Here is a 72,089-nt window from a genome sequence, read left to right on the forward strand (position 1 = left end):
TCGCGAACGATCTTATATACGACTATGTGTCGAGCGTTTTCGACTCCGCAAACACACCTTACGTACAATCATCAATGATCATGTGTTGATACATGTGGTCTCATTTGATGACAAATTAGTATAAGTCATTACTTCTTAAGATGTCCAATCAACATCAATGTCACGATAATCCCAATCAACATGTGTCCATAATACTGTAAATAGCCATGCAACAACAAATAGTACAAGACTTACACAAATCCCTAGCCCAAAAATTAGACCAATACCACCAAAACCTTCATCCAACAACCATCTACAGTTGTTTTTCGTTTTTCCAATCAAAATATAATCAGTGATGTCTCAGACATTTTCGGGACCTTGAGCGAAAATTAAAAAAAAGTGTCTTTATAAAATGAGAGTATATTTCATTACTTTGAACAATTAATTCAATATTACATAAATAAATCATAGAAATATTATTAAATTTTGTAAAAACGTATTATTTTTATTATTTTATTAAAAAACACTTTAAATACAACTAAAAAAATTGAATGCATGTATGATACATAACTTGATTTTGAATAATAAATAAATAAAAAGAATTGTATTTTATTTTATTGTTAGATTGAGATTGAAGAAGACTGAAATTTAAAGAATATTTGATAAATTGAAGAGTAAGATTTGAAAAAAGAGAAAAATATAATTAAATTTAATTCAAAATTGAATGAATAAATAAGAGAAATGAAAAAAGAGGGTAAAAACTAAATATTTTATGAAATTATAAAAATTAGGGGCCCAAATTATAATATAAAAAATTAGTTAAATTTAATTCAAAATTAAATGAATAAATAAAAAATGAAAAGAAATATAAAAATTTAAAAAAGTAGGGATTATAAATATAAAAAATTAAAGTTTTAATTATAGGAATACAAATTTAAAGACCATAAGCGATTACTCAGGGTGTCTCCTTAGAGCCGGCCCTGAATATAACCAAACATTTCCCGTAATATCTGTCGATGTTATTGACAATCGGCGTGGATCTACGGAGGAATACAAACCTTTTCAATTTATTGAACACTTGTTTGAAGAAAATTAAAGTTTAAACGAAAGATTCGTTGTCATTTTCATTTAAATCGTGTTTTAGGGTTTCATTCTGATCATGTATGTCATTAATAAATAACAAGATTCATTTTTGGACATATAAATAACATGATTGATGAATATACATCAACTATATGATTACTAACCATTTTCAATATAATTTTAAGGGCAATAATCAGTTTTTATTTTATTAGTTATTTGATTGATGAGAATTTGAGCTATTACCATTGATATTAATTAGCAGTTGGCTGGCAGGCAGCTTAGCCAACAGTTGTTTTGAATGTGTTGGCATCAATTGCACATCAAAATAAATAGATTAAATTACACGAATGGTCATTAAAGTTTGAATAAGTTTTCATTTTCTTCACTGAACTTTCAAAAGTTATAAATTAGTCACTTATATTTTTTATTTATAACAAAATGGTCACTCGACGGTAACTGTGGGTGATGAAAAGCTGATGTGCCACTTTAAATGACTGATCTGGCAACTAATATGCCACACGAGACCGCATGTTTGACTTCTTGGTGACTAGCGTTTGAATTGAACTTAAAGAGGGGGCTAGCTCTTGGGATTGTTGGTTCTTCTACCTTGGCATTGCCTGGTAATAATACCGGTATATAATATGGAGGTGGCTCCGACTTTGGCTCATCTTTCTTCTTTTCTTTTCTGTCACCTCCGGAATCAGTGATGCTCGCCAGCTCTGCATGCCCCATTCTCTTCCTTAGACTTGTTAGTTGGTCTGCATTACCATACGGACAGTGGGGTGTTTGGGGATGGCACTGTCTAGTAATAATACGGTATATAGTACGATGGTGGAACTTGCAATGATTTCTAGCGAACTGAAAGTTTGAAGTTGGCAAGGTAAGGGCCCCTTTCAGATGAAAATCAATGGTTCCTGGAACTTGCAAGGGAAGGACAACTGCAGCAGCAGCAAAGGCATCGACGGCCATGATTTCCTTAGCTTTTTGGTGGTCAGAGATTAGGGCGGAAAAAGGGCGTTCAACCAATCTCATGTTGCGTTCCAGGTAATTCATTCTTTACCAACTTCTACTTCAAATACAGGAGCCTTGCAAACCCAATGGTTCAGCGGTGGCTCTGACCTAATAATTTATACATTTTTCTTAGGTCAAAATGCTTAAACTCCAAAGAATGTGGGAAGATTATTATCTTGGCCATGTCTTCAAAGTTTTAAACAAATTTTAGCGATACATACATCATTGTACAGAATCTGTTCTATCGTTTCAGTCGGGAAAAAACAAAGATTTTACCCAATTTTTATTTTATTTTCACGTTGAAATTTCAAAATTTATGATTGGTTAAGGCTTAAAATGATATTTATTCTCTTCATCAAGGTATGCTTCTACTTTATCTTTTCCATATAAAAAGTTCATCAAACATGGGGTCTGGTTTTGCTTTAATAGTGTGCTACTTAGGGATGGCAAACCAGGGAAGGGAACGGGCGCGGATACCCCTTCTCTCATCCTATACCCACTTAATATTCTCGTATCAATCATCTCCACTCAAGACAGATAAAATTTTCAAATTCACACTCGTCCACGTAGGTATATTCTCAAATCCATTCTCATACCCACAATCATCCCGTATCCGTCTGTACACATCCATACCCACCAATTTAAGATAGGAGAAATGGACAATCTTAAATTCTAAAAATGTTTATACATTAACATTTGGTTAAATTACAAGTCATATCTTATAAAATCTTAAGATTTACATAATAAACTTTAAAATTATACTTGAAAAAGTTAGTAGATGGGCAGATGTGAGGTGGGTAAGGTCTCAAATCCATTACCTACCCACTACCCACGACGGGTATGACGTTTTACATCCACACATGTCTACTACCACTAAACATATGTCAATCCCAACCCCAATTAAAGCGGGTACGACGTGAAATCCATAGAATTGTAGTCTGTCATCCCTAGTGCTATGATTAAGCATCGTTGTTCTCTAAAAAAGATGTCTTGTTTTTTGTCAACCGTTACACTAATTGTTGATTATACTGAAAAAGTACATATCTCTTGATTATAATGAAGAAAGTGATTATTTTTAAAAAAAAATAATGTATTAGTTGTTCTTGTTTGTGGGTTCTGATTTTATTGCTATGTGGTATGGAGATGAAAAAGGCTAGCTAGCCATGAACACACATATGGTCAAATTAGGGAAAACATATATCTTGATATCCATAAAGACAACTTCTAAGGCATGCCCTGACAGGAGGCACGTTGCCTAGTACATGCTAGACGAACCATGGCCTCACTAATCCCACACTCAGATGAGACCAGAAGCTCATTCTATGTTTTTCTTAGCTTATATTATGTTTGGTTGTCGAGAAAATCAAGTTAAAGATGAGTAAAATGACTGGTTTCCATTAGAGAGAATTTCTTCACTCATTTCACAACCATTTTTTCTCTTTTTATTTTTATTTTTATAAAAGAATGTATTATTATGCATCAAATATTTAAAATTAATACTAAGCGATAAAAGCTTTCCTCATCGTCTTCGTTTCTTTTTCATCTCCTTTAATTTATCAAAGATCAAATATGCATATTCCAAATATCACAATCTGGACTTGAACTCAATGACTCCTTCAACTTGTTCCCAATTCTTCTCTACTACTTTGCAACAACAGTAACACCATGTCCAAGTTACTACAATTATTAGTATCAAAGGCTTGAGATCGAGACAACTCCTTGATTACCATTGTTATATCTATCTTCATGACTCAGTTGTGAAGCAACAAACTTATCAAGGATTCGCTAATCAGTCACTTTCTTGGTGGTGGTGTTATTGCACATTCTTTTCTAATCTTCTTCTTCTTCTTCTTCTTCTTCATAATAATAATAATAATAATAATAATTATTATTATTATTCTCTGATACAATAGATATCGAGCTTGGCTTATTCATTAATGACAGAGAAGGGCTCTCTAGTTGAGGAAGCTCTATAAACTGATCAAAGTAAATAAAATTGTTCAAATTATATGCCTCTTTCATCTTTCGCTTGAATAAAGGTATTTGTAAACGTTTACAAATACAGGAGCCCGCGCCAAGGTGTTGAAAATCGTTGTTGGCCTCTTAGGTATTGATAAACCAGTTAAAACCATCTAACAAGTTTGCTAAGAAAGAGCGTGGGGCATGGGGAGCTGGTAAGCGTCACTAATATTGACGTGCCAAAAAAAGAAGAGAAGAAAGTCGGGCCAAAGTCAGAGCCACCCCCTACTATATACCGGTATTATTACCAGGTAGTGCCATGGCAGAAGAACTTACAATCCCAAGAGCTAGCCCCATCTCTAAATTTAATTCAAATGTTGGTCAACAATAAGTTAAACGAGCAATCTCTTGTGACATATTAATTGCAAGACAACAACAACAACAACAACAAAACCCAATTCTCATATGTATAGGGTAAGGGGGAGGTAGGGTAGTAGGCTACCCCCAACGCCAGGTTGAGAGTAGCTTCCGTGGAAGACCTCCGGCAGTCAGAAAATTAAAAATTTAGATAAAATGCAATGCATGTATAAATAAATACATAAATACATAGCTAAACAATATTCATATGCAGTCATTAAAATCATATGTGCGTCTGTAACGGGAAATTAATCCCTGCATAATAATCCCTGCGAAAGAATCTCTGCATATAGACAGAAACATAAGATCCGGCTAAATTTAAAAGAGGAAACATGAAGAGAATGATACACAGAAGTCAACATTAGCAAGCCCAGTTCTAATCCTTCATAAATACCAATAACAGAAACGTATAAAAAGTATAAGTCATGGAAAATACTACAAAGACATTAAAAGAAGACAGAGATGATACACCCTATAGATGTGACCCACACTACTCGACTACCCTAGTCTTTAGCCTCCATATTTTCCTATCAGAGGTCATGTCTTCGGTAAGGGCTAAATCCCTCAAATCAGATCTCAAGCAGTCTTCCCACTTTCGCCTTGGTCGTCCTTTCCTTCTGGCACCGTCGACTGTAATCGACTCTACCCTCCTTACCGCATCCGACGGTAGTCGCCTAAGGACATGCCCAAACCACCGTAGTCTTCCCTCCCTCAATTTTTCGGAAACAGACACCACCCCCAAGGACATCCTAATAGCAGAGTTTGTCGTCATATCCCTCAGAGTCCTACCACATGTCCATCGAAGCATTCTCATTTCCGCGGCCTCAATCCTCCTTACGTGATCCTTCTTGGTTGCCCAACATTCTGATCCATACAACAGCGCTGGTCTTATTGCCATTCTATAAAATTTTCCCTTAAGTTTTAGAGGGACCTTCTTGTCACACAGAACTCCAGTAGCGGCCCTCCACTTTAGTCATCCCGCCTTTATACGGTGTGTAACGTCATCATCTACACCCCCATCTTTATGTATCATAGACCCTAGGTACTTGAAACAATCCTTTGAGGGGAAAATGTGTCCTTCTATGCATACTTCTACATCTTCATCGTTTTGGTTCCCATTGAAGTTTGAACATAAATACTCTGTCTTTTCAATATTGATCCTTAAACCTTTTTCTTCCAAAGCAGTCTTCCAGGTAGCCAGTCTACTATTCAACTCAGATTTTGTTTCAGCAACTAAGACAATGTCGTCAGCGAAAAGCATACACCATGGTACACCGTCTGGTGTCGCACAATAGATGTCGTCCATAATCAAGGCGAAGATGTAAGGGCTAAGAGCCGACCCCTGGTAGAGTCCGATTTCCACCGGGAATGCCTCGGTGTCGCCAACTGTAGTCCTGACGTAAGTAGTAGATCTACAGTACATATCACGAATCGCCCGGATATAAGCAGTTGGGATCCGTCTCATTTCCAAAGTCTTCCAGATCGTATCGCGGGGAACACTATCATAAGCCTTCTCAAGGTCAATGAACGCCATGTGAAGATCTCTAGACTTTTCCCTATATTTCTCCATAAGCCGTCGAAGTAGATGAATCGCCTCCGTGGTAGACCTGCCTGGCATAAAGCCAAATTGGTTTTCCGAAACCCTAGTAACTTGTCTCAACCTAGCCTCTATCACCCTTTCCCATAGCTTCATGGTATGGCTGAGGAGTTTAATACCTCTGTAGTTACCACAACGTTAGGGATCTCCTTTATTTTATAGATTGGTATCACCGTAGACTCTCTCCACTCCTCTGGCATCTTGGCAGTCTCTAAAATAATATTAAAGATGTTGGTCAACCACTTAACTCCCTCTTCTCCTAGGGCCAACCACACAGTGATAGGAATTTGATCAGGACCGACAGCTTTGTCCCTTCCCATCTTTCTAAGAGCCATTTTGACTTCCTCAAACCCAATCCTACTTGTAGGGCAGTCATTGGCCGTAGTATGATAGTCGGCTAACCCATCAACGATACTATCTCTACATGGAGAGGCACCGTCATTAAATAAGCCAAAGAAGTAACTACCCCAAACCCTCTTAATATCGTGATCTTTCGCTAAAAGAACACCATTGTTGTCCTTAATAAACCTAATGTTACCTAGATCCTTTTCCTAATCTCCCTAGATTTTGCAAGTCTGAAGATGCCATTTTGTCCTTCCTTGGTGTCTAATCTCTTGTACATTTCCTCGTATGCGTTATCCTTTGCTTTAGCTACCGTTTTCTTGGCTTCCCGCTTTGCCTCCTGGTATCTTTGTTTAGCTCTCGACCTTTCTTCGTCGTCATTGCATTGTAGAAACTCCTTGAAGCAAGTTTGTTTTGTCTTCACCTTAGTTTGGACTTCGTCGTTCCACCACCACGATTCTTTATGTTCCTTGGCCTTCCCCGTCGACAACCCAAGGGTATTTTTGCCAACATCTCTGATGGAATTTGCCATATTTTTCCATAACATATCTGCATTTTTTGAGTTTGTAGTTTCAAAACTTGTATTAGACAAAACCTTACTCCTAAAGTCATCAGTTGTCGCTCCATGTAAGTTCTTCCAGAGGATCCTAGGTTTACCAAGTTTAGCCCTCCTATAAGTGCTCCGCCCGTGGGGAACGCGGTACACCAAAACCAACAATTTGTGTTGTGATGCACATGCCTCTTCAGGGAACACCTTACAGTCAATGCAAGCCCATCGTTCCTGATTTCTAATCAAGATGTAGTCGACTACATATATTTATGTGGAAGGAAAGAAAGTATTTAATAATTCATTTTTCCCAAAAACAAAATTGTACCTTCAACGTGAGGGTATATGTATAGTAATTTGATGTAATATTTCATTTTTCAAATTTCTAAATATATTTTAAAATCATATTAATCTCAAACTCAAAAAAAAATTATTTTGTTTATTGAATAATGACTTTTTTTTTTCATTTTGATGTCATAATATCTTATGAATGTATTACATCTTTATCTTAAAAATGTCTTTTTTAACATTTTGAAAATCGTAAAATTATGATATTATGAGATATGAAATAAGAACCGAGGAAATGATTAATTGATCATCATGTAAAATATATATCAATAATTAAAATTTTAATTGAACAATTCATATATCGTCATTCAAATTGAGTATGTAAATTAGTTAATAACTCGGTACATTTTTTTTGGAAAATAAGTTTTATATGATTAAATTAGAAAATTCAAACCAAACATCGATAGAGTTTCGTTAAAAACCCTTCTTAATCCTAGATGGAGGGAAAAGAGTGCCCTAATCAATAGAAAAAATGAATCGAGAATAACATCAACAAATACACAACACAAGAATGCCCCCACAATACAAACACACAACACTCCCAATTATCTATGACTAAGCATAGCAGGACCATAACTTTACAACACCACAACCAAACATAAAAACAAATTCCCTCGAACACTAAGAAGAGTCAACGGAAACAACACAACGATCTAATCTGCACACCTTGATCAAACAACAACACCACATAGAGACAACCAATCGCCTTGGAGACAGGATTGCAATTCCAATTAAGAGGCCACCAAGACTTAAAAATTCACGTAAAACCCCTTCTTGAGATTCCCCAACTTACAACCGAGCAGACCTTATTGATTCAGTCACAAACCAGACAATCCACTAAAAATAACAGAAGATTCCAAATAAACAACTATTAGAAGTCCTGCCCCAAGAAACCAGCTCAACATGCAAGCCTTCAATAATCAAAGTCTGACACTTCAAAACCACTCCACCATCATGCTGGAGACGAAATAAGCCACACTATCTCAAAATAATCAAATCAGACGTATATCTGAAGAAATCCAAAGAAGAGAAGCAAAAACCAAAACTTGAACACTTACACCAAAAAGGTGTCATTCCTAAAGCAGAATCCAAAATGGAATCCACCCCCACAACTATTCTTTTTAAAAGAGGCCTCGTTTCTATACAGCCAAATTGACCACAGAAACCCGAAAAAAAAGCTATATTTCACGTATCACGACAAACATTACGAATCGGGATATCAAACCAGAATAATAGGAAAGACTTAACGTTATCTGGGCATGCAAATTGAAGGTTCCACCTTGAGAACCACTTATACCAGACAACCCAAATAAAATCACATTGGCAAAAGAGATGGTCAGCAATTTCCACTTCTTTATGGCAGAAAATACAAAAGCAAGCATCAGACCTTACTGTCCATCTTTTAGCTAATTCTGCCAGAACCGGAATTCTATTCAAAATAACCTTCCAAGTGAAAGCAGCTAGAGGAACATTAACCTCCCAAACAAACTTCCATACTACTGCTTTAGGCAGGGTCAAGTTTAGCTCAGATTAGCAAAACAACATCGGGGAATAAATGCCGTTTGAAGATCTCTCCCAAACCAAACCGTCCGATGCAATACTACCTTGGCCAGCACGGTATAGGATTCCCATAAAATCCGTCCAGCACGAAACTTCCCCATCCTGGAAAAGGTCTACAAATTTCTATAGACCAGGACCAACGACCGTGAAGTTTGGACCCAAATTCATTAACAAAACCAGATTTTTTTATAGCCAAATCAAAAATCAAGGGAAACGAAGACCTCAGCGAAGGAACTTCGGTCCAAAAATCATTCCAGAAGTCTATACTTGAACCATCTCCCACCACTAGCCGAAATTTTCTTGCTAACAGACTATTATTATCACTCACCGATGAGTTATATTCCTCCACACCCAAGACATCTTTCTGGTCGGAATGAACCTTGGGGATCACCGTGTTCTGCTGATACTCATACTTCGTATTTACAATTTTGACTGATAGTTGGTAACCAATAATATAGTTATTAACTCGTACATAATCACGTTAAAATTTCACTGATAGTTGGTAACCAATCATATAGTTATTAACTCAAACATCATTGTCTAATTATTCAACCTAGTTAGTAATTTATATGATATGCGATCAATTTTCAATTGGTCTGAGATGAAGCATAAGTTTTTGAATAATATTAAAAGTTTGAATTTTGATGTTGTTAATAGAATAAATTAGATTAGAAAGATTTTTTATATAATAAATTTCTATATAATGAATCTCTAAAATAATAAATCTAAATTAAATGTAGAGGTGGCAAACGGGTCATTCGGATCGGGTTTGGGTATGGTCATTTTGAGTAGGGTCATTTCGGGTCTAGATTGTATTCGATTTAATTTTGTTCGGGTCAGATCGGATCTAGTTTAGTTGTACGGTAACTCGGGTTAGGTCAATTTTCGAGTCAGATGATTATCGGATCGATTCTTTTTCAGTTTGGATCAATATCAAATTAGTTGATTTTTGGATCAGGTCAATATCGGATCGGTTAATTTTTTGTTTGGGTCAACCTTTTGGTCAGGCCAATTCATGTTGAATTGGTTTTGAGTCTAATCAAGTTTATAAGAATTATTGATATATTCTTGTAAAAAAATATGTATTCTTATTTATTAACCTTGTCATTTATGTATAATTTCAATTCTCAATCGTTCAATATTTTGATTTAAGCCATCATTTAGAGATGATAAATTGATAATTTGACACAAATATCATCCTATAATGCATGTTAGAACTTGTTATCAAAATTTTATGTTGATCTTATATGGAAAGTTTATCTTTTGATAAAGAATTTTTTTATTAAAAATTTTATTTCTAATTATAGATTTATTAGAAATATTAAATTTTAAAAAATAATACATATTAAGTTTTAGTGTAACATAAGTAACATTTATATTATTTTTATTATAAATCTAATATTATTATCTTTGTTTTATTTTTTTCTTATTATTTTTATTATAAATCTAATATTTTTATTACAAGTAAGATAAATAAACTTTATTTGTTACTGTTTTCAATCTTACAATAAGATTCTTTCTTTTATATTCCTCTTATGTAATATAAATAAACTTTATTTGTTATTGTTTCCAATCTTACAATAAGATTCTTTCTTTTATATTCCTCTTATGTAACATAAGTAAACTTTCTATTATTTTTATCATAAATCTAATATTTTTATTACGAGTAAGATAAGTAAACTTTATTTGTTATTGTTTTCAATCCTACAATAAGATTCTTACTAACTTTATTTGTTATTGTTTTCAATCCTACAATAAGATTCTTACTTTCGGTTCGGATTAATTTATGTACAGATTGCTTTCAGGTCGGGTTAAATTCAGTTTGGGTTGCTTTTGGATCGGGTTAAAATTCGTTTTGAGTTTCATTCAGTTTGGGTTAATTTCAGTTCGGATTGCTTTCGTTTCACTAAATTTTGGATCATATATGGTTCAAGTCGGATATGGATCGAGTATCGAATCAAATTTGATTATCATGTTCGGGTTAAAGTCAAATATTATGTCAGATAAATCAATTTGAGTAATCTGATTCGGATCAAATTTACGAGGTCTAATTAAATGCATGTTATTATACAAGAAAAATAAACTAAAGGAATGAGCTGAAGATATAATGACGGTTCAAGTTACGATACGGCAGAATAGTACTAAAAAACAAAAGTCCAAATGCACTTAGCTTAATATATCAAATTAACCTTTGTTTTTTTTTATAAAAAAAAAAGACATTGATGATCCATTGTCTCATTGCTCTCTGATTTATTAGTTATGGAGCAGCAACCTTATTAATTGTCTTAATCACTTGCTAAACAGGGGGTAAATCCTATCATTTTATACAATGGGTTGGATTAATTGAGTACCAAACTATAAAGTCTATGATACAGTGAAGTATAGCTTTGAGGAAATTTAAATAAAAAGATGATACTAATTTGAGAGCAGGAATTACATATAATGCAAGGAATGGATGAAATGAAAAAAATGCGTAAAAATAAAAGTGCATGGTCCAAAAATGATATTAAGCCAATTTTCCCCCAAACATAGCTATTAATAGGGATATTATATTTTTTTCAAATATAACTATTAAGAGGAATATTATTTTTCTAGCACTATTAAAAACCGTATCTAATTTTAATTTTAATCCCTTTACTATATTAAATATTGAGATTTGATTAATTCATTTTTATTAAATTTATCAAGTTACTTTAATTTGACATAATTTAATTATTTTATTTTTATAATTTCATTAGTTTGTACAAATTAATAGCACCTATAGTTTTAGTCATTAAAATAATTAACGTAAATTTTCTTAAATAAAAACCTTAAACATTTGATTCCTGTCTATTTTTTATTAAACATAATTAATTTTTTTATGTAATCTCGAATAATTGTAAAAAAACAATCTATAGCATTGCTTTACCAAAAGTAACAACGTTATTCTTTATTGGATTAATATAAAAATAAGTGTCTAAACTATGTCTCAAAATGTTTTAGTGTCTAAAAAATTTTTCGTTAAAAATAGGTGTCTAATATTTTTTCAATTATACTTTTAGGTGTCCAACGTCAAACGCCATTAAAAATCACCGTTAAGTGACACATGTCACGCTCTGATAATTTTTAGAATTTTATTTAAAATAAAAAATTAAAAAATATAATTAAAAACCTATTTTTTAAAATCTTAAAAAATCCAAAACTTTTAAAAACTTCATTTTAATCCCTTTTCCACCGTCAGTCGCCTCTAACATCGTCAATCGGCCGAAAACCCAACGACGTGTGGCCGACCAACTACCCACGATAAAAAGCCCCATATTTTCCTAACTAATCGAACATCCAAAAATGAGGTAAATGAAAATTTTTATTTTAAGGTTTTGGATCCATAATAATCCCTTAAATTAATCACGATAATCGACCTTTTGATCGAATGTGGTGATCAATCATTTTCCGTTTGGTTGGTTGTGGTAGGGGAGGGAAGGGAGAGATAGGGATGGGAGAATACGATATTGTTCTTTCTTTTTAATATAAAATATTTAAAAAAAAATCAAAAGTATCAGAACATGGCACATGTTATTTAACGGGAGTTTTTAATGCAATTAATGTCTGGGCACCTAAAATGGTAACGAAAAAAACGTTAGGCACCTAAAATGGTAACAGAGAAAACGTTAGACACCTATTTTTAACAAAAAATTCTTTAGGTACTGAAACTTTTTTTTGAAGCATAGTTCATAAACTTATTTTTATATTAAGCTTTGTTAATTTGAACTTACATATAATATTATATTAATAGAGAATAAAATTATCTCAAATTAAAGTAAAAAGATTAAATGTCAAATGTAAGAATAATATAGGGACTAAAACCTCAATTAAACCAAAAAACAAGAACTTGAATAGAAGATGTGTCATCCGGTGCCTGTGGCGCAGAGGTAGTAACCGTAAACGATTTAGGAAAAAATTGACAATTTCGCAAGGCAAAGGCTTTGGGTTCTCTGTTAACATCGAAAAGAATAAAATGGGAAGGTCTTTAGTTTTCTCCACCAACATTCCTCTCAAATTTTCACAAGCACCCAGATCAATTGCGCCTCGGATTCTCCCAATTATGTACCAAGACAAATTTATTGCAAATTCTTCATTTGGGTATCAAAAAATTGAAATTTTGAACAAGAATTCCACTAGAAACTTATGCATAAGAGCCTCGATATCAGAGATTTCTAACCAGAGACGGTATCCTAAAGTAGGTGCCAAATCAACTGGACCAATCCCTCCATCTCAGCTCATTGAAGTTGTCGAGACTGCTGCAAGAACTGGCGCTGAGGTTGGTCTCCCTTAAAAATATTCGTTTATGCCTTTACTTTTTGGTTTTACTTTTCAAAATTCAATTCTTTTAATATCTGCCTTTTTCTTTCAGGTGGTGATTGAAGCTGTCAACAAACCAAGAAATATCACGTATAAAGGACTAACTGATTTGGTAACCGAGTAAGGACTTTCAGAGTTTTATTACTTTTTGAGATTTTATCTATATGCTTCCAAGTACTATCTGTTTCCTAAATGCTGGTATAGATCAATGTTATAATCATTCTCTACCCCACAAGTTTGCCTTTTGGTTATCGCCATGGACTTAACTTGAATGACATAGTTTACCCTAAACCTTCATGCTGTTTCCCATGATAAACATAAAGGGGCATCTTAACTTTAAAAGTTTGCATATTACTACTCCTTGCGGATTTGCAGTTGCTCGTATTAGCCTTGACATGAAATTTATGTCTAAGTTTTACCTTATGGTTTATTTCTACTATCATCTTATTGGTTATATATTCAATATCTTTGTGGAATGTTGAAACCATATTAAGTTTGCTATATGATTATTATGCTCCTTTCTATTGCTCACAATTATTGTATGATGTTATCTACAGCACCGATAAAGTGAGTGAGCTTGCTATTCTTGATGTAGTAAAAAAGAATTTCGGAGATCACCTTATCCTTGGGGAGGAGGGAGGAATTATAGGGGATACCTCATCAGACTATCTATGGTGTATTGATCCTTTAGGTTTGTCTCTTTCATCCCTTGCTTTCTTTTAGCCAAGGCAGTCTATATATTCATATTCTATAAAGTGTTAGAGATATATATTCTGGAACTTGGGAATTATGTTTTCAGTCTATATGTTTATTGAGTCTTACCTGCAGAAGTGCTTTAGTATTTTGTGATTCTTATCCATTATTAATTCCCCTGCTTATTTGTATTAGTATTTTATATAAGTTTTAGATATAAGCGCTCTGTTGGTTTGACTTTGCTATCTTTTGTAGATGGAACAACAAATTTTGCACACTGTTACCCTAGCTTTGCAGTTTCAGTGGGAGTTCTATTTCAAGGACACCCTGCCGCTGCCAGTGTGGTATTATTTTATTACTGAAATCTTGATTTAATTAATTTTGCATTGAAAGTTTGATCACTCGCAGAATTATGAATATCAAAGTTACATAATCAGCTCCCCCCCCCCCAATGTAGAAGGAAAGATAACATTTTTGCTCTTTTACCTGTAGGTGGAATTTGTTGGGGGGCCTATGTGTTGGAATACCCGTACATTTACTGCTACTGCTGTTAAGAAACATGGAACTAGCTAAAACTCTTTGAGGTTCATGCCTATATTAATGGCTAACCAATTGAGGCTTTGAGCTCTAGGCGGGGGAGCATTTTGTAATGGACAGAAAATCCATCCCAGTCAAACAGATAAGGTAAACGGTCACATTGAATTGAACCATCAAATATATTGTGAATTATTTAATGAGTAGATGGTACTATTCTCTGCTGAAAAGTTGTTACTTTTTACTTCAATATGCATGATCCTTGCTGAACATTATGTCATGATGCATTGTATGCATTCTGGTCAGATAAATATTGTTGGGACTCGATGATTATGTGCCCCTAATATTTTCTATGGAAGTGTTTGATATTACTTTGTTTCAGTAGACTTGCAGAGGCACCAGTCTTGGATATCTCTGAATATTGAACTGATCACCCTATGCTTTTGCAAAATATATCCTTCAAAATGATGGTTCCCACTGTCAATAAGCTTATGATTTTTAAATGAGAAATGTTTTGCCATCTTGATAAGAAATACTTGTTTGCAGGTGGATCAATCTCTTTTTGTGACTGGGGTTTGGATATGAACATGACGATGCATGGATTACCAACATTGAATTATTCAAGGAATTTACTGACATTAGTAGAGTATGAACCTTAAATGACATTTTTATGCTCATAAGCCATCTCCAAAAATTGCAGAGCTCGTGCTTTACCCCTTTTCTCTCTTTAACTTTTTCCTGGATTTCAATGACTAGGGTGTAAGAAGGCTTGGTGCTGCAGCCGTGGGCATGTGTCACGTAGCTCTTGGAGTAGCAGAAGCGTATTGGGAATATTGTCTAAAACCTTGGGATATGGCAGCTGGTGTATTGGTAAAACTTAATAACTCACAATTATTTCCTTCTTTTACTCTAAGGAATACTGAGCTGCTAAAAATGTTAAAATTGATGTTGGTTTAAGTTCCTGAGGCTGCTAAAGTTGCATTCAACATTACAATCGACAAACTTATTTTGCTACCTTGAAATATAGGAAAACAGCCTCGAAATACTTTGAATTGATTTGAACTTATTTTGTCACCAAACTGTTTTTTATCATTTCATTCAAATTTATACTAAAGCGAAAATTTATGGTGATGATTAACACAAGTTTATTGAATGAGGGTTGCTCAGATTCAGCTGTTTACATTTAAAAGTTTTATTTCTTTATAATCAGATAGTTGAAGAAGCTGGTGGCGCTGTGACTCGGATGGATGGTGAATGCAAACCCCAGACCGATGCGGGTAACCCGATCCGATCCGGGAAGTGTCACATTAGGGCCACCGGAGCGACCCACTGTAAAAATAGCGGAAAATTTAAAACTTTTATTTAAAACATGTAACTTATAAAATGATTTATCAGTATGTAGAAATAAAACAGATTTTCAGACTTGTATATAAAACAAAATACAATTACATGCCCTATAATCACATTTACCGTACTCTACAAACAACGCCTGAAGAACTCCTTTACTGATGTCGATAGCTGTACTGGTACAATTCTTTTAACCTGTAATGTTGAGTAATAGAGTGAGTTTCGGAAAGCTCAGTAATACAGAACTACCAGATGATGCTGAAGAACGTGCAGATACAGATAAACATATATTTCCTTATTAGTTTAGATATCTATAGATTTCTTTGGCTGAGCTGAGGTCCCATTGATATTTCAGGTATTAACAAATAGTATTCAGTTCTGATGGAAAATATTTAGGATGTTTAGGTTCAGGAGATCAGAATAGGTTTTCTAGCGTGTTCCCAAAAATCATGTAACTTTTCAGATCTTTTTAAAATATATATATATACCCTATCCGTCAAGTCCAAAATGTGTAGGTTCCCAAGAACCATACACCCACCGTCAAGTCCAGTAGGCATGAGCACATAGCCGAGGAGCCTCCAGGTATGCTTCCTCCAACATTACCCCCAAATAAAACATGTTCCGTCCGTAAACGGATATATATAAAAAAAATCAAAACATAATCCAGGTCAAGTATCAGGTCAAAATCCAGGTCAAAATTCAGGTCAAGTATTCGATCAGAATCCAGGTCAAGTATCCGATCAGAATCCAGGTCAAGTATCCGATCAGAATCCAGGTCAGGTATTATAATAGAAATCAAATCGAAAATCAGGTAAAATATCCAGGTGATTAGGGAACACACCAGAATTTACAGAAATTATTCAGAGGTACTGGATAATCTTAGCAGGTAGAGAAACATGAATCTTCAGTATACCGATAGGATATCAGAATTTAGAATCACTATTGGAAGAGTTCAATAAATGACAAAATCATCAATTATTCAAAATAAGACTTGAGATGATCGGGAAGAAATGAAGGTTCAAGACCTTTACAATCTATGTCGATTAATTAATTTATCAAACAACTCCAAATGAATAGCTCCCAGAAACAATACTTATCAACTTGTCAATTCATTAACCTTCCATGGTATTTACTCGTTAATACCAAATATATTATTATCCATAGACCATCTTCTGAGTCATCACTGAATAGATCTTAAGGAGACTAACAAATATTCCAATGCTCTTAATTTCATTTCCACGCTTCCACAATATCATGTAATGCTGATGTACTTGATTAATTTGTTCATAACCCATTGTAATTATACACTTGTAAACTCATCAAAGTTTTCAGACTTATCCAAATACTTACTAAATCCTCAATCATTGAGGTTACCTAGTTCATTTAGAAGACTTATCATTTACTTCAGTCCTTTCGAACAATTCCGACAACAGAATACCCCCGATAAATTGTTCTTCAGGTATTTACTCATAACTCAGATATTTCTGGGTCAAGTGCCTTCTCAGATTTTACAAACGGAATATCAGGAATTTTCCTGCACTAAGTCAGGATCTTAATAATCAAATCTGTACTTAATCGAGTTAAGTACAAATCTTCTAAGTATTTTCTCATTCAGGGTTAACTCAGATTATTCTACCTCTTAAGGGCATTTCTGTAATTTCTTAACCAGATAATTTCGATATTAGCTCTTAAAGAAAATAATATAATTTAGAGATCCTATGATTAATTGCTTTCTCGAACCTTCTCTGATCTTGAAGTGATTCTTTAATAGACTTCTAGTATCTTGCATAAACCCTCTTGGGGTTAAAAACCGGTTATCCATAATTTCCAAGTAAAACTAACATTTCTTATGCACATCAGTAGTTATATCGGATCAATATGTCTTTTCAGAGTTATTAACCAACTTCCCGGGATAATTCTTGTCATTCTATAACATAAGGGTATTTTTGTAATTTTACCATACCAGAATATTCTCATAATTTCTCATCCAAGTACCTTTAACATTTAACCTTTGATGATATAAAATATAAGTTGCAAATCCATGGCTGATTTCTTTATCACTAATCAAAAACTTGTAATTTAATTCTAACAATTCCTAAATCTCTTATATTAATCATTCGATCCGTATTCAATTACAGAATTTCTACCACATTCATATCGAGTGTATAAATTATTCAACTCCACAAATGAGACTAACATTATCTTAATCATGCATTTACCAATATTCACATGTTCCATAAAGCATAAAGAGGTAGTAAAGTATTACCTTGATTTTCGTGCCATACTGATCGACCATAAAAATTCCATTTGAATGCCTTTGATCTTTAATTCAACTTCCAATAATTCCTCAGATACATATCAACATAAATTATATCAAAATCGGAGCTTAATTACGATAAACGGATCGAATAGGGTGATTAATCAGTGAAAACCAACTTACCGAGTTTGAATTTGGAAAAACGGACTTCGGATTCGGATTCAGGACGTTGAAAGCATAAAATATGACTTTTCAAAAATTTGGAATTTTCAGTCAAAATCAAAGTCAACGGGGTTGACTGCCAATTTCGAGGCCTTCGGGTCAGAATTTCGAAAAACGAACTGCGGAATCAGATTTGAAACGTCGAAAAATGTCATGATAGGTATACTCGATCAAAGTCAAAGGTCGTTTAATGCCCGGTCAAAGCCCGTCAAAGTTTTGGTCAACAGTGGTCAACGGTTAACGGGTCGGGTCGGGTTGTAACCGGTCAAACCGGTCAAATCTGCTCCAAAACCGGTCAAACCAGTCATTTGGACCATCCCCACGCGTAGTGGCGACGCGTGGGGGCCCTTCCGGCTGCATAAAAATCACGGAAAAATTCTTAAAAATTATTTTGAGCGATTCCGAGATACTTATAAAGCTCGGTTCACAATTTTGAACGGCGAAGAGCTCGATTTCAACAAATCAGAAACTTTGACCGCTTCACCTCCTCACGCGCCGCCGTCGACGAAGACCAAGGATGACACCGGCAGACTCGGAACGATGCAAGGAACATGATGGTGTGGGAGGTGTCGTAAATGAATCATCGGATCGTCGTGAATCGACGAAAAACCAATTGAAATCGAGTTATTACCGACGATACTTCGGACTAAAATTAACTACGAACCGCTACGATTCACGACGAAAGGTTTGAGGGGTTTTGTTCCTCGCTCGACAACGAACACGATGGTGGTTTCGGCTCGTCGATCGGAGGTCGGACGGCGAGTAGATCGGAGTTGAAAGTTGTTGACCAGGAGATGAATTATGAGTGTATTTCTGTAGAAATACACGGGGAATAGGGTTTATATTAACTTATAAAGAAAAATGGTAAAATCATGAGTTTAGCAACTGAATTTCTTGCACTTCTTAAAACAGTTTGCCAACTTTGAAATTTTACAATTTAATCCACTGTTTCTTTCAAAATACCAATTAAATCCACCACTTTATAATTTCTTAAATTTAGCCCTTAAATTGGGGTGTTACAATTCTCCATTCCTTAAAAGAATTTCGTCCTCGAAATTCATTCATGTCACATAATTGCAGAAATAAAACTTCCATCTGTTCTTTCATATCTTTCATGTAACTCTTATAGAAATACAAATCCTCCACTAATCCTTAACTAGTTGAGTATACATTCTTATCAGAACTTTCTCTCATTTCAATAAAAGAATCCGAACGAAAATTTCCTTGAGTAATCAATTCAGTCTTGGTCATGAGAATAGACTTATAAAGCAGTAGCATATCCCGATTTCATTTCCAGAGTCGAGTCAGAATTTCTCAGATAATTAAGTCTCACATGGCTCGGGGGTACTTTACAACGTTTAGATAGATGTTACTGGTATTTCTTTTTGTACAAGTATAGCCTTAACGGATAGAAACTTCGGTTTACTCGTTACAGAAATTGACTCAGCCCTAGAGTTCCGGCTCAGAGAGGTACGATTATAGTCTAGGGGCATGTATTGATCAAACATATTTTGACATTCGACAGGACGATCTATCTTGAAATTTTTTTACTCAAACCATATCTCTGATACCACTAAATATAACCCTCAGACCGATGCGGGTAACCCGATCCGGGAAGTGTCACATTAGGGCCACCGGAGTGACCCACTGTAAAAATAGCGGAAAATTTAAAACTTTTATTTAAAACATGTAACTTATAAAATGATTTATCAGTATGTAGAAATAAAACAGATTTTCAGACTTGTTTATAAAACAAAATACAATTACATGCCCCCTAATCACATTTACCGTACTCTACAAACAACGCCGAAAGAACTCCCTTACTGATGTCGATAGATGTATTGACACAATTCTTTTAACCTGCAATGTTGAGTAATAGAGTGAGCTTCGGAAAGCTCGGTAATACAGAACTACCAGATGATGCTGAAGAACGTGCAGATACAGATAAACATATATTTCCTTATTAGTTCATATATCTACATATTTCTTTGGCTGAGCTGAGGTCCCATTGATATTTCAGGTATTAACAGATAGTATTCAGTTCTGATGGAAAATATTTAGGATGTTTAGGTTCAGGAGATCAGAATAGGTTTTTTAGTGTGTTCCCAAAAATCATGTAACTTTTCAGATCTTTTTAAAACATATATATATATATACCCCCATCCATCAAGTCCAAAATGTGTAGGTTCCCCAAAACCATATACCCACCGTCAAGTCCAGTAGGCCCTGAGCACAAAGCCGAGGAGCCTCCAAGTATACTTCCTCCAACATTACCCCCCAAATAAAACATGTTCCATCCGTAAATGGATATATAAAAAAAATCAAAACATAATTCAGGTCAAGTATCAGGTCAAAATCCAGGTCAAGTATTCGATCAGAATCCAGGTCAAGTATCCGATCAGAATTCAGGTCAAGTATCCGATCAGCATCCAGGTCATGTATTATAATAGAAATCAAATCGGAAATCAGGTAAAATATCCAGGTGATTAGGGAACACACCAGAATTTACAGAAATTATTCAGAGGTACTGGATAATCTTAGCAGGTAGAGAAACATGAATCTTCAGTATACCGATAGGATATCAGAATTTAGAATCACTATTGAAAGAGTTCAATAAATGACAAAATCATCAATTATTCAAAATAAGACTTGAGCTGATCGGGAAGAAATAAAGGTTCAAGACCTTTACAATCTATGTCGATTAATCAATTTATCGAACAACTCCAAATGAATAGCTCCCAGAAACAATACTTATCAACTTGTCAATTCATTAACCTTCCATGGTATTTACTCTTTAATACCAAATATTATTATCTATAGATCATCTTCTGAGTCATCACTGAACAGATCTTAAGGAGACTAACAAATATTCTAATGCTCTTAATTTCATTTCCACGCTTCCACAATATCATGTAATGTTGACGTACTTGATTAATTTGTTCATAACCCATTGTAATTATACACTTGTAAACTCATCAGAGTCTCCAGACTTATCCAAATCACTTACTAAATCCTCAATCATTGAGGTTACCTAGTTCATTTAGCAGTCATGTCAATTCCAATTACTTCGGGATTTTTCAGAGTAATTCAAACGTTCCTGAATTTTAGATACATGTTGTATTTCTGTTTCATTCAATTTGGTCTTCGTGGTTGATTTGTCGAACAAACGTCCAATTTTTAGTACTAAATGCGATCTAGAGTTGAGTTGAGCTGAATACTTCCAAAATTTGTCATCGAGCCAAACTTGAGAAGACGAATACGCATTCCAGTAATATCTATGCCATTCAGGTATTGACATAGTTTTAGGGTTGATCTACTCACTTAAATTATTTTCCATTACTTTTAAAGGTAGTCCAATACCTATACTTATTTGGATTCCTTAATTAATCTAAGAAATTTACTTAGTTTAGACCATAAGGTTATTTTGGTAATTTTGGTGCTCGGTTTTATTCCATTCATTTCAGAGCTCGAGGATATCCAATCATTCCTGAGCTTGGTGATATTATTGGGTCATTTCCATTACAGGGGTATTTTGGTCATTTTACAGATCTACGATATTTCAATCTTTTTCTTTATCTGATCTTATTATTTAATTCAATCTTATCATTTACTTCAGTCCTTTCGAACAATTCTGACAGCAGAATACCCCTGATAAATTGTTCTTCAGGTATTTACTCATAACTCGGATATTTTCAGGTCAAGTGTCTTCTCAGATTTTACAAACGGAATATCAGGAATTTTCCTGCACTAAGTCAGGATCTTAACAATCAAATCTGTATTTAATAAAGTTAAGTACAAATCCTCTAAGTATTTTCTCATTCAGGGTTAACTCAGACTATTCTACCTCTTAAGGGCATTTCTATAATTTCTTAACCAAATAATTTTGATATTAGCTCTTAACAAAAATAATATAATTTAGAGATCCTATGATTAATTGCTTTCCCGAACCTTCTTTGATCTTGAAGTGATTCCTTAACAGACTTCTAGTATCTTGCATAAACCCTCTTGTGGTTAAAAATCGGTTATCCATAATTTCCAAGTAAAACTAACATTTCTTATGCACATCAGTAGTTATATCGGATCAATATGTCTTTTCAGAGTTATTAACCAACTTCCAGAGACAATTCTTGTCATCCTATAACATAAAGGTAATTTCATAATTTTACCCTACCGGAATATTCTCATAATTTTTCATCCAAGTACCTTTAACATTTAACTTTTGATGATATAAAATATAAGTTGCAAATCCATGACTGATTTCTTTATCACTAATCTCAAACTTGTAATTTAATTATAACAATTCCTAAATCTCTTATATTAATCATTCGATCTGTATTCAATTACATAATTTCTACCACATTCATATCGAGTGTATAAAGTATTCAACTCCACAAATGAGACTAACATTATCTTAATCATGCATTTACCAATATTCACATATTCCATAAAGCATAAAGAGGTAGTAAAGTATTACTTCGATTTTCGTGCCATAATGATCGACCATAAAAATTTCATTTGAATGCCTTTGATCTTTAATTCAACTTCCAATAATTCCTCAGATACATATCAACATAAATTATATCAAAATTGGAGCTTAATTACAATAAATAGATCGAATTTGGTGATTAATCAGTGAAAACCAACTTATCGGGTTAGAATTTGGAAAAACGGACTTCAGATTCAGATTCAAGACTTCAAAAGCATAAAATATGACTTTTCGAAAATTTGGAATTTGCAGTCAAAATCAAAGTCAACGGGTTTGACTGCCAATTTCAAGGCCTTCGTGTCCGAATTTTGAAAAACGGACTGCTGAATCGGATTTGGAACGTCGATAAATGTCGGGATAGGTATACTCGGTCAAAGTTAAAGGTCGTTTAATGCCCGGTCAAAGCCTGTCAAAGTTTTGTCAATAGTGGTCAACGCCGATCAACGGGTCAACGGGTCGGGTTGTAACCGGTCAAATCTGCTCCAAAACCGGTCAAACCGGTCATTTGGACAATCCCCACGCGCAGTGGCGGCGTGTGAGGGCCCCTTCCGGCTGCCTTAAAATCACGAAAAATTTCTTAAAAATTATTTTGAGCGATTCCGAAATACTTACAAAGCTCGGTTCACAATTTTGAACGGCGGAGAGCTCGATTTCAACAAATCGGAAACTTTAACTGCTTCACCTCCTCACGCGCTGCCGTCGACGGAGACCAAGGATGACACCAGCAGACTCGGAACGATGCAAGGAACACGATGGGGCAGGAGGTGTCGTAAACGGATCATCGGATCGTCGTGAATCGACGAAAAACCAATTGAAATCGAGTTATTACCGACGATACTTCCGACTGAAATTAACGACGAACGGCGACGATTCACGACGAAATGTTTGAGGGGTTTTGTTCCTCGCTTGACAACGAACACGATGGTGGTTTCAGCTCGTCGATCGGAGGTCGGACGGCGAGTAGATCGAAGTTGAAAGTTGTTGACCGGGAGAGGAATGGAAATGGGGTTTATATTAACTCCTAAAGAAAAATGGTAAAATTATGAGTTTAGCAACTGAATTTTCTGCACATCTTAAAACGGTCTGCCAACTTTGAAATTTTACAATTTAATTCACTGTTTCTTTCAAAATACCAATTAAATCCACCACTTTATAATTTCTTAAATTTAACCCCTAAATTAGGGTGTTACATGGAAAATTGTGTCTTTGATAGATCTGTTTTTGTATCTAATGGTGCAATTCATGCCAAGGTTCAACTCTTCTAATTTTTATGATATAGAAAGCAAAATAAGACCCAAAATCATACTGTGCATCAGTTGTAACTAAATGGTATGTTTATTCAATTACTATGAAATGCAGGCTTTGGAGAGGATTGCACCTGCAACGGAGAAACTGAACAGTAAAGGAATCGATTTCTCAATATGGTATAAACCCGAAAATTATGACCCGAAAATTATGTCACAGATCTTTGAAATGCTAAAGAGATGTACTTCTGTTTCCTGGCACAGTAAGTTGTTCTTTCTCTCAGCTTGAATTTATACAACTTTTCAATTATCTTGAAACAGAAGACTGGTTTTTGATGATCAGATGACGTTTAAACTTATTTACATCTTCAATAGCTAAAAGCGCATTTGCTGTTTCCTGTCTTTCTTTCATTTATGCATATGCTGGAACTTCTCGATTAAGCCTTTCTACATTGCCCGCTCCAGGATTTTCAAAATGGTACTCCCTTCCTAGATGTTTAGACTGAGACCCTACCATTTCGAATGGTCAGTTGTAATTATGACATGCTTTGAAGGTTGAACCTTTGATAAGCATATGAAGTATATGAAATATCAAAAAGACTATTTCCATGACTCCTTTAACAATAAGTCCTCCCTTCCTGCATGGTATTCATGAAAATGACTCCATTTCTCCAGTTTGGGTTCTCCTCTAAATGAGTTATTCATAGAGTTACGAAAGAGAAGAAGATAATGGTGGTCCAGTGCAACGCAATCAGCACCGTACCTCCATTGCCTTGTATGGGGAAGTCCCTCATTATTATCGTCCTTATCTTGTGCAGCAAGTACAGGGAGATCATTATTATCGTCCATAGCAACCACTAGTCATTCTACTTTAATCTTGTCACCCACTTCTTCAACTTGTCAACACACCTTTTCGTCCTACTAAGATTCAAACTCCTAAAAATAAGATAAAATTTTGCTAAGATTCAAACTCCTAAAAATAGGATAGAGTTCTACTATGATTTAAACTCCTAAAGATAGGATCCACAAGCACTATAAATAGCCATTGTAACTCACTATTGTAACAGACGATTTACAGACAAAATACAGAGGAAAGCACGGAAAATACAAAGGCAAAGCTATTGTAAACGATTCGAAAAGGAAATAAAATGTAGCATTTTTTTGATTCGTTCATTTCTCGCATGTGCACGTTATTTTTCTTGAGATTTGGTTCGAATAATCCAAAACGTGGGTTGCGCCGATGACCAAAAATAGGTGGGGTTTCTAAGTTTCGAACCTAGATCTACCCCGAGGAGTGTTCATTTTTTATCCCCCTAATGCGCAATATCAACGTTAATTGTCTTTCAAATTTGGCCCCAATCTTTATTTTTCTTTATATTAGTCATTTTATTTATTGTATGGATATTTTTATTTATTTATTATTTACATTATTGTCATTATATAAATATATATACGTATGTTTTTTTAAATGATTTTCAATTGATTTTTTACACTATATATTATTATTATATATACATATATTTTTTTATTTATTTATATTCATTTGGTTATTTTTTTTAATATTATTATTTATATATATATATACCTTTTTTAATATTTTACTTATAATCGTATTATTACCATATATATATATTGTAATTATCTTTATCTAGTTTGTTTTAACTTTATCATTATACGTATATATGTATGTTTTAATAGTTTATTTATAAGCCAATTATCATTATATGTATACTTTTATATTTGATTTATATATTTGATTTATTTTTGTTTTAGTTTTTTTATATTATATTATATTTTCATATTACTATCATTATTGTTATGATTATTATTTTTCTATTTTACTCATTTATATATATATATATATATATTTTCATATTTTATTTATTTATTTATTTATTTATTTATTTTTCCTTTTATTTTTTTTACTTATTTTTATTCTTGATTTTTTTCATTTATTCATTTTTTCTCTCTAACACATCTTATGACTTTTTAAGGGTATTTTCGTCAATTAATCAGAGGTAAGTAATTCATGATCAAATTTTACCTTTTAATTTAAAATTACAATTTTCTTAATTAAGACAACTGGAAATTACGTAGTACCGAAAGGGCGGTTCAAGGGTGCTAATCCTTCCTTGACCGTAATCGACTCCCGAGCCCGATATATTTCTGGTAAGACGCAGATCAGGTAAGAAATAGGGTATCCGATCAACCCATTTATTTTTAAATAAATGATCGGTGGCGACTCCAATCCACATTTTTCAAGTCGAAGCCCAATCCCGGAGCCCAACCGAAATACGGTTGCGACAGCTTGACGACTCCGCTGGGGACTTTCAAGTGAGTCAGGCTAAGGTAATTTTCAGTTGTTTTTTTAACAAAAAGGGTAAGTTTAAATTTTAAGGTAACATTTCGATCTTTATTGCTTACTTTTGATTATATTTTTTTCGAGTAAATAGTTGTACTAACCGTTTTCTCAATGATTTCAGACCTTAAAGTCTTTTTTCATCTAAGGCTCTAAACCCGAGCTCCGAACCCGTTTTAAGTGGGGGTGAAAGCGATGCATTCGTGTGAATTTATTCACCGCATATGCCTAGTAAGTAGCCTTCGGGATTCATATACATTATGTCTTCGTGTGAATTTATTCTCCGCATAGACATAAGGGAATGTGCCCTCTCGAGTTTAACTTAGTCCACACGAGCCTGTGATGGGTTTAGGACTAAGGGTCTGGCACGCCCAAGGGGGCACCAGCAAGGAGAACTCGGGTACCATTTTTTAGCACCTAAACCGGGAGACTTTGAAAAATTAGAGCCTACCTCAAAACCTCATTTCAAACCCTAGGATGCCAGAATTATTTCATGCTTTACTTTATGTTCAAAGCATGCGAACTAGACAAATATGCGGTTAGGATTTGTTTGAAATTAGCATGCGGGATAGAGATCATGTCTGAGTAGGAATACTAAACATGTTCGGGTAGATATCATGTGGGGTATGATTTTTCATTTTATTATATTTATCTCACTAATTTTTTTTTGTCCTCTTTTATTTTGTTTTCATCATTTGCATCATAATAAGAGGCCATTGATCTATAAAAAGGTGTTTGTTACACAAAATAATCTGAATTAATAGATAAAGGTGTTGTAATACAAGAGATTAAAAACCCCGAGGTACGATTATGGTCCGAGAAGATTCAGAAGGAAAAGGGAGACAGTCTTCAAGGAAGCTATGTGTCAGAACTGGTTAGCTACGCCTCTATTAGCCTAAAGCAGAACGACGTGTAAGAGCTTCGGGACATCTGGGGCAGTTGGAAGAATGATTGGAAACAGAAGTTCACTCAGCGATATGGCGACATTGCACTTTTGCTTCATGTTAAGACCGATGAGCCCTTAATCAGAGTCTTGGTTCGATTCTGGAACCCGGGATACAGTTGCTTCACTTTTAACCAGGAGGACATGGTACCTACCATCGAGGAGTATACTAGACTATTGCACTGTGAAAGCATTAAACTGGAGCGAGCCTACATCTAACACATCAATAGTCAGTCTTTCAAGAACAGACTGGCTAAGATTGCAGGAGTTGATGAAAAGTGGGTGACTGACCGACTCCGAAACAAAGGTAACGGGCAGGGAATTGCGTGGATCCACATAAGAAAACTAATGAATGACCACCCTGATGAATGGAAAACTATAGACCTTTTTTGCACTAGGTCTGTATGGCTTGATCATCTTTCCAAAGATTTTGGGATGCATTGACGCAGCCGTGTTGGAACTGTTTGAGCAACTTCCAAAACAGGTCAACCCAGCACCAACCATCTTAGCCGAGACCTTTCGGTCTCTCAACCATTGTCGAAGAGCTGGCGGAGGTAGATTCATTGGATGTGTTCAGCTCCTTCAAGTCTGGATTCACAACCACTTCTGGAAGACTAATGGGGTTGTCTACCGCCGATTTAGCACTACGTATTCACATTTGAGAGAGTTTATCACCATGAAATAACATGAAGGAACTTCAAAAGAGAAGTGGATGAAAGTCTTCACTCATCTATCAAGACCGAGATATTACTTGGAGAGCCCCCTGGTTGTTCCTCAGTGACGTTCTTTTCCAATGTGGGGACTCTGACACTATGACCTTACCTGAACTTTGGGATGCAGTTGGGTATGCTCTATTATTAGCACTTAGACATTATGGGGCACGTCAGTTTGTCCCAGCAACATGCGAACTAGCTAAATCAGAGTTTGAGTATCAGGGTGACAGTTATAAAAAGAGGATTAAAGAGATTGTCGATTCATGGAAGAAAGTGTTACGGATGAATATTGTGGCTGATAAAGACATGCTTACCCCAGACTATTTAGAGTGGCGAAGATTGCAAAAAAATGACAACACCCCGGTGCCAAACTGTGAGGACACACGGACCATGGAGGAGCATCTCAGGCATGTCCCTTATGGACTTGAGATAGCCAAAACAGATTTTGAAGCTGTGAACAATGAGCTGGGGAAGAGGATAAAGGAACTTGAGGCTGAGCGCTATCAGTGGAATCTATATGCCGACTCTCAGAAAGATCAAGCAGACAAACTAGAAAGAGAACAAAAAAGAGTCTGTTTAGAGCTCGAAGACTTGAGAAAGGGGTATCAAGATAAAGTCAAGGATAACTCCAAGTTGAAAGTGGCTTCTAAATACTGGAATGAGAGAGATTGGAAGGAACATATGAAGACTGCCCAGAGGCGCTTAGCAGGCAGTCAGCATCAAAACCAATGCTTGAGAATCTAGATGGCTGATATGGAGAAACAACATGAGAGAGATGGCAAAACAATAGCTGAGTTAGAAGCTATTGTAGATGGGTTCAAGAAGCAAGCAAGCAAGCTTCAGATAGTGCATTTCGATGGATGTTTACAGTGGCGTTTCCGTCGAGAGCAAGCACAACAAAGGGTGAAGGCCAGAGATGCAGTCATCCGAGACTTCCTGGATCAAGTACAGAAGGCAGCTCGTCATCTACACGGCCTGACAAGGGAAACTGGAATGGTCCGACAAGGCATACAACCAGTGACAGATGAAGACAGAAGACTTGTCAACCTACTATAAGCTGTTCGGGGTCTAGAGGATTTAGTCCGAATGTACCTTTGATCGTTTTTATGTCTCTTACAAGATAAAACATTTTTGTCTAAGTAAATATTATTTATAATAATAAACACTTTTCTGGATCAATGCCTCGAACATTTCATGCATTCTTGCATTTTGCATTTTTGCATCTTCATCTACATTTTTAAGCATTTTCACAAACATGAAATTAAGTCATGAAGGACTCGATGAAGTGGATTTAACCACATGGAAGCAAGATTGTAACATTAAAGAGCCTGATCAGCTGATGGTAGGACAAAGCCTGCCAAGATGATCTAAGAAAAGAATCCCCATATTCTAAGGGCTAAGATGTTGAAGCTGTTAGCTGTTACCACATAAGAAGCCCCAAACATTCCTCTGAAAACTGTAAAGCGCTTGCCGAAGAATGGGGCATGGTATATACCATTTGCACTTAGAGGATTGTTTTGTTTGAACACGTCTTTGATCTTTCATGTTTGCTTAATCTTTTAAAGGATTGAATTTATGCTACTTTCTAAGGTGGAGCAATTGAATAAATTTTAATCTTTAGTTCTTCGAATATTAAATGAATTAAGGATTCTTTTAATTCTTCAAGAATTATAGATTTTTGACATGTGACAAGATTAGACCTTTCTTATCCTGACTCAAACCCCAAAATAAAATACCTCGATTATTTACCCAAAATAACTCATGGTCATTACCAAAAAGACCAAATTCTTGAACATTGCCTTTATCTTTTCGATACACCCATACCTTTCTTTGAGTCAATAAGATCACACCACTGTCTTTTTAGACTCCAAAATAACCTTTCTTACCATTAAAACCCAAGGCATTGAGTTGTTTATTTTAACATGAGCATTCTTCTAAAGAACCAACTTGGGGCATCTCGCGGGGAGCCTGAACATTGAGGCATCTGGGGAAAAAAAGAAGAAAAATTTATTCGAGATAATTCTATCATGCATTAATTACACTGTTTTCATGTGAATATAATTAATCTTGAAAATCTATCCCCCTGAGGATACCTCTTCTGTGAAGATTTACATGTATGAAATGATGAACGGCTTTCTTTTTTTTTTATCCCTTCACAACAGGAGAAAAAAATATATCCCTTGTGTCCCCTTTTGAGCCTGTAGTATTTTTCTTCTGATTCAACCCTAACCAATAATCACCCTCCACACTTGGGGGCAAGGTGGAAGAAATATGCTCACATGAGCGAAGACATTGATTCATATGAGATACCAAAAGGTGGACTAAATGGCAAGTGCGAAGATCCAATCAAGAACAAAAAAGAAAATAAGCAAAAAAGCAAAGAAAAAAGAGAAATAATAACAAAAATCAAAAAGAAAAAGGGACAAAAAACACATGCAAAGATTCCCTAAAGACAAATGACATATTAAGCTTCAAACTATGAGATTGATCAAGCACAATCATTCCCGAATCACTGAATCACTTCACTCGAAGATCATAGAGCATCAAGAGAGAGAAACATTTTGAGCAGGATTGAAGACATCAGAACAAATTGATCCTTGTTTCAACACCCTGAAACACTTTTTTTTTTGAAATAAACACCCTGAAACACTTGTTTGAGCCTATTTATCCCTTTTCTTTCATAACCATGAACCCTGGCCTACATTACGTGCCTTAAAAGTCCCTTCTAATCATACATGAATTTCTAAACAGAAGAGACTATCTTCAGATTTCATCCCGCCCATCATGATTAATCTTTATTTGCAAAAAAATAATGTAATTAATGCATGGTAGAGAAAAATAACAAAGGGGGGTTCAAGACGTAAATTCTGAATAACGTCTTGAAACCAAAAGAGGGTCCGAGTTGAAAATCTGAAAAGGCGGCTCGAATATAAAAATTGTACAACTGAGGCGATCAAACAAGTTCCTTGATACGACATCGCACAATCCGAGTGTGACCACGAAGGTTGGGAGTCAGAGAACACTTCCAGCAGAAGAGCATGCAAGCTACCCCATCAAACCTTTGAGCATCAAATGTCAAACCTTTGAGCATCAAATGCCAAACCTTTGACCAAACACAACAACCTGAGACCTTTTTATCCTTTCCATATTTAACCATTTCCCAAAGATAGCTTTGATCTTGACACATGTCAAATAGCTATAATTTATTGAAGGATTAACATTGTAATTAATTCTTTGATATCCGATGAACTCTAGTTTTATGATTCGTCTCAATTGTAAAACCATGAAAGGGACAATATTTTCAAAACTTTTAATTAAACATCTTTCAAAACTCTTGATTAAACATCTTTCGAAACTCTTTATTGATATTTTCAGAACTTTGAAAATAAAAGAGAAAGAAAAACATTTTTTTTCAAACAAGACAGTCTCTCTAGAGTAGATCTTGGTAAATGACATGTGACTTTTAGACACAAAACTCATGCTCAGAATCAATATTGAAGCAAGAAATGAGGAACATTTGGGGCATCTTTGAAGATTCAACATCAAATATTGGGGCATTTTTGGATTCAACATCCTAATGCAAATTATCAGACATTTTTCATGAGATAAAATATAACCAATTCATGTTACATACATCTTATGCATACATTTTAGAGCATCATATTTATCATTTTCCACATACATACTTTTTTACAGCTTTTAGAGTCAATTTCAACTTTATGACGAAGGATATTGGACTCCAGACAACGCAATTTCAACTTCACGACGAAGGGACCGCTGGTTGTCAAAAAATAATTTCCCAATTTCAGAGCCAATTTCAACTTCACAACGTAGGATATTGGACTCAAGACAACGCAAGTTCAACTTCACAACGAAGGGACCGCTGGTTGTCAACAAACAACTTCTCAATTTCAGAGCCAATTTCAACTTCACAACGAAGGATATTGGACTCCAGACAACGCAAGTTCAACTTCACGACGAAGGGACCGCTGGTTGTCAATAAAAAAATTCTCAATTTCAGAGCCAATTTCAACTTCACAGCGAAGGATATTGGACTCCAGATAACGCAAGTTCAACTTCACGACGAAGGGACAGCTGGTTGTCAACAAACAACTTCTCAATTTCAGAGCCAATTTAAACTTCACAGCGAAGAATATTGGACTCGAGACAACACAAGTTCAACTTCGCAACGAAGGGACAGCTGGTTGTCAACAAACAATTTCCCGGTTCCAGAGCCAATTTCAACTTCACGACGGAGGATATTGGACTTAGAACAATGCTACTTACTTGGATTTCAACTTCACGACGAAGGATATCCAATTTCAGGCTCAACTTCACGACGAAGGGGCCACCCTCGGTTTTAACTTCACGACGAAGGATATCCAACTCAAAGAAGGAGTATCTGTCAACAAAGACCTTCGAGTTCGACTACGCTCACCTCCAAGGCACATCATTTATAGCATAACTCAAGGCTAGAAGGGTTATCTGCCATCAAAATTGTCGAGTTCGATTCCATTCAGCTCGATGACACATCAATCGCACTACTTTCCGGTTGCAGTCGAGGTTTTCAAGTCGAGAAGAGGACCTGGGCTAACCGTGCTTTAGTTACAAGCAACCATTTTCAAGCAAAAGCTATATGTCAATGAAGATTTCTGAGTTCGATTCCGATCCAAGGTCTTTAAACCGAGAAGAAGATCGAAGGGCAATGAGAAGCCACGTGCTGATTCAAATTCCGAACTACGACTTCAATTTCATATCATTTCAAGATGAACTCGGCTTCACGACGGAGGAGTCATCTGTAACTCAATTCGACAGGGAGTTATTGAAACATCAGAGTCAATTTTCAACTCCACCGAACGAAAAATGTCTTTTAATCTTTGCCCTATCCCCGTTACACGACTATGGGCAAAGAGGGGCAGCTGTCAACACACCTTTTCGTCCTACTAGGATTCAAACTCCTAAAAATAAGATAGAATTTTGCTAAGATTCAAACTCCTAAGAATAGGATAGAGTTCTACTATGATTTAAACTCCTAAAGATATGATCCACAAGCACTATAAATAACCATTGTAACTCACTATTGTAACAGACGATTTACAGACAAAATACAGAGGAAAGCACGGAAAATACAAAGGCAAAGCTATTGTAAACGATTCGAAAAGGAAATAAAAGGTAGCATTTTTTTGATTCGTTCATTTCTCGCATGTGCACGTTATTTTTCTTGAGATTTGGTTTGAATAATCCAAAACGTGGGTTGCGTCGATGACCAAAAATAGGTGGGGTTTCGAAGTTTCGAACCTAGATCTACCCCGATGAGTGTTCATTTTTTATTCCCCTAATGCGCAATATCAACGTTAATTGTCTTTCAAATTTGGCCCCAATCTTTATTTTTCTTTATATTAGTCATTTTATTTATTGTATGGATATTTTTATTTATTTATTATTTACATTATTGTCATTATATAAATATATATACGTATGTTTTTTTAAATGATTTTCAATTGATTTTTTACACTATATATTATTATTATATATACATATATTTTTATTTATTTATATTCATTTGGTTATTTTTTTAATATTATTATTTATATATATATATACCTTTTTTAATATTTTACTTATAATCGTATTATTACCATATATATATATATATATATATATATATATATTGTAATTATCTTTATCTAGTTTGTTTTAACTTTATCATTATACGTATATATGTATGTTTTAATAGTTTATTTATAAGCCAGTTATCATTATATGTATACTTTTATATTTGATTTATATATTTATTTATTTTTGTTTTAGTTTTTTTATTTGTTTATATTATATTATATTTTCATATTACTATCATTATTGTTATGATTATTATTTTTCTATTTTACTCATTTATATATATATATATATTTTTTCATATTTTATTTATTTATTTATTTATTTATTTATTTATTTTTCCTTTTATTTTTTTTACTTATTTTTATTCTTCATTTTTTCTCTCTAACACATCTTATGACTTTTTAAGGGTATTTTCGTCAATTAATCAGAGGTAAGTAATTCATGATCAAATTTTACCTTTTAATTTAAAATTACAATTTTCTTAATTAAGACAACTGGAAATTACGTAGTACCGAAAGGGCGGTTTAAGGGTGCTAATCATTCCTTGACCGTAATCGACTCCCGAGCCCGACATATTTCTGGTAAGACGCAGATCAGGTAAGAAATAGGGTATCCGATCAACCCATTTATTTTTAAATAAATGATCGGTGGCGACTCCAATCCACATTTTTCAAGTCGAAGCCCAATCCCGATGCCCAACCGAAATACGGTTGCGACACAACTATAAGTCGCTGTAATTACTTTTCAACAAGTTGTTACCAAGAGTTCTTTGACAGACAGGCTGTTTAGCAATTACCACCATTTTCAATCCCACTTGTCTTCCCCATTGAGAAGCCTCAACGTTGGGTTACCCTAATCTTTTACATTGCGTCGATCAGCGTAAGGCACTACAAATTTCTACTGGATAGCACTGCCAAACATCAACTCCTAAGAGACATGACATTTGCATTTTGATTGTGACACTTGTCTTTTCTTAATCCAAACTTTTCATATTTAAATACACGTGGCAAATATACAGAATAATCACAATGTTCGAATCATCTCTCGGACATCCCAAGTTCTTGAGTAGCTTTCCAGCCATCAAAGTGTCCCACACAAAACATTCATCCATTGACAAATATCAACTTACCATTCTTAAATACTGCTACCGATTTACAATCATAATATAAACAAAAGTTAAAGAATCTTCATCGTTATGATAAATACAATTCAAATAAGCCCAATTTGAAATGATATGGTGAAATGTGCAACTCATTTGCATATCACCTCACTTTTATTGACAACTATATTTCATTGGCATTGCTACCAACATAATCATCCCTTCGCTTGTAATTCTTATATTTTGATCCCGACAGGACTCTTAGATTTACAATATGTACCAAAAAGATTGTGCTTTTTGGAGCCAACAGCCAATTGTTATATCCCAAGTAATTCTTGAAAAACCCTAACCCAACTACAATATAGTTCGTAACTATTAGTGTAATCTGTTTTATTTAATAAATAAAAATCAATTTAATTTGATGAGAAATTTAGTTTGAAATAGACACAATAACAATAACAAAAAGGCCTTACTTTAATTAAAATGGTGGAGGTATTATATTCTGAAAATTGTTGAATTTATTTTTATTAAAAAAAGGAAAATATAAATGACTTGAGATGTCATTTATCCTTTTTATTAAAACCAGATTTAGTTTTTAGTCAAAAGTATCACGTGGAACATTTTAATTGGCCAAAGTATTTTTTCTAACGGAAGTTAACAATTTTGGATGAAATACTAATAAAATTAAATATTAGAGGACCAATAGTTTGAAAAGGAATATTTAAGAGATAACTTAGTAAAATAAGTATAGTTTAGAGGGTAAATAGTTTATTAAGCCAATATTTTTCTTTTAGAAAAAAAAGGATAAACTACACGGGAGACCACCAAACTATAGTCATTAATCAATCTTGCCACCGAACTATTTTTTGTCTCAATTCAACCACCAAACTTTTTAATTGATTCAATCAGACCACTCTCCGTTAAAAAAACGGAGAGTCGCGTCCGTTAATAAATTGACATAATTATATATTTGGTCCATAATATTGTCATAATTATACATTTGGTCCTTAATATTTACATATTCTATCAATTTAGTCACTATTTTAATTCAATTAAATAAATTTAATTATTCAATTAGAACATGGCACGTGTCGATATATGATTGGAATGTTTTATTTATGAATTTTAAATTATTTAATTAACTGATTTTTTAACCAATCAGGTGGTGACACGTGTCACCTCCAAATTGAAATGGAAAATAGAAGAACACAAATATGCGCCCAAGGAAAATCAAACCTACGTTAAGGGGGAGAGTGACCAAGCAGCCAAACCGTTGGGCCAAAGCTCCCAATGATTCTAACTTACAACAATTTGTATTTGACTTGTAAAAGTTTGTTAATGATAAAAAAATTAAACAAATTATTTGTTTAAATAAATTATTTTTTCTTTAACCGTTAATCGAACTGAAATTTATTTGGAAATTATTAACCGAACCAAATTAATTGATTTTTTTTCTTTAACATTAATCGAACGGAAATTATTTGACCGTTAATCGAACCGAAATTTATTTGAAAATTATTAATCGAACCAAATTAACCGAAATTTTTTCTTTAACATTAATCCAACCGAAATTATTTGATCGTTTATCGAACCGAAATTTATTTGAAAATTTTTAACCAAATTATTTTCTTTAACCATTAATTGAACCAACATTATTTGACCGTTAATCGAACCCAAATTTATTTGAAAATTATTAACCTAATTAACCGAATAAAATAATTTTTTTTCTTTAACCGTTAATCGAATAGAAATTTATTTAAAAATTATTAACCGAACCAAATCAACCATTTTTTTCTTTAACCATTAATCGAACCGAAATTATTTGACCGTTAATCGAACCGAAATTTATTAATCGAATTAACCGAATAAAATAAATTATTTTTTCCTTAACCGTTAATCGAACCGAAATTTATTTGAAAATTATTAATCAAATCGAATTAACAGAATTTTTTTCTTTAACCATTAATCGAACAGAAATTATTTGACCGTTAATCGAACCAAAATTTATTTGAAGATTATTAACTGATTTTTTTTCTTTAACCATTAATCGAACCGAAATTATTTGACTGTTAATCGAACCGAAATTTATTTGAAAATTATTAACCGATTAACGGTTAATTTGGTTCAGTTAATAATTTTCAAATAAATTTCAGTTTGATTAACGGTTAAAGAAATAATTTGTTTAATTTTTTATCATTAATAAACTTTTACAAGTTAAATACAAATTGTTGTAAGTTATAATCACTGGGGAACTTTGGTCCAACGGTTTGGGCGTTGGTCACTCTCCCCTTAACATAGCTTCAATTCTCTTTGGGCACATATTTGTGTTGTCTTATTTTCCATTTCAATTGGGTGGTGACACGTGTCACCACCTGATTGGTTAACAAATCAGTTAATTAAATAATTTAAAATTCATAAATAAAACCTTCCAATCATGTATTATGTTCTAAATGAATAGTTAAATTTATTTAGTTGAATTAAAATAGTGACTAAATTGATAGAATATGTAAATATTAAGGACCAAATATATAATTATGCTACTTTTATTAACGGACGCATTACCAAATCTATTAACGGTACGGTGGTCTAATTGAACTAATTAAAAAGTTTGATGGTCGAAATGAGATAAAAAATAGTTCAATAGCAAGATTAATTAATGACTATAGTTTGGTGGTCTCCGTGTAGTTTCGAAGGTAGCAATAGAAAGAGCAAGAGAGAGCCTCTGAAATCCAATACCTCTGTTTGATTTATTCTCCTTGGAGCTCAAAATCCGAAAGAAAATGGTGCAGAAATCGTTGATCTATGCTTTAGTATCACGTGGGGAAGTTATATTAGCAGAGTACACTGAATTCAGCGGGAATTTCAACTCCATAGCCTTTCAATGCCTCCAAAAGCTTCCTTCTTCCAACAAGAAGTTCACTTACAACTGTGATGGCCACACCTTCAATTACCTTGTTGACAATGGCTACATTTAAGTTCTATTTTTTGTTCTTGTTCAAGAAATTTAAATTTTGGGTTCTTCGTTTTTAGAGTTTGGGTATTTAGGAAATGATTGGAAAGGCAAAATGAAAGAGAACATTTTGGGGTTTTCCTCTATTTCCCTTATCTTATAGAGTATAATTTTTTGGCTAGAAAAGAAATGGGATTCACGACCTAGAGGAAAAGTTTTGATTTGGTTTGTCCTATTATTTATGAGAAATTTTCTTGGCAGAAATGTAGGGAAATACGATCATTTTGCTTTATTGCTGTATTTTTTTTTAACTTCAATTAACTATGGTTATTATGCTGTGCATATAGCATTTGAAACTACTCAAATTAATTGCGTAGTAAATGAGGGTTTATTATTATCTTGAAGTTTTACCATTATTTGCCTTTTATGTAGAATGCTAGGATCGTGCAATATTAACTTGTTGACTCATGTGCAAGTGTGGTGTGTGTATTGTGAAAGTATATTGATATTGTTATTGATATCATCCCTGCAATCCACATTCCACATTAATGGTGAGATGGAAAAGGGGAGGCGGCATTCTTTCACTGTATATTCATTCTCATTGACTGCACCTTTTCTTATGTTGCTGGTGGATTTGCTGATATTTCCTATATTGCAGCATTTTGTGATGAGTCGGCTGGAAGGCATGTACCTATTGTATTTATTGAGCGTGTCAAGGATGATTTTGTGTCAAAATATGGAAGTGGAAAGGCTGCTACAGCTCCTGCCAACAGCCTGAACAAGGAATTTGGGTATCTTTCTCTGACTATTCATAAAAATAAGAATCAGAGGGGGTATCTTTTTTCTTATTATTGTGGCATATGTAACGTTCGATTAACTGCAGGCCAAAATTAAAAGAACATATGCAGTACTGTGTTGAGCATCCTGAAGAAATAAGCAAGCTTTCTAAGGTCAAAGCCCAAGTATCTGAAGTCATTGGTGTAATGATGGAGAACATAGAAAAGGTATATATGTTTTGATTGCTGCTTAATTTCTATGCTTCTATTGTTATGTTAGCTGACACTAGTTTTTTTCCATTTGATTTTTTTTATTTTTTTTATTATATTTATTTATTACTATTATTATTATTACATTACAGGCCCAAATCAGACCTAACCCAATTACTATTACAGACCCAACAGTGACTGGCCTGAACAGATGGCCCAAACCCACTAGAAACCCTAAAACCCAACTAAGGTTTCCATCTAAGCTTCCAGCCGCCTCCCCTTGTCAGTCGTTGGATCTAACTTAGATCCAATGATCTAGATGATCCCAACAACAAACCCTAGGGTATCAAAACCATAGGGTATCAAAATCCTAGGGTATCATCTCCCTAGGACCACGTGGTCGTCGCCGCCTCCAAGAGCATTCCAGCCGCCCCACGTCTACACCTCCACTGCCAGATGCCATGCCTCCACGCTGCTACCCTCGTCGAAGGCTCCAAAAGACCCAGATGACCACCCACGTTACTGCTCTAGGGGTGAGTCACCACATAGTTCGGTGACTCACCGAGAAATCCCTTTGGGACCGGTCCAATGAGAGCCTCATCAAAGCTATGAAGCCTTGGCTCACCTGCAAACAAAGAGGAGGGAGAGGAAGATAACCAAGATACAGAGAAAGAGAACAACAAAAAAAAGGGAGGAGGAGAGAACGGCCACGAAGCACAATCAACAACCAACTGAGAAAAGAGAAGAAAACTTACCCTGCTCGTCAGTTTCACCGTGAAAACCGAAGGTAATACCTACGATTTTGTTTAGATTTACGGAAATCTAGAGGATTTTTAGCTAAACTCACTTTAGATCTAGATAAAGGAAAATATAAGCTGAATTTAGGGGTGTTTTTGTAAAATCCGGCCACCGGAGACGGTGGCCGGCGGCGGAGCTAACAGCGGCGTGTGGCTGCCGGTTGGCGACCGGATTCCCTCCGGTGAGGGAACCTAGAGAGAAGCCAGAGAAAAATGCTTCTCTCTGTTTTAGAGAGAAACCGAGAAAGAGAGAAATGAGGATTTGGCCCGAAGGGTCGGTTATAATAGGGTATTTATATTCTCACCAAAACGATGCCGTTTTGATGAGGGTGTTTCTGTAATTTCTCATATGGAATAACCATACCCGCAACCATCCGAGTTTTGTAACATTCCATTTTGGTCATTGAAATCAATTTCTTTTTTTTTAATTCGGTCTTATAATTTTATTTTTATACATTTTAGTCCTATCTCGTATATATATATATCATGGTAAATATATATTATTTATTCCTTTAGATTTTATTATTTATTATTTTAATCCCTTATAAATTATTATGAATTAAATTACACTATGCTTATATTACACTATGCTTATATTACATGATATTTAGAATTAGTATTTTTTATTTTTTATTTTTATTTTTAATTTTGATATTTTATATTTTAATAATGTTTTAAATAACTTTAATATTTCGAATTAGTATTGTCTTCCCCTTTTGCACATTGATTGCCATTGGTTTTGGTATGATGGTGGGCCCCTCATTGTTTGATTCATTTAATGTGAGTTATAAATTACCATGTTAGAAGAAAAAAGTTACCTTGGTCTTTGGATTGGAAATGGATCCAATGTTGGTAATTTTATCTGGTCACCCTTGTCGGTGCATAGGCTCACACGCTACTTCTGATCACCAGCCGATCACTTTATTATCATTTTTATATCATATTATTTATTTATTTATTTATTTATTAAATATTAAGAAATGGCAGTCTTAAAACAACTGGATGTCCATTTTTTGATATTCTTAAATAAATAAATATCCTATTTGTATAAGTTATATATATTTATTATTATTAGAAAAATGTTTTAATTATTTATTTATTTTTTAATATCAAAGAAAAGAGCTGTCTTAAGGCACCTAGAAGTCATTTTCTGATATTTCTAAATAAGTAAATATCTTATTTATATATATTAAAATATTTTCTTAAAATTATTTGAAATAACAGAATTATGAATTAAATATATTTTTGAATTTTTAAATTTCCAATAATAGAGACAATTTATAATTAATAAGTACCAATTTTGGGCGTTGTAGGGGTGCTAATCCTTCCCTAAACGTAACCGACCACGAATCCCATTTTATTTCTAAAAAGAATGAATTTTTGGTTAAACGCATATCAGTTTATCTTTTAACTGATGTTTTCTTAAAAAACTCTTTTAAAGGTAATTTTTAGGTATTCGACCTACTTGACCCAAAAGGCCGATGGCGACTCCCAAACCATTTTTTTTAATTATTTTTTATCCACATTATTTTTCCCGCCAAGTAAAAAATTCGTGCCCGGACGAAAACCAGTTACGACAGCTTGGCGACTCCGCTGGGGACTGGTCATGCTTTGAAATCAATTATAAATTGTCTCTATTAATTAGAAAAAAATTCATATATTTAATTTATAATTCTTTCTTTTCAAAATTTTTATATATACTTATTATTTTCATATATGTATATTATTTTATTTTCAAGTATTAAATTTTATTTATTTGTTTGTCAAAGGTTTGAACATTTCTCCTCACACACAACACTTGCATTGCATAACATAAGCTTTCTAATCAAGATTGTCCCTTTTTAAGTGGGAGTGAAAGCGACGTCTTCGTGAGAATTAATTTTCCGTGTCAGGCATAGAGAAATGTGTCCCCTCGAATTGAACTCGATCCATTTAAAGTCTGTACTGGACTAGGATTGAGGGTTGGCAGCCCAAGGGGGCATCAACAAGGACAGTTCGATACCTTTACTCATAGAACTGAAACTTTGCATATAATAAATCCTAGAAACTCTCCCGATCTGAAACCATGCCAAAATTTTGTCCAAAATAGGTGTACACAAAGGAGAAATAAGTTCTAACTTTTGTTTTTTATTGATTTTTTTTTGAATAAATGCATGTGAATTGGTAATCATGTGGTTAGGTTAATTTTTCCAAACAAAGCATGGAACTAGAAAACATGAGGTTAGGATTTATATACCATGATAGATATGATTTTTTCCTCTTTTTATTAATTGGTACTAACCAGTTTATTTTTTTCCTTTCTCATTTTTATTTTACATTACTCTAACCTGTTTGCATGAATTTGTTTTGTTTGAATTGCATGATCATGACATAACCAAAAGGTGTTTACTTGAAAGACTGTTCATCAAATTGGAAAGAAATCATAAATGGACAAAAAGTTTTATGATCAAACAAAATATAATGCGGCCAAGGAAAGACATCCTGAGGAAACTCTGAGGATAGAAGCAAGCAATGCACACAGAGATCCTGTTATATTAATACCAAAAGTACTCCACAAAGATCCTGTCAGATTGAAACCAAAAGTAGTCTACAGTAAGAGTATCAGTCGGGACACGCAGAATAGAGGAGGTTTTTATGAAGCTCAAGCATGTTGTTTAAAGGATCAAAACAAGAAATTGAGCACAAAAATGGAAGCCATGCATGAAGATTTCCAGAAGATCAATCAAGCCTTTCGAAATGTTGGCATAGGAAACACCCCAGAAGAGTGGATCACAGGGGTCACCAAGCTGAAAAAGAACTGCAAAATATATGAAGTTCTTGTTCAAGAACTTCTTGGACAAAAAGGTTCTCTTACAAGGGAAAATGAGCAACTCCGAGAAATGACACAGAAGATGAAAGAGAATGTCATGGAAGAAATTGCAGTCCAGACAAATAATATGGTTCTTAAGTGATAGATTTAGCTAATTTTACAAGGAGATGAAGCAGACTGAAGACTCAACTTTTTGAGCATGAATGGAAACTAACTGGGCTTTGGAGAAGTTAGGAGTGAAAGATATCATTATATGTAAAGTTTTGTTTGATGTACCGAAACTTTTATGTTCAATGAAATCTGTTCTAAGATGATCACTCTTGAGTAAACACCTTTTCATACATGCATTTGCATTTTTCATCTTTTCATTTTTCATTGTGCATTTATACTTTTATATTTGCTTTTGTACTATACAATTTGCATTTTTATCGTTACATTCACATATTTACATTTGCATTTAAATTTGCATTTTTTACGTTTGTATTTACATTTTCATTTTTACATAATTACATTTGGTTTTAAACTATTTTACATACATTTAAACATGAAAACATGAGAGTAATTCGTGGAGGATTCCATGACAGAATTTCTGAAATCAAAGTGGAGCTAACTTGGTCTTCCTAAATAAGGATAAGAACCATGAATGAGATTTTAGCAAGGGTTGGTAGAATTGAGAAACTACAAGGGCAACTTATCAAGACTCAACAAGAGATGATTGATCAATTAAAAAAAATCCCATAATGATTCAAAAGAGCAAATGACAAAACTGATGGACATGATAAATGTTGTACTCCATGGAGAGAAACCCTTAAAGGATCCCGTTGTGAAGGCTGTGAATAAGGTTCTGAATGATAATGATGAGTTCGATGTGATAGTGTCTGATGATCAAGAACCTATTAGAGAGCATGGTAATTCAAGACAGATTCAAGATTTGGTCCCAAGGGGTAATCTAAGGAGTTTGGTGAACACTACCCCAATTATAGCTGAAATGAGCACCCAAAACCCCCTCGATAACATGAGAGCATTCAGTCGTTCAGAACGATCAAAGAATGTGATAGCCTCGCGAGCGAGAAAAACTCTGAAGGTGTTTCAAGAATCTATCTCAGACTTGTACCCTCATTTGGTTAAAGGTCAATATATTACACCAAGATTGGTGAAGGTGTCAACAAAGCCTTATGCCCATTGCTATGATCAAAATAGCTTCTGTAATTTTTACTTGGGGGTATCTGAACATTCAACAGGGAATTGTTGGTCACTGTTAAAGGAAATAGAGATGCTCGTCGACAAGTGAGTCTTGACACAAGAAATGATCAAGAAATGGGGGGCAAATAAGGATAAAAATCCTGGGCTAAGTACACACCCAACATTAGAGGAGTAATAATGCATAAACAAGTGTAAGTGTTATCTACCACTGTAGTACTTTCTATTTTCAGCATCTTGTTTGAACTTGTTTTTTGTTTCTTTTCTCTGCTTTTGTGCAATAAATAAATGTGTGTTGCTATTATGGTTATGAGCAAGGAATCAATTTTTAATCTTGAGATTATTGAGTATCAAGTAGATTAAATATTCTTTTAATTTTTCAAGAATTATATATCTTTGGCAAGTGATAAAATTATACCTTACATCCAATGCCAATTACTTGATCCTTACTAAAACCAAATTTTGACCGTACATTTATCTAAGACTCTGAAGAAATGTCTCTACCTGTTTTTGAGACACCAACTCTAGATGTTTACCTTCTCGGATAGAGTTGGTTGGTTTATGATATTACCCCTTCCACCATATATATGACCTCAAAAGTCACACATTTGACCTTCCAAATACAATGCCATCATAAAAAAAAACCTCAAAAGAACCAAACTTTCAGTTATCCGTGAATTTTCCTGCAAGAAGAGATGAGATGAGGCATCATGGACCAACTTATCGAAGATGATTTCAAGTGATTGGGACATACTCAAAGAAGAGGTGATTGATTGAAATAAATATATCATGCATTAATTACATTGTTTTCATGTAAATAAAGTTAATCTTGAATATTCATCCCCCTGGAGATACCTCTTTTTACAAAGGTTTCTGTGTATGAGATGACGACCGACGTTGTTTCATTTATCCTTTTAAATATATATATGTATATCCTTTGTTGTCCCCACTTGAGCCTGAATGATTTTTCTTCTGATTCAACCCTAACCAAGTATCACCCTCCACATTGGGGGGGCAAGGTAAAGGATATTGGCTCACAAGAATAAAGATTGTCAATACAGTTTTATTACGAAGACAAGTTTCCATGAAGTCAAGAAAAGTTTTGAACTACAAGGTATGTTAAATATAAAGTGCTTGAATATCAATCCAATCAAGAATAATGGAAAATTTCCAAAATGCAAGAGGAAAAGGAGGTGCTCGAAGCAATTGAAGTCCTATACTCATTAGGTAAAAAAAAGGAAAAAAGGGAAAAAAAAAAGAAAAAGGAAAATTGAATCAAGATGGGTGACTTATTGAGCCTCAAGTTACAAGGTTGATCAAGTACAAACAAGAAGAGCAATAAATGCTGAAGATATGAGAAAATGGAAATGAATCCAAAATTTGGCAGTCTAGAGGGATCCAGATGATGGAAAAATCCCCAACAAAGCAGGTCCAAGTTAAGCAAGGCAAGATTGATGGCATCAGAATGAATTGATCCTTGGTTTGATTACCCTTAAACACTTATTTGGGCCTTTTTATCCCTTTCTTTTGTAACCATAAGCCATGGCCTACGTTACGTACCTGAAAAGTTCATTTTAATCATACATGGATTTCTAAGTAAAAGAGAATATCTTTAGAATTCATTCAGTCTCTCAAGATTAATTTTTATTTGCAAAAATTGGTTTTTAAAATCTTTAATGCATGATATGAAAAATGATAAAAAGGGGGTTCAAGATGTAAATTTTTAAATAACATCTTAGAACCAAAGGAGGATTCGAGTTGAAAACCTGAAAAGGTGGCTCGAATATTGAATGGTGCAACAATGACATAAGAGACGGCCTTAAGCTCTTAATGAAGCAACGCACATCCCAAAGACGTTCCTAATATTCTGGAATCAAGAAGTATCTCTACAAGATAAGCATAACAACCATTTCTTCAAGTTAATGGAAGCCCAAAGAGACATATATGCTGAATTAACCTGAGAGACCTTACTTTACCAGAACTATCCTACACCTTAAATCAATCAATATTTTTGACACTTGCTATAGGACTATGATTTTTGAATGATTTAAAATTGTAGTTGATTTATTTGATATTCATTAAACTCATTGTTTATAATTTTATTCTATTGTGAACTTAAGATGTGCATTACTTTGGAAAATTCTTTCATTCTTCGATAAAGAAAGGAGAAAAAAAAACATTTTCAAACAGGACAGTCTCAAAATGAGGAAGGTCCTTGAAGCAATTGTTGCTTATTCTACCTCTGTTGTAGAAAAAGAATGAACGAGGCCAGAATAATGAAGCACTTCACATTTTTGAAGGCAAGTGGTCCAAGAAGCCAGAAAGTCTGGAGAATTGAACTTGTGACACTCTCCTATGACATTATTAGCAGCTCATCAAGAAAGATTATCGTTTATCTCATGCTGAGGTCGATAAGCATCAGCAGACAAATTATTTTCCCCAGCCATCAATCCATGTTCTCTAGAAGATTACATCATAGAGCCATGAACAAGTCACTATCTGCACTCTGGTTATACCGTGATGCTGACTCAAGTCTTGATACATCATTGCTACTTCTTCCATGTTGATCTGTTGAAAACATTTTGATGTTTCGATATAACAAATTAAGTTAAATGAATTTTAAGATTTTGCAAAAGATTTTCTAAGTATATTCGATGTAATTATTCGAATATCAAAATATTACTCCAAGTCTTTCAAAGTTCATTTTAATCCTTACTAAAGTGTAAAATTGTGTTTTATACTTAAACTATTTTAAAACAATTTTACAAAGTATTTCGAGCCTTAATCGAGCCAAAAATATTTTCTTTTTAAAGGGTTTCAAGAAAAATCAGATTGCCTAGGGGGAACAGATTCCCCCCCAGGGGTACAGATTCCCCCCAGGGGGAACAGATTCCCCAGGGGGTACAGATTCCCCCTGAATGGTTTGGCTCCGAGAAATTCCAGTATGCTCGGAGGGAACCGATTCCCCCCAAGGGGGTACCGATTCCCTCACTGTTCATCAGCCCAACAGTCATAATATTTGAATATTATGAAGGGGTATCGATTCCCTATGAAGGGGTACCGATTTCCCCCCATTCTGGGTAGCCTATATTTTCAGAAAAATCTTTCCCAAACGGCTCCAAAACATCTCCAACGGCTATATATGACTTCAAACACATTCCGAGCTATAAATACAAGCTAAGGACACTTGAAGAAGTAAGAGAACAACTATCCAAGCAATCAAACACAAGAGAAGAGTTTTTCATTCTTATTTCATCTTTCTCTTGTATATATTTTGTTCTTGTGAGCTCAATCTTGTAAACACCTACCTTAGAGAGGTTTTCTTGTTTACATTTCTTATCCTTTTGTAAAGGGGAAAGGTTCTAGCTAATCCCGTGTAAAAGCTAGGGAAATGTTCTAGTTTAGCCCGGAAAAACTAGGGAGTTTGTAAGGTTACTCTTTATCCTCAAAAGAAAGAACAAATTAGTGAATTTGTTGGAAAATCCTTGGTGAAGAGCTAAGGTAGTAGACATAGACTTTGATTGAGAAAGTCGAACCACTATAAATCGCTGTACAATTCTATCTTTCAATCTCCTTACTCTCTAAACACAAAACCATTCCGACCCCTCTTTGTAAACCATTCCGGTTGTCGATTCGAGCTTCTGAAAATCCTAACAATTGGCATCAGAGCCTAACTCGTTAAGAAGGTTTAACCACCTTGAGACGATCCTAGAAGAAGCTCTACCAATTCCCTACACAACCGAGAAGATGGCTTCTACTTCCGGCTCATTCCACATGGAAGACTCCCTACCAACCGACAAACCTCCATACTTCAATGGAGTCAACTATCATCATTGGAAGAAATTAATGAAGGTATTCATCCAATACAATGATCTTGATGTATGGGAGATAATCGAGAATGGCTACTCTTCTCCAAAGAAGAAGGAGAAGAAGCGGAGTGACAAAGAACGGAAGAAAGCTCAACTTAATGCCAAGGCCATGCACATGTTGTTTTGTGCATTTGGTCCTGAAATCTATGAAGGGGTTTCTTCATGTTCAAGTACCAAGGAGCTTTGGAATAAGCTCGAGGAAATCCATGGAAACAAGAAAGAAGAACCAAGAAAGGTGGTGTCTCTAATGGCTTATGAAGAGATCGAGGTATCTTCTAACTCAAATGAATTTAATTCATATACGTTTGATGAGTTACAAGATGCTTTTAATAGGTTATATTCAGAGTTTGAGACCATGAACTCCAAATATAAGAAAATGATTTCAAAATTTAAAATTGAAAACGATTTTCTTTTGAAAACAAAAATAAATTTTGAAAGCCAAAATGAAATTTTGAAAAAGGATTTAGAACTTTCAAAAATAAAAATTGATAGTTTTGAAAAACAAAATTTTGATTTAAAAGTTAAGCTTGAATGCTTAACAAAAGAAAAAGAAATCATTTTAAATAATTCATTTAGTTCAATAATGACAATATGCTCACATTGTCATTATCATGGTCATTTGGAACATACTTGTCCTTTGAAGAAAGGAAAACATTTTAAAATTATGCAAGTATGGGTTCCGAAAGGAATAAGGGGCATTGAAACTAACGTCCAAGGATCCAAAGCAATTTGGATACCAAAATCTACTTAAATGTCTCTTGTAGGTGTGTGGGAGCAATGGTGATGAGAGTGATAATATTCAAGATGCTCTAGCCACACATGAAAAAGGAATGGGTAACCTCTAAGCTTAATGCTTTTAATTTTGGTTATTTGGTTGCTCATTTGATTTTAAGCATGCACGAGTTTTGTCTTTAAATGATTATGCATCATTGTTTTAATCTCATGTATGTTGAAAAGATGATTATGATGAACATTTTAAAGTTATATTAATTTTTAAGAATTTTTAGTTCATCATAATAAAATTTTGGTCAAAATTTGTTTTAATACAATTGATATCTCTCTAACAATTGATATCAAATTTTCAAATACTTTGATTTTACAAATTTTAAAATTTTTGACCTAAATTTGAATGTTTATGCATGTGGTTTAAATGAAAATGATATCTCTCTAACAATTGATATCAAAATTTTCAAATGCATAACATTTTTGGAAAACTTTATGCATATGCACTTAATTTTAACAATTGGTATTGATATAAAATTTCAACAATTGGTATTGCATAAAGTATTTTAGTCTTGGATATATTGAATTTCATATGCTACTAACATGTTTTTTATTCTTTGTTGAAATTCAAATTTGTTTAAGTGTCAAGATCCTAAAAGCAAAATTTTATTTGGAATGCATTTATTGAGGGGGAGCTTTGATTTTTTCAAATGATTTTTAAAATGTCAAATTTACTACTTACTCTCCAAAGTTATTTTGAACTTCAAAGATTTGATTCTTTTTGATTTAACAAAAAGGGGGAGAAGTGTTAAGGTGTTAAAGGGGAGAAGTGTTAAAGTAAGGGGGAGTAATTTCAAACTTTATTTCAAAATCTTAAAATTACTCAAATGTTTTGTTATATCAAAAAGGGGGAGATTGTTGAAAACATTTTGATGTTTTGACATAACAAATTAAGTTAAATGAATTTTAAGATTTTGCAAAATATTTTCTAAGTATATTCGATGTAATTATTCGAATATCAAAATATTACTCCAAGTCTTTCAAAGTTCATTTTAATCCTTACTAAAGTGTAAAATTGTGTTTTATACTTAAACTATTTTAAAACAATTTTATAAAGTATTTCGAGCCTTAATCGAGCCAAAAATATTTTCTTTTTAAAGGGTTTCAAGAAAAATCAGATTGCCTAGGGGGAACAGATTCCCCCCCCAGGGGGTACAGATTCCCCCTAGGGGGAACAGATTCCCCCCAGGGGGTATCGATTCCCCGGGAATAGATTCCCCAGGGGGTATAGATTCCCCCTGAATGGTTTGGCTCCGAGAAATTCCAGTATGCTCGGAGGGAACCAATTCCCCCCAAGGGGGTACCGATTCCCTCACTGTTCATCAGCCCAACAGTCATAATATTTGAATATTATAAAGGGGTATCGATTCCCTATGAAGGGGTACCGATTCCCCCCATTCTGGGTAGCCTATTTTTGCAGAAAAATCATTCCCAAACGGCTCCAAAACATCCCCAACGGCTATATATGACTTCAAACACATTCCAAGCTATAAATACAAGCTAAGGACACTTGAAGAAGTAAGAGAACAACTATCCAAGCAATCAAACACAAGAGAAGAGTTTTTCATTCTTATTTCATCTTTCTCTTGTATATATTTTGTTCTTGTGAGTAAACACCTACCTTAGAGAGGTTTTCTTGTTTACATTTCTTATCCTTTTGTAAAGGGGAAAAGGTTCTAACTAATCCCGTGTAAAAGCTAGGGAAAGGTTCTAGTTTAGCCCGGAAAAACTAGGGAGTTTGTAAGGTTACTCTTTATCCTCAAAAGAAAGAACAAATTAGTGAATTTGTTGGAAAATCCTTGGTGAAGAGCTAAGGTAGTGGACGTAGACTTTGATTGAGAAAGTTGAACCACTATAAATCGCTGAGCAATTCTCTATCTTTCAATCTCCTTACTCTCTAAACACAAAACCGTTCCGACCCCTCTTTGCAAACCGTTCCGATTGTCGATTCGAGCTTCTAAAAATCCTAACATGATCATTTTCCTTGCCAAGATTATATCCATTATGTCATTCAGAAGATTGCTGAACTTGAATTTGAGAACTTATGGCATTGGAACATATTCTACACTTATAGACCTTTCATACGAGGGTGTGATATATCTTTGAGCAACAAAAGGGACAGTCGCTGTAGTGACCATTGCATGAAAATGCACAAACAAAATTCTTCTAGTTCATCTTGATGATGTTTATTTCTTCCGGTAAGGTTGTTACACTGGATGTCATCGACAACAAGATTGAATCCGCCAAATCTACTCATCAATTGCTCCAACTGATCACTATTCAGTTATTGCTCATATGTTTTCAAAAGTATTGCAAGACAATAGAAGGCAACCTCTGCATCACTGATCTCAGAGAAAAGAGACATGACATAGAAACCTAGAAGTATTTCCACCTCATCGGGTTCAAGTGGAACAACTTTATTCCTTCCAACCCATACCAGATTCCATTTTTGGTATTCATCGAGAACATACTTTTGGACACTCGAAGGTGACTCATCGTCATAAGCTTCAAAAGCCTTACGGATCCTTTCTGTCAATTTGGCACTTCCTGTACATGTTTGTAAACAGTTCAACTTTTGTTCTTGAAGCCCAGGAAGGCTACCAGTTTTTGTCAATGGAAAAACATCATGTATGGCGCGTGGAGGAAGTAGAATAAGAGGAAATTTATTCTCAATTGGCAGATTATGAATATAGCCCCTTTTCCGTGCAGCAGCATGAAAATACTTCGAATCTACAAATTCTGGCTCTACATCAGTACTGTGACATTTCGGTCCAAGTACCAACTGGAGCAAGTGCTCCTTTCTCATAGTAGAAATAAGGAGGCCTAATAGCATCTTCTGGAAGTGTTCTTTTGAGTTATCTGATCTGTTTCAGTAAGAACCTCAAAACTAATCATTGGATTTGGAAGATGAACTGCATGATCGTCGTCATTAGGAAGCTTCTTTTCAAGCTTCATCTGCTTCATTTTCCACAAATCATTGCCCGAGTTTCACCTTTTCCTATAATTGGGATCATTGCATAATGGCTTTCTATCTTCTACCAGAAGAAGTGCGTCAGCAGCCTTAGCCATTTGAGCAACATATATGAAATCTGTCAACTCTGTAATTGATGAATTCAGACCACATCTCTCCATGGTTATTGAAGCCTTAGCCTCTGAATATCCTATTTTTGTCAAGTATAACAGTTTATTCTCCTCATCAGAATCAGAATTCAGGATTTCCTCGGTATCAGAAAGAACTATCAATATATGTGAAATCATCCTGAAAGATCGCTTTATAATCAGATGAGTTGTTATCAGAATTAACATGTTGCATGGGTGTGGATTTTTGATGAGCCTGTACCACTGTATATGTAGTCTTGCTATTGCATCAGATTACTGTTCACCAAAATTGGCTTCTCTACCACTTAAAAGTATATTTCAGAGATAGCCTTCAATGAAAGATGATAAGCCAATGTGTCAGCCTGTAATGGATTACCAACCGATTTATACCGCTCTGTCCGACTAAATCCCTCCAGATCCAGAAAATGGCCACCTCATTCAGAAGACACATATCTCAGACGTTTTTGTCAGAATGATTGAGTACTTCTTAATTCTGTGACAACAAGAAGAGAATTCCTCCAGTTACTTGACAACACTACTGTTCAGTGACACTAGAATGAGAGTATTCAAGATAAACAGATTTGGGGCATGAATAAAGCCACAAGTACCCATAACAGTGCATTGTCAAAATTGAACCTCATGAGGATCATGATATTCCAGTCAAACATACATTGAGAGTGAATCAGAAGCAGAATATTGAGGCATCTCGAAAGCCCAATTCAGACAGATTTAGAGGGACATCTTGAGGGCCCATTTTAACCAAAAATAGAATATTGGGGCATTTTGAAGGCTCCCGTCAGTATGAATATTTGGGCATTTTTGAAGGCTCATCTCAACAAGAAGTAATGTTGAGCACACTTTTAGAATCTGTATCAGTAAATGTTGGGGCATTTTAAAGGTTACTTCAGACAGATCCATGTGGGGTATTTTGAAGGCTCAGATTAACAAGAAACAAATGTTAGGGCATGCTGAAAAGCCCATTTCAATCAGAATCAGGAATGCTGAGGTATTTTGAACGTTCATATTAGAAAATGTTGGGGCATGTTGAAGGCCCATATCATCCTGTGTCAAGATTACTGCTTTGAACAAATATTTCTAATGAGACAGAAAGGTATGAAGAATGAAAATGGTGAAACAGTGATAGTCGAGCTGACTATACATAATTGCTTCGTTCATCAGGCAGTTATATTATGATCATGTTGTTGAACAAATATCTACTCAGCAAGTATGGTTTCAAATACTCAATCTTCTTAAACCATGTGTCACATGACAGTGTGTTCTTCGATAAACTACATCATGATTGCATGGATAAAGATGGTCCCCAGGCAGACTACTTGATCCAGGGTTCAGTTCCTCAAGATCTCAGCCTTGAATTTTGCATTCTGTGTGTCGGTGATGATTAGAAATATTTCTTTGAGATTCCTGACAGTTAGTTTCAACCATACTGTTGGGATTACGAAGCTGTTTTTCACAATAGTTTTTGCTTAATCGATGACATTGAAAAAGGAGACTCGACTCACTTACATTACTATTATTCCCGTTGTTACTGGGGTTATCATTGCCAGCCAGGTTGAACTGAGTTTTCATTTATTTTGATTTTATCATGTGCATTTCATCCCCAGCAGCAAGAATTCCACGGATATCTTTCTGTACATGGATCATATAGCCGAAGTGTTTCTACTTTCTACAATGCTCATTACAGAAGAAAACGTGATCAGTATTACACTTGCCCTTGCCCGAGATGATGTCAAGATCCATTGTTGTCTCCTATTCAATTCGACACCAGCACATTTTGTGAATTTGACCAACTTTTTAGTCATACCAACATCACACTTGAATCCCCATTGAGTTTTGTTCTCAAGTGGTCTTGTGACATCATACAAAAGCTTTAAACACTGTGCAAAGAGTTTTCTTGACCAGCAATCCAAGCAGAATCCACATGAGATGATGAATGTGTTGTCAAATGTTTTATGAACCAGTTCTTCTGATGCTAAACCAATGTTGTGATCATATGGTTTCCATTTATTAATCCAAGATGAAGTTTGTCTTCTTCAACCCCAAGATTAGAAGTGAGATATGATGAATATTTCTTTCCACAGAAGGGAAGCTGAAATTTTAACAACAAGAAACTAGTGGAGCCAACTAAGGTTGAATGACAGGTTGTTGTTAAGCATCTCGACATGATATGGTCCAAGTTGTCTTATTTGAGATCTGATTATATGTGGGGACATGAAAGGAATTAGGATAAATCCTCCTTGTGATGTGTTTCAAGAGTCAAATCAGAACAGACTTTACTCTCCTGATTAATCCTTGCTGAGTCAGGCATATATACATCTACACTCTTTTCAAAGATGATAGATTCTCTTTTTAAAGATGATAGATTCTCTTTTCAAAGATGAAAGCTTTATTGAATTTCTACACAAGTCCCGACAAAGAAAGCTGGTTTTATCCAAGACAAAATTTGGCATCAAAGTCATAGTTCTGATTACAGCAAGAGTTCCACAAATGAAACATTTCTTCTGAGACTTAAATGAAGCAAAGAATACAACAAAGATACAAGTTGATCAGATGATTCTGCAGAAATGCAAGCTTGATAGCATAAGTTTCTACACTGATATCCAGAGGTAACCCTGGCAATAAATGATGAAGTGAAAGAAGACTAAGTTCACCACTTTGAAGTCAAATGAAGATTGCATCAACATTCATGCATTCATAAGAATATCATTTACACAATAAACAATGCATTACATTGATACATCTGAGTGCATTCAAACATGAAGTTTTACAGATCTTCGGAAGAACAAGAAGACTCATGGAAAAATACCTGACAAGAAGAATGTATTCAAAACCACAAATACAAGAATCACGCAAACATCTGAAGAATAGATGGACGTAATCCACAAAAATGAGCATTATCTTGAGATTGGGGCATGTTACCCAATCAACATGTTATTTCAAAAAAAAATTGAGAAAACGATTTCCATAGTTTCTCATTTTATCTTTTCTAAAATGAAATTGTTGAAAAGTAAGAAAACAATTTCCTTAGTTTTTTTACTTAGTAAACTATTTCCAACAGCTTTATCTTGAGATTGGGGCATGTTACCCAATCAACATGTTATTTTTGAAAAATAATGAGAAAACGATTTTTATAGTTTCTCATTCAATCTTTTCTAAAAATGAAATTGTTGAAAAGTAAGAAAAGATTTCCTTAGTTTTTTTACTTAGTAAACTACTTCCCACATCTGTAAGTCCTGTAGTGCATGATGTTTCCAAAAAGCCTTCGTGAGCTTTTTGATGTTTTCAAAGCCTCAGTGTCATCTGTAAGTCCTACAGTGCATGATGTTTCTAAAAAGCCTTCGGGAGCTTTTTGATATTTCCAAAGCCTTAGGGTCATCTGTAAGTCCTACAGTGCATGATGTTTCCAAAAAGCCTTCGGGAGCTTTTTGATGTTTTCAAAGCCTTAGGGTCATCTGTCAGTCCTACAGTGCATGATGTTTCCAAAAAGCCTTCGAGAGATTTTTGATGTTTTCAAAGTCTTCGAGTCATCCATAAGACCTGCAGTACATAATGTTTTTTGCTTAAAACATTTCCAGGTAGAGTTCATAATGAGAAGAACTCATCTAAAGAGGAAGAAGAAGTTCATAATGAGAAGAACTTGTTTAACCTTTTTCTCGAATTCATCATTCGATGGATTAACATTTCTAGAAGAGTTCATAATGAGAAGAACCCATCTGAAGAAGGAATAAGAAGTTCATAATGAGAAGAACTTGTTCAACCTTTTGCTTGACTCCATTTCCAAAAAGAGATAGAGCAGCAGAGCTATTTCCAGGTGGAGTTCATAATGAGAAGAACTCATCTGAAGAGGAAGAAGAAATTCATAATGAGAAGAACTTGTTCAACCTTGCCTTGATTCATATCTTATGGAATTGAATGAAAGAAGAACCCCTCTTTTGAAGATCAACATTTTCAGAAGAAGTTCATAATGAGAAGAACTCATCTGAAAGAGAAGAATTTGTTCAACCTTTTGTTTGACTCTATCGCAAAAGGAGATAGATCAGCATCAATTTACAAAAGAAGTTCATAATGAGAAGAATACATCTAAAGAGAAAGAAGAAGTTCATAATGAGAAGAACTTGTTCAACCTTTTGCATGACGCTATCACAAAAGGAGATAGATCAACATCAACATTTCCAGAGAGAGTTCATAATGACAAGAACTCATCTGAAGAAGGAGAATAAGTTCATAATGAGAAGAATTTCTTCAACTTTTTGCTAAATCACATCACAGAAAAAGACGAATTGTCATCCCTAGTGGAAAAGTTCATAATGAGAAAAACTAATCCCAAAGAAGAACGTGTTCAACATTTCCAAGGGTGAAGTCAAATGAAAAAAAACTTATTGTCTTTTCATCTTTGCCCTATTCTCGTTAACACAAGAATGAGCAAAGAGGGGCAGCTGAAGACACTAGTTTTTTTCCATTTGATTTTTTTTATTTTTATTATTATATTTATTTATTACTATTATTATTATTATTACATTACAGGCCCAAATCAGACCTAACCCAATTACTATTACAAACCCAACAGTGACTGGCCCAAACAGATTGCCCAAACCCACCAAAAACCCTAAAACCCAACTAGGGTTTTCATCTAAGCTTCCAGCCGCCTCCCCTTATCAGCCGTTGGATCTAACTTAGATCCAACGGTCTAGATGATCCCAGCAACAAACCCTAGGGTATCATCACCCTAGGGCCACGCGGCCGTCACCGCCTCTAAGAGCATTCCAGCCGCCCCACATCTATACCTCCACTGCCAGATGCCATGCCTCCACGCTGCTACCCTCGTCGAAGGCTCCAGAAAACCCAGATGGCCACCCACGTTGCTGCTCTAGGGGTGAGTCACCACATAGTTCGGTGACTCACCGAGAAATCCCTTTGGGACCGGTCCAATGAGAGCCTCATCAAAGCTATAAAGCCTTGGCTCACTTGCAAACAAAGAGGAGGGAGAGGAAGATAACCAAGATACAGAGAAAGAGAACAACAGAAAAAAGGGAGTAGGAGATAACGACCACGAAGCACAATCAACAACCAACTGAGAAAAGAGAAGAAACCTTACCTTGCTCGTCAGTTTCACCGTGAAAACCGAAGGTAATACCTACGGTTTTGTTTAGATTTACGAAAATCTAGAGGATTTTTAGCAAAACTCACTTTAGATCTAGATAAAGGAAAATATAAGCTGTAATTTGGGGGTGTTTTTGTAAAATCCGGCCACCGGAGACGGTGGCCGGCGGCGGAGCTAACGGCGGCGTGTGGCTGCCGGCTGGCGACCGGATTCCCTCCGGTGAGGGAACCTAGAGAGAAGCCAGAGAAAAATGCTTCTCTCTGTTTTAGAGAGAAACCGAGAAAGAGAGAAATGAGGATTTGGCCTGAAGGGCCGACTATAATAGGGTATTTATATCCTCACCAAAACGACGCCGTTTTGATGAGGGTGTTTCTGTAATTTCTCATATGGAATAACCAAACCCGCAACCATCCGAATTTTGTAACATTCCATTTTGGTCATTGAAATCAATTTCTTTTTTTTTAATTCGGTCTTAGAGTTTTATTTTTATACATTTTAGTCTTATCTCGTATATATATATATATATATTATGGTAAATATATAATTATTTATTCCTTTAGATTTTATTAATTATTATTTTAATCCCGTATAAATTATTATGAATTAAATTACACTATGCTTTATTACATGATATTTAGAGTTAGTATTTTTAATTTTGATATTTTATATTTTAATAATGTTTTAAATAACTTTAATATTTCGAATTAGTATTCTCTTCCCCTTTTGCACATTGATTGTCGTTGGTTTTGGTATGATGGTGGGCCCCTCATTGTTTGATTCATTTAATGTGAGTTATAAATTACCATGTCAGAAGAAAAAAGTTACCTTGGTCTTTGGATTGGAAATGGATCAAATGTTAGTAGTTTTATCTGGTCACCCTTATCGGTGCATAGGCTCACACGCCACTTCTGATCACCAGCCGATCACTTTATTATCATTTTTATATCATATTTTTTATTTATTTATTTATTAAATATTAAGAAATTGCAGTCTTAAAACAACTGGATGTCCATTTTCTGATATTCTTAAATAAATAAATATCCTATTTTTATAAGTTATATATATTTATTATTATTAGAAAAATGTTTTAATTATTTATTTATTTTTTAATATCAAAGAAAAGAGCTGTCTTAAGACACCTAGAAGTCATTTTCTGATATTTCTAAATAAGTAAATATCTTATTTATATATATTAATATATTTTCTTAAAATTATTTGAAATAACAGAATTATGAATTAAATATATTTTTAAATTTTTAAATTTTCAATAATAGAGACAATTTATAATTAATAAGTACCAATTTTGGGCGTTGTAGGGGTGCTAATCCTTCCCTAAACATAACCGACTACGAATCCCTTTTTATTTCTAAAAAGAAAGAATTTTTGGTTAAACGCATATCAGTTTATCTTTTAACTGATGTTTTCTTAAAAAACTCTTTTAAAAGGTAATTTTTAGGTATTCGACCTACCTGACCCAAAAGGCCGATGGCGACTCTCAAACCATTTTTTTTAATTATTTTTTATCCATATTATTTTTCCCGCCAAGTAAAAAATTCGTGCCCAGACGAAAACCGGTTACGACATTAGCTATTTGTAGAGATGGATGTACGTTGGAGGTGGGTCCCCAACTTCAATGATTTAACTACATTTTAGGCCACTAATAGTTTTCAAACCATTGCAATTATGCCCTTGCCCCAGTTTTAAATTTAATGAAATTAAGTCTTGAGTCTTGACTCCCAATTTTTCTGGTTTACTTATTTTTAAAACCTTTTAATTTTAAAATTAGTGAAATTAAATCCTTTGGTTTAATTACTATTTTAAGATTCTGATCGTTTCAAAGTTAATCGTAGTTCAATCCGAATGGATGGAATAACACTAGAGTAGATTGTATGATCTGTTGTGGTGCTCTTAAGCTGATCTTTAGCATGTAGACATAGTGAAAGATGGATTTAATCATGTTAATTAGATCTTATGATAATCCTTTAATTTTTATGGTACTTCCTCTTTTAAATCTTAAGGGCCTTCATGAAATTTGTGGGATCCAAAATTTCAAGTACTTCCAATTATTTGCTTGTTTTGCCAAATGCAAATAAGTACACTGTCAGTGCGGAACTATCTAGTTGGTTTTTCAAAGTTCACATTTTCTGGTAGGCATTTGGTTGTTGTTGCCATCCTGAAGTACTTCTGGCAAATTGCAATGCTCCCATGTTAATTATGATAACAATTTAGGCAATTAACCAACATACCAGAAAGATGCCTTTGGTAATATTTACTAAATTTCCTTCCTACAGGTGTTAGATAGAGGGGAAAAGATAGAGCTGCTTGTGGATAAGACTGAGAATCTTCATCAACAGGTCCGTGACTTTATTTAATGTATCGGTTAGATATCCGCACAAATTTAATCGTTCAGTAATTTCAAGGAAGTATGCATTTCAATTGACATGTGGGAGTTGAGGTTAGGCTTTGGAGTACTCTGCAACATATGGACTTATCTGCGAGATGAGATTAATCTTCAATTTCTTATTTGACCAAAGAAAAACATGAGAAATTATGGAAATGCTTTAGTAGCATTAAATGTTAGTTGAGCATTCAAGAGAGCTGCTAAACTTGGCATGTTTTTAACATGACTCATTTGCAGCTGCACGATTTTGATGTTTACGAGTTCCTGAAATGATTATTTGCAGGCTCAAGACTTCCGGAATACTGGGACGAAAATCCGAAGAAAAATGTGGCTACAAAACATGAAAATCAAACTGATTGTTCTAGGAATACTGGTTGCCTTGATCCTCATCATTGTCCTCTCGGTTTGCCATGGATTCAACTGTGGAAAATGAGTGCCGTCTTTGATTAGGCTTATTAGAGTCTTCACCTGAGCTATTGTGATAATATAACGAGGAAAAATCAATATATATATATATTATTTTATATAATGATCGCATATGCTGTATAAGAATAGCAATCACAATATATTTAGTGCAAGATATATTTTTTTTTGGATAAGTAAGATTTTATTATCCAAGAATAAGGTTCAACCAACATCCCAAGAGGGAGTAAAAACCCCTATTTACAACAAAAAAAATAGCTTAATCTAGACCCCAATAGTTACAAAGATTAGAATTTACATTATTAGATCTATTGATATTTTTACCACTAAGTTGAATACGAACAAACTCTTTGACAGATTGACGAACTTGGTCTGTTGTTCTTGATCCACCTTTGAAAATCCTTCTGTTTCTTTCCTCCCAAATCAAGTAGTTAAAAGCGTTCCATGCAATTCTTAGAATGATGGAAAGTAAGGATTTTCCTTTCCATTTTTTAGCAGCACCATCTATCCTTGAATCCCACGTACTGTGAGTATCACATATGCTGGAAAGATTCATGATAGAGTTCCAGATCGAAGAAGCATAAGAACAGTCAAAAACCAAGTGATTTCTGGATTCAAGTTCCTCATTATATAGAATACATAAACGATCAGTAGTTATTCCCATTCTGAAAAGTCTATCACGAGTAGGAAGACAATAAAGAAGAATCATCCAAGAAATCATGTTATGTTTGGGGATATAAAGAGGAAACCAAAGTATTTTCTACCATGGTACCTTGTCTCTATGCTCCCTTATTTCTTCCCATATGTCTTTAGTTTTAGAGATTTCAGAAGAGATAATAGGGAGGGCCTCTCTTCTAAGTTTAAGAAGCTTTCTGATGCTCCAGCTAAAGGAATTACTAACATTGATATCGCTTAAATCACTATTTTTAATTACATAACAGCAAATCCAAGCAACCCACAATGATCCTTTACCTGCAAGGATATTTCTAATGAGTTGAATCATGCAAGCCTTATTCCAAGAATTAAGATTCTTCAAGCCAATACCTCCCTCAGATTTGGGGCAGCTTAATCTATCCCAACTGATTCGGCATCTTTGGTTGTTTTATCTGATCCTTTCCAAAGGAAACGAGAGCATAGTTGCTCAAATCAATTGATTACTTTCTGGGGAAGAAGGAATTGATGGCACCAGAAATTAACAACACTATAAAGGACATTTTTGATAAGTTCAAGTCGACCACATAGCTTAGGAATTTTCCAGACCAGTGGTGGAGTCTTGCTTTAATATTGTCAAGGAGAGGAATACAATCAGTTTCAGTAAGCTTTCTAGTGACAAGAGGAACTCCTAGATATCTTACAGGAAAAAATCCTTGCTTAAAGCCAATGCCAGATATGATTGAATCAAGAGTTCTAGCTAAAATTCCAGCAGCAAAGAACTCAGTCTTGTTGATATTGAGACCAGACAAGGTATAGAAGTGATTGAGAACACTGGTAACACCAACAATAGAATCAAGGTTTCCTTTGAAAAATATCAATAGATCATCTGCAAAAGATAAATGAGTGATTCCTAGTTTTTTGCACTTTGGGTGGAATCCAAAAATACCTTTGGCAGCAGCAAGGTTAAGGATTCTAGAGAGAAGGTTCATAGCCAGCACAAAAAGAGTTGGAGATAATGGGTCTCCTTGTCTTATACCTCTCTGGCCTTTGAAAAATCCTATTAAAGTTTCATTAAAATATATGGAATATCTAGCAGTTCTGTAACAAGCTTCAATCCATCCTATGAAGGTGGATGGCAGTCCAATGGCAAGAAGAATAGAGGAGATGAAATCCCAGTTAAGAGAATCAAAGGCTTTTTGTAGATCAATTTTGACAGCAGACCTTGGAGATATGTTTTTCCTACCATAGCCTTTCACCATTTCTTGAGCAAGTAGAGTATTGGCAACAATAGATCTATTTTCACAAAAGCAATTTGGTTGAGGGTTATAAGATCAGGCAGCAGCAAAGAAAGTATTTTAACAAGAATATTAGTGATAATTTTGTATACCACTGAACAACAAGAGATGGGCCTATAGTCTTTAACTTTGTTGGGGTTATGAATTTTAGGGATCAAGGTAATGATGGTGGAGTTGAAGGCAGGAAGAATACTAGCCTCTTGAAAGAAGAAGATAACAACATTGATAACATCCTCCCCTACTACAGACCAAGAATATTTGAAGAACATAGGTGTGAATCCATCTGGGCCTGGTGCTTTGTCATTACCTTGACTAAACAAAGCTTCTTTTATCTCTTCAGCAGTAACAATCTTAGTAAGTTCAGTAGTAGTCTCAATTGGCAGAGAAAAACGAAGCAAATTCTTCAAGAAAACAGAATCAGTATGAAGAACATTAGGGTTAGGAGTCCCTAATTGATTCTTGAAATAATCTATGAATTAGCCATATCATCATAGAAATCTAATCTTTTACCCTAATTGTTAGTTAGAACCCTGATGGTATCTCTTTTGAATTTAGAGGCAATAACAGTACGGAAAAGTTTGGTGCATTTGTCTCATTCTTTTATCCATCTAACCTTTGCTTTCTATTTTAGGAACATGAATTCAGATTCCTCCAGGGCAATTAACTCCTTTTGGACATTTTGTTCTTCTGCAAAAGAGTTCTGCCCATTAAGAATTGAAATTTGAACATTCTCCAACTCAGTTCTCTTCAGTCTAACCTTTGTCGAGATTTCACTATAATTATCTTTGTTAAGTTTCTTCAGGCAAGGCTTTAAACGTTTGAGTTTAAAGAAGAGTTTCTGCATAGGGTTGCCTTGAGTAGGTTGCTGCCAAGAATAAAGAACTTCATCAAGAAAATTTGGATGTTTGGTCGAGAAATTAAAAAATTTAAAAGGCTTTGGTCTATTGATTTGAGTTTCTTTGGAAGTCCAAACCAAAGCCATAATGTGGTCAGAAGGACCAGGGGCTAAAAGCTCAACAAAAGAATATTGAAATGAAGAAGCACAATGAGGGTTAATTAACACCCTATCAAGTTTTCTTGCAAGGTAATTATCTTTTTGCTTGTTGCTCCAAGAAAAGGTGGGGCCAAAGAATGAGTGATCTTGAAGAGAAATGTCTTGAACAGCTTCTTGAAAGTCAAGCATATCAGTGGAGGAATAAGGGCCTAGAAGATTGAAGACAAAGCTTTCTTTGTAGTGAAGATAAGTGTTGAAGTCACCTCCCAGAATCCAAGGAAAATAACCATACATGGAGTCAAGGTCTCTGAGGTGTTTCCAAAGGGATCTTCTATGAGAACCACTATTACTGCCATAAATGGAAATGATAAAGAAAGTAGTGGTATTAGTAAGGCATTTAATAGTAATACTTTGATCAATTGAGTGGCAAGGGGAAAGGTCAATGTCTTTCTTCCAGAAAAGCCATATTCTTCCATTGAGAGCAGAATCATAGTTATGAAGGATATTCCAGTTCCCTAGCATGGAGTGAAAGATTTTCTCAGAATTTTCAAGTTTAACTCTGGTTTCTAACAGACAGAGTACATCAACATTATAGAGGTTAGCTCTATTCAGAACATTATCAATTTTTGAGGATTGTTGAATCCTCTTATGTTCCAAAAAGAGATGATCATTGAGGAATAAAAGAGAAAAGACCCTCTAATATTTTTTTCAGAGGTACTGTTGATTTTACTGATATGTTCTTTCTTTTTAGTTTTGAGCTCTTTGATAAGTTTGGCAACCCCATCAGCAACATGCCATGTTTTCCTAATTTGAATCTCTGAAGATGGAGAATTTTCATCCACTGTGGAGAGGATTTCAAATCTGTTTATTGAACCTCTTATAGCATAATTAGATTTGATCTTAAGAGGTCTTCCTCTACCACGTTTAGGAATGATGATAGGATCATTTATCTTAAGGGAAATTTCAGGGGGCTGATCAGAATGATCATCATTAACAGAGTCTTCACTAGGAGGAGAGAGACTTATCATTGGTGTCTTTAATTGATAGAGCTGATGGAATAAGAGAATCACTTTTAGAAAAATGATCTTTTTGCATTGGAGGAGAAATTTCAGAATCATTAACATGTTCTTTTCCCTTGGAAACAATCTGAATTTTTGAAGAGGAAGATTCTGGAAGTGAATTTTGCAATGAAGGATCAGTCAGGGGAATTTGCAAAGATTCTGATTTTTCTTGAGCTGGATGGTTAGAATTATTACTGTGTAAGTTCTTTATCCTCCAGATTTTTGTATTAGAGGGAGCTGAGGATGTTTTGACTAAACATCCTTTATCAGAGTGTCCAAAAGTGTTGCATCTTCTGCATCTACTTGGAAACCAAGGAATTTCAACATAGACAGTAGTAGTAGTATTATCATTAGCTAGCATCACTTCAATAGTTTCAAGTAGATCGTCTTTAGCCCCTATCTCAATACATACCTTAGCATATTCTAGCCTAGATTTAGAAGCAGTGATTGAGTCCATGGTAAGAGGAACTCCTAGAGCACTAGCTATATAGCTAAGGCCTTCCTTTGAAAACAGTTCAAGAGGAATATTATAAAGGTGAACCCAAAGTGGCAGTCTTGATAAATCGAAATTCAATCTTTGCAGATTGGGTTCCCATTTCCTAAGGATTAAAGGTTTATTGAGTACATGCCAAGGGCCATTTTCTAGGACCCATTCCCTAGCTATTTCAGAACTAAACGAGAAAATGTACAAGTTATTTCCAGCTAGACTAACCTGTGCTTGAGCCCCTTGAGAAGGATGATTCCATAGCTTTTCAATTATTCGTTGCAAAGTGATGAAATTGGGGGTTGCACCTAGGAACTGCCCCACCAGAGAAGATTTCCATTCTGCTGTTCCAGCTTCGAAGACCTCGGGAGGAGGCTGAACAATTAGGGTTTCTTTGGTCTGATTTGGGGGAAAGTAGGTAAGTTCTTGATTGGCTTGACACCCAAAAAGTTTTATCCAATCCATGCCAGGATGAGGGAAAAGAGAAGGAACAGATGAGAGCGTAATCAGACAGAAAATTGGAAGAAAACGCCGGCGACGAGACGAGAAATTCAGGATCCGTTAATCCTGCTAACGTGCGTCCAGAGAAAACGTATCGTGCGCCATTTTTGTTTAGTTTTAATTCATATTCCAAGATATTTTTTTAATGTGAACAAACCCGTAATTGCAATACATGAATTTGTATTTTCCAGCAATCAAGCTTCAAAATCAGTAGACAAAATTTTGTTCAGTACATCAACTTGGAGTGCTATACTATGTACCGTCAGCTGGGCTTGTCAAATACTGGTTTTATTGCCATTGTTCACTCTTGGTAATTAATTTATGATTCTGTTAAAACAACAGGATTCTTTCAGGCCAGTGGACAATTTCGTTTTCTTCTTATATAATTACAAAGGAGAACAAACCTTGCCAATGTATCATAGGCTGTAATACATAAATTTTTTAGTTGCAATCATATCTGATTCCTTATCAACACATAGTCGATGAGCATTGAAAGGTCCATGTTAGACCAGCAACAAATTAAACAAGCACATAAAAATGAGAGAGTGAAATATGGCTCACCCACCAATGTAGCAGACAACAACATTAATACACGCTATTTTCTTTCACCATCTGCCCTTGCTCCACCTCGTTCATTATTTAGATACTTGTCTCTCAAGCTAACTCTTTAAACTTCTCATTGTCATTGCAATTTCTGATCCACTCCTTTTTTTCATTATTTTCAGATCCAGCCAAGGCCATCTACATTAAAATATTCTCCCAGAAAATAATTTGCTTCATGCATCAAGGGACCCATCTTATATAAACCAGAAAATTTCCATAAAATCTATATAAATCCAAAAAGAAGGGGGCCAAATCAATCTTGGGTAGGTTTCTGCTCCCATGCCATATTTAACACAATTACAAAACTCTGGGGTTAAAATCATCTCCAGGAATCAGGTCCCATTGCCCTCAATATTTCAGAAACTAGACGCTATTGCATGTGCTTTGCCTCTCTGTCCACTTTCATTAATTCTGCTGCCAAATGCTGGTATAATAGGTCAAGACGACAATCAAACACGGCAAAGATTTAGACCAAACGATGTGGGTCTACACGAAAATGATCAAACCTTTGAAATTATAAACTTGAGCCAAACTTATCAGGATCGTTAGTAAATAAATAAATAAATAATATTCTACAACACCGGATGGGGTACGCCAATCATAAAAGACAAAAGGACAAATTTTAAGTTAATAATTATTCAACTTAATGATCCACCAAAGAGAAAAAAAATAAAACCCCACACAGTTTACGTATTATAATTATCAAAACATAAAAATTAATCCTTGATGAAAGAAGAGAATGGTGCGAATATTATTTGGGAAGCCGCCGTTGTTGTCATCCACTCCATTCTAAGATCAAAATAAGATAGGGTTAGTTTAGTTTCTTACGCATTCAGCACTTTTTTTTTTGTTCTGTATATATATAACCGTTGTGCTGATGACTTTGGTGATTAGAGCGTTAAAAAAGGGTTCTGATTGAAATCATAAGTAATATTTATATTTTATGGGAATCTGAAGATGATGGATAAGGAGAGACATTGAAGAAAACATGACAGATTCTTCTTCCTTTTATTATTATATATTTGACAAGATTTGTTAAGCTGGAAAACGATATATAGGGGCGGCAAGTGGTGCATTACATAACAAACCACTTGTGGAATGCCAATGCTGCATGACATGACCATCGACCTTATAGCTTCGTTTTCATTGACATAGTTGTCCAAATGTCACACTTTGTATGTAAATGCCGTTAATATCCTTTCTTTCTTTCTTTTTGTTGGATCATTTCGTGGTCCTCCACCCACCGCCAGATAAACACCAAAGGATTTTTTTTTGGGAATAAAAAAAACAATTGATGGGCATTGGAGATTGCCTTCTGGAGAATATAAAGGACTCCTCTTTGGTTTGATTAGCTTCGACATATCTTTTGAACATGTCCTTTCTTCTATTTAAGATACCAACAAAAACCTTTCTTAAACACCTTGTTTCTGCCTTTATGCAATGGGAAGATGTTTTTTTTATTGATTTGCATCCATCATTACCTAATAGGTGGGATTTAAATAAAGGTTATTTTTCCATATAAGTTTGTTTTATTTTATACATTTTATTTATTTTTATTTTAAATCTCACGATTTGGAATTCTGAACATAAATTCTAATCTTGAAACAGTAGAATTTAAAATCTAAATTCTTAAACATCAAAACCAAATAATTTACCATAACATTAAAATAAACAACTTTATATAAATTAAAAATTATACAATCTATATGTTAAATAACTTTTATTAATTTATCAATCAAAACCTTAAGAGTGGCTGCAACGTTAACTAACAAAGTCTAAGGATTAATTAAACAAAAGAAAAGTTAATTCATCTTTTCAAGATTATTAATTATCATATAGTCTATATCCCCTTCATGCACCTCACTTTTATTGGTAAAGAAAAAGTTCTTGGGTTGTATGCAGTCAACTAGTACAACATAAAAATAGCACATTTTAGAGATTTTTTAATAAAAAAATTGTTTATATTTGAATAATGAAAGTTTCTAATTCACAAGCTAATAATTTATTGTGCTTTTTCTAAAACAATATTTTAAAATAAATGGGACATCATATAATAGTTTTCAAACCCTTAGAACCATAAAAATAGATTGGTTGATTAAGGTACAAAGCATCTTAATTAAGACTGTCAAACGAAAGGGCCAGTATTAACTTATTTTAAACATTCGATGGTTGATTGATTGAGGTTCAAAGCATGTTAATTATTCTTAATTATCTAGCTCTAATTTGCTTGCGAAAGATCACACGGAAAAGGTTAATCACATATAAAGAAATCTTGATTGTTCAACGCTTTACCTAATAAACCTTGTTTAGTTGTCTAAGAAGTAATTAATTAATCTAGTAATGATCGCACGGGACAAGTAAAAAAGGAAAAGTTTAGGCCTACACGTAAAACAAGCAAGGTGTTTAGACCATTTCTTAGGGTTCTAGCGTCGACAAAGGTGAAACAAAGATCTGGTTTTAGTTTCAAATTAATTACGACAAAAAGAAGTTTCGTATACGTAAAGAAAAAAAAAGTATTCATTCAACTTTGAAAAGGCAGCATTTTCAAGGTCACTTTGTAGGATAAGAAGACAAAATCATATCTTGATTTCTTTTATTACAATGCAGTTAAATTATTGTACTGTCAATGCATTATTATATCAGAGTTTTAACCGAGTTAAAACTGCAGTGTTGCATGCAATTAATGCATAAATCTAGTGAAACAAAGAATTGTTGAAACGTCCAATCAATTGTTTTATTAGGTTAAAAGAACCAAGACAAAACAATTGCATAGAATTGTAGATACTTGATTTGGTTACAACCCTAGGGGGAAAATATAAATCATTCAGATAAAATAGTGTTGTACGTATATATATATATATATATATATATATATATGAAATTTGAATAGTGGGTAAAAACATATAATTATAAGATGTGCAGATGTACAGATGATTGTAAGGGTTTTTCTTTTATCTGCTAAATTGAAATGTTTTTGTTTTTGTTTATGTTTTTCATTTGCTTTAATTCTATTTAGGACTTGAATTTGAGATGATTATATGTATGATTAAGAAATAAATCACATATGATAAATTTAGGGTTATAAATAAAAAACTTGATGTTTGAAAATAAATCTATAATAAATAATATATAAAATAAAAATGTATTTGCACGAACCAAGTTATCTCAGTAGTTAAAGAAATTATTGTTATTCTTAAATGTTCTAGGTTCGAGCACCAAGATATTTAAACGTTTATTATCGAATGATTGAAAATTTTTAAAATATATACTATCACTTGTAAATACCCTAGATTAATTGAAAATTTTATCAATAATAAATCTTACTCGTTTATTGTTTTAATTGGAGTCGTTTCTTTGATTTACGAAAAATAGGTTATAAATTTTAAGGTGTTAATATGTAAATTCGATACTAAATACAATTTCTTCATGTTTAAATAATATTAAATGATTAATAGTTCTACGTTTCCTCCTTCATATTAATATTTTTCATAATTATAAATCTGGAAGAGGAAATAAGTGATATAAAACTCAAATGTTAATGGATAATAGAAAAAAACTCTATTACTTCAGGTACGACAAATCTAATCAGTTCATACATCGATATGAATTGATTTGAAATTTTAATATTTAAAAATTTTCGTCCTTAAAAGACATAAAAGAAATATTGATGCATCTTCCACGTTGCGATTGAAATCGTGGTTGCTTGAAAATCGTTGCATGATCAATTAAGTTCCTTTTCATTTATCCTTAATGATACGTTCTTAGTGTGGTTCCAAATAGTGCAAAAAACAAATATTAATCAGATTCAACATGGGCAGCTAATTAGCTGACTAGCTACCTAATGGTATACCCATCATGGTGCCCAAAAAACAAGGGATTTAGATGCCAAATATATTCCTTTGCTCACTTTTAAGAACTATAAGGGTAACTTTATCAAATCAAATGAGATATTATATCCTTAAATAATATTTAAGATTTAAAATTAAATATTATAAATAAAATAAATTAGATTGGAGAGATTATTCTCATAATAATTTTTTATAATACTATAAATTAATCCATTAGTAAATTAAATATAAATATATTATAAAAAAACATGTTAACTTTATAAAGTTAAAAAATTATAGAAAAACTGCTCTACATTAATATAATCTTAGATCCTATAATTAGTCAAAGAAAGTGACACCTCAAGTTGTGGTAACAACTAAGAGAGGAAATATACATGTAGCTAGAATTTTATAATATTCTTCTAGGGTTTTCATCAGTTTGAAAAGACGTATTATATATCAAATAATTAATGAACAAAGCCATAGAAGCGGCCACCATTAACCTAAAACTTGTTTTTTGAACTTAAGAAGAAAGACGTAGACCACCATGTATCGACATCATTTAAAGATGAAATGGGTGGACAATTGGTCCACAATTAATGTGGTAACATTAATTTTGATAAAGTACATGACTAATGGCTCTCTATCATACGAACACATGCAGAGACAATTGAAAGTTCATTTTATAGCAGCCTCCAAATGGAGAAATTCTGATAAGGAAAACGATCTGATATATCCACCGATCCACATCGTTTGGGTTAAGGGAAATGTTTCTAATCTCCGTCCCTTTGCAATGTCCGAAACTGTCCATTTTTCACTCGAATCTCCTTCTCGATACTTCAATTTACGTGAAAATTATGTATGAAATGATTTTTTTTTTGTTAGAAAAGTTGACGGAATGGTTATTTATTGCGTTATGTCGGACTCCACCTTAACGCGATTACACTTGTGTTGTCGTTAGCAATGGTCTGTGGACAGTAGCATGTGTGTCTGGTATGAAAGGAAAATAAGAAGGTTTTGAAACTTTTGGTTTGTCAATTCATTTTTCTTGTCTAGTTCGATTATTTTCTTCTGCATCTAAGAATGGCTGACAGGCAACTTTACAAAGGAAATAAATAAATAAATGATGCCCCTTAACTTGAACTTCCAACTAAAAAATTCCAAGAAATTTCAACATTGACATTGCGTTCCTCAATTGTTGGAGTCCATTTTATCTTTATATTTTCACTTGTTTCCTTGTGGTAAGTCGGTAACTGAGAAAGATTGTATGCCTAGAATCTTTCAGAACACATTTAAAACTCAATTCTATTGAATCTAATATATCGTACGAAGTATTGTTCTGTACTTAAACTAGTTTAATTAGATAAATTTGTTAATTAAAAATTAAAAAATGTATTGGTCCTTGCCACATGGGGTTGGAACAAGTATGATCATATAGTTGTTGAATTAAAAAGAAAAGAAAGAGAGAAAAAAGTCTTATCGCTATTTTTCTTTGGAATGAGATCATCAAAGGTGGGTGACGGAAAAGAAAACAACTTAATCAATTACATCATTCGGTGGGTGACTATCCCAAAAGTTGATTAATTGTAGGGTAAGTTCAGGAATTGTTGTAATTTCATGTGAAACCGCAATGGATAAAAAAGTGATTAAATATTAGCCAAGCTAAGGTGGTGTCAAATCATTTAGTTTACATAGCCAACCTGCTATTAGAATTATTCTAGTAGGGATATCATTTTCGTTTTCCCAATTAGGTCAATAATCACAACTCCAACACATGTCCCAAAGTTACGGTTTTCGTTGGACCCATGTCTATTTTAGCCCCCTTTTTTCCCTTACTAGAAAAGTATGAGCACTTTATTGGTCAATTTTCCAATTTACTATCATTTTGCCATCCACTTTAAAGGATCCTTACATACCTATAATTCTTTGGTTTCTCTTCATTTTTTGTTTATGATATTACATTTTCTTTAAAATAAATATTAGTAACATAAAAATGAAATTAATTTCTAATTAATACTAGATATATTATTGATGTTACAAAATTAAATTTTATGAATAAAAAATAGGTTAATATTTTTAATTAGTATTTAAATAAATAATTTTTATACTTATAATATTAAGAAAAATCACCAATTACATATCAAATAATATTTTCCCATAAATTGGTGGATCTCATATTTGAAGGGCTTTTGAATCATAATGGAATCTCTCAATGGATGGCTTACAAAACCTAACGTTGAAGACATAGTGGAAAGAAATAATAATAATAATAATAAAGCGTGGCCAACTAGAACCACTTACTTTTAAAAGTGTCGGTTTTCCTAGGACTCCATTTGATTTTAGGTAAATTATGCATTTAGTATCTAAATTATTAGTTTTTGTCCGTTTTAGTATTTAAATTTTTATTATTTTTAAAAATCATACATAATATTTAGTTTTCATTTCAATAGTATTTTTCGTTAAAAACTTAACGCGTTTATCACTTAAACTATCAGTTTTGATCTCTTTTAGTATCTAAACTTTCAATTTTCTCAAAATTTACCGTTAAAATTTGAAAGGGATACTAGCATGAAACAAAAACTAAAGTTTTTAACAGCGATGTACTTAAATAAAACAAAAAATAAACTTTAAGTATGATTTTGAACAAAAATTAACAGTTTAAATACTAAAACAGATCAAAACTAATAATTTAAGTACTCAACGCGTAATTTACACAAAAATCATCTTAAAATGAAAAATTATCTAAGTATCACTATTTTCTTAATATTTACCGAAATGCTATCTTTTCGTACTATGTATCAATAAGGCACGTTTTGTAGGACGCACTTTACACACATGACATCCGAATCAGCAAAGAAACATTCAAATAAAATATAATATTAAACATAAAAATTATAATAATCAATTAAAAACATAAAAAATCATAATATAAAAACTAACGATGTCTTTTCCATGAATGTCTTCCACAAAGCGTGGTTGTTTACTTCTAGCAGGATGTCTTTGTTTAGGTTGCTCTTCTTTTTCAATCTCGTCATCTTCATCGACATAATTTTCATCTTGTTGGGTAGAAGCTAATGTCGAAGAAAGACCTCCATGAAATAACGAATGTGGAGGTGTATGATCAACAATCTCATCGCTTACTAAAAACTACGAAAATTATTAAAAGGACGGCATTGGTGACTGGGTTACATACAATGTTGCTTTTGGTGGAGGAGCACCACCCACTAGCTACGATGCATATAAAGCAAACATCGGGTCCATATGCGTATAATATCCTTCGAGGGCTCGGTATGTAAATCGATGAGCTCGAAATATAACCCTAAAGGCTCGACATATAAACTGAAAGGCTCGACATGTAAACCAACGAGCTTTGGATATAACCCGACGAGCTCAAAATCGATTCAGATAATGGATGTTTTGGTGTTTCCAATGGTGTTGTTGAAGAAGGGTCAGAAGTGTTTGCTCTTCTTCCACGATTAGTCAATGGACAATAAGATTGTATCGTTGGACATTTTTCCAGACGATGATGAATAGACT

At 34.1% G+C, this 72,089-nt stretch overlaps 2 pseudogenes; both read left to right on the forward strand.

Annotated features, from left to right (window-relative positions):
* Positions 1-12,777: 12,777 nt before the first annotated feature.
* Positions 12,778-23,956, forward strand: LOC120216875 (annotated as a pseudogene).
* A 13,502-nt stretch (positions 23,957-37,458) lies between these two features.
* Positions 37,459-59,172, forward strand: LOC120216876 (annotated as a pseudogene).
* The last annotated feature ends 12,917 nt before the right edge of the window (positions 59,173-72,089 follow it).

Source organism: Hibiscus syriacus, unplaced genomic scaffold (genome assembly GCF_006381635.1).
Source record: "Hibiscus syriacus cultivar Baekdansim isolate YM2019G1 unplaced genomic scaffold, ASM638163v2 tig00110174_pilon, whole genome shotgun sequence".
Taxonomy (NCBI): domain Eukaryota; kingdom Viridiplantae; phylum Streptophyta; class Magnoliopsida; order Malvales; family Malvaceae; genus Hibiscus; species Hibiscus syriacus.